At 42.6% G+C, this 71,204-nt stretch overlaps 4 protein-coding genes across 16 annotated transcripts; 1 reads left to right on the plus strand and 3 right to left on the minus strand.

The window, feature by feature from the left end:
• Positions 1-6,520: 6,520 nt before the first annotated feature.
• On the plus strand, positions 6,521-9,972 carry LOC129164675 (uncharacterized). Its single transcript, XM_070544583.1, has 3 exons — positions 6,521-6,526; positions 6,957-7,599; positions 9,719-9,972. The coding sequence occupies exons 1-3, from the start codon at positions 6,521-6,523 to the stop codon at positions 9,814-9,816; spliced, it is 747 nt and encodes a 248-aa protein (XP_070400684.1). The 3' UTR covers positions 9,817-9,972.
• A 3,443-nt stretch (positions 9,973-13,415) lies between these two features.
• LOC107390407 (membrane cofactor protein) lies at positions 13,416-41,027 on the minus strand. Of its 3 annotated transcripts, none has more exons than XM_070544814.1 (8): positions 40,889-41,027; positions 34,496-34,583; positions 34,132-34,231; positions 33,740-33,816; positions 32,311-32,490; positions 32,049-32,228; positions 31,327-31,368; positions 13,416-13,763 (listed from the first exon to the last, which is right to left on the minus strand). In XM_070544814.1, exons 2-8 carry the CDS (start codon positions 34,542-34,544, stop codon positions 13,633-13,635), a joined length of 759 nt encoding a protein of 252 aa, XP_070400915.1. In that variant the 5' UTR covers positions 34,545-34,583; positions 40,889-41,027; the 3' UTR covers positions 13,416-13,632. The 3 variants fall into 3 exon arrangements, with proteins under 3 accessions (XP_070400915.1, XP_070400914.1, XP_070400916.1); XM_070544813.1 differs by lacking the exon at positions 40,889-41,027 and adding an exon at positions 35,470-35,564; XM_070544815.1 differs by lacking the exons at positions 13,416-13,763; positions 40,889-41,027 and adding exons at positions 25,043-25,377; positions 35,470-35,564.
• A 1,884-nt stretch (positions 41,028-42,911) lies between these two features.
• On the minus strand, positions 42,912-55,015 carry LOC139063311 (membrane cofactor protein-like). 11 transcript variants are annotated; one of them, XM_070544807.1, is made up of 13 exons: positions 54,889-55,015; positions 54,166-54,245; positions 53,875-54,063; positions 53,171-53,273; positions 51,646-51,719; positions 51,396-51,575; positions 51,115-51,294; positions 50,955-51,014; positions 50,623-50,649; positions 50,503-50,544; positions 48,347-48,425; positions 44,899-44,953; positions 43,093-43,856 (listed from the first exon to the last, which is right to left on the minus strand). In XM_070544807.1, the coding sequence occupies exons 2-13, from the start codon at positions 54,221-54,223 to the stop codon at positions 43,854-43,856; spliced, it is 1,050 nt and encodes a 349-aa protein (XP_070400908.1). In that variant the 5' UTR covers positions 54,224-54,245; positions 54,889-55,015; the 3' UTR covers positions 43,093-43,853. The 11 variants fall into 11 exon arrangements, 9 of the variants coding, with proteins under 9 accessions (XP_070400909.1, XP_070400911.1, XP_070400912.1 ...); XM_070544803.1 differs by having other exon boundaries at positions 43,624-43,856; positions 44,899-44,983; XM_070544804.1 differs by having other exon boundaries at positions 43,624-43,856; positions 44,899-44,983; positions 54,894-54,958.
• Positions 55,016-60,892: 5,877 nt separating this feature from the next.
• Positions 60,893-64,068, minus strand: LOC107390409 (membrane cofactor protein). Its single transcript, XM_070544816.1, has 5 exons — positions 64,022-64,068; positions 63,293-63,372; positions 63,002-63,190; positions 62,316-62,418; positions 60,893-61,073 (listed from the first exon to the last, which is right to left on the minus strand). Exons 2-5 carry the CDS (start codon positions 63,348-63,350, stop codon positions 61,019-61,021), a joined length of 405 nt encoding a protein of 134 aa, XP_070400917.1. The 5' UTR covers positions 63,351-63,372; positions 64,022-64,068; the 3' UTR covers positions 60,893-61,018.
• Between the last annotated feature and the right edge of the window lie 7,136 nt (positions 64,069-71,204).

The raw sequence follows: 71,204 nt of genomic DNA on the forward strand, positions 1-71,204 counted from the left end.
AGAGTAAGAAGTAACGGGTATCATTTTTCCATGAGACTAAAAACAAAAATAGCTTTTTGTGCTAGCTGTTCTATTTATAGCTGACTGGGTGTCTTTCCAGTGGAGAGATCAAAGTTTAGGAAGTGGAACAGGCGAGGGCTGATGGATGACATGGCTAACATGAATAAACTGCCCTCTGGATGGAGTAAAAATAGCTGACAGGAAAAACAACACATGCACGTGTCATTAAAGCATGTAAACAGGTCAGTCACCAGTAACAGAATTTACTAAATACATAGGTTGGTTTCTGTTGCATGTGAAAACCTGTAGGAAATGGCCTCGGTTAGGATAAACAGATTAGTTCTTATTTATTTATTTTTATTTATTTATTTATTTTATTCTGTTTTAGTACTTACCAGTACTACTGCAGGTCAAACACAGGCATAGTACACAATTTGCAAAACTTCCTTTCCACAAGTTTACCTCAAAACAAACCAAAAAGAAGGAGAAAGTTATTGGACCAGGAACCAAAAAGGAGATCCCAGACAAGCCCCCACTTTGTTTATCCTATCCTTTTTTTAATTTCTCCACGTCCCTGCCATCCCTTATAAAAGGAGAAAGAGGAGCATAACAATGGACGAGGTAATGGAAACACATAATGTGGGCAGTTAAAATGTCCATCCATCCATAAGTCCATCCACTCTTTCTTTCTTTCTTTCTTTCTTTCTTTCTTTCTTTCTTTCTTTCTTTCTTTCTTTCTTTCTTTCTTTCTTTCTTTCTCCATCATCCATCCATCTATCCATCAATTATTCATCCATCTATCCATCATTCATCCATCCATCTATCGATCCATTATTCATCCATCTATCCATCATTCATCCATCCATCTATCCATCCATTTATCAATCTATCCATCATCTATCCATCCATACATTCATCCAGCCATCCATTTATTCATCAATCCATCCATCCATCCATTTATTCATCCATCCATCCATCCATCCATGCATCTATCTATCCATGCATCTATCTATCCATTTATTCATCCATCCATCCATTTATTCATCATCTATTCATCATCCATCCATCCATGTATTCATCTATCCATCCATTTATTCATCCATCTATTCATCATCCATCCATCCATCTATCTATCTATCTATCTATCTATCTATCTATCTATCTATCTATCTATCTATCTATCTATCTATCTATCTATCTATCTATCTATCTATCTATCTATCTATCTATCTATCTATCTATCTATCTATCTATCCATTTATTGATCTATCCATCCATTTATTCATCCATCCATCCACCCATCCACCCACCCATCTACTCTCCAGATCCTGTGACCCACAGACGGGCTCTGAGCTTTTGTCCACAGCTCTTCAGCGCCCTGTCCACTTGCACGTGGAGTCAGCAGCACCATGCGTTGGGCATGGTGTGCGACACGTGGGAGACAACGCTCAGGTGCTCAGATGGAAATCTTGTCTTGATTGATTTAGTTGCTTCCATGATGAACTCTGTGTGTAACGTTTATAATGTCTGCACACCTGCATGAGTTGGGGTGTGAATTCCAATCCGTCACAATAATCGACAGACTTCAAATTTTTTTGTCACCGTAACAAAAACTGTCAATATGGAAAATATCCAGTCTGTCCAAGTCTCCCCCGTCCTTTCGGCCCTCATAGACAAATCGCCAAGACTGAAGTGTAGAAAAAGACTCAGGACAACCTCATGTTTTTTTTATTTTACAGTTACAACCAACTTACACAATGTCATAGCACTCCCAGTCAGAAAAATCCCATAGAAGTCGACAAATGCTTTTTATTGGTCTTGCATGTTTAGGCTGAGAACATCTTTATGCTGGCGGTGTAGGCAGCTCCACAGATCAATTCTCTGAGTCTGCACAAGCCAAACACGCTTTGATCCCTCTGATCCCTTTACATTTCCCACACAGCCAGAAGGCTGTTCCTCTGTTCTCTCAGTCCTCCATAAGCTCAAGCTTTTTGTTCTCTGGAAGCTACAAGTGAAAAATATATTTCCACAACACTGAAATCCAACCAATCAGAGTGAAGCTGAAGAATTCCTCAGTGTGTCCCAGTCCTATTGATGAGCCATAGATCTGCAGATAATGTGACACATCTGTGTGGTAAATACGTGGTGGAGAACCGACACAGACAATCATGTTGTTAACCCTTTTAGTGCTGGGACATGAAGACATGCCACCGTGTAGAGGAGCGGCCAGCTCATAAGCTGCTCTCCTTTATTTTCTCTGCTCTTGTTCCTGGGGCCGTTTGCATAATTGTGATTGTGTTCTAATGCTCTGCTTCTTTTTTCCTGCAGCACTACTGACCTATTTACATTAGGAGCAAAATCAAACAAGTAATCCGACAAAGGCACGTAAGCATTCATGCAAACCATAACCCAATAAACTCTGTCAATGTTTGACTGAACAAAAACCTTCCTATTTATAACACGGCCCTCTTACTTCCTGTTTTATATCAGATGCTTTTCCACTCATTCTTTTACCGGGTTGACGTCTGATTGGCCAGATGTTAGAGAGGGTTTTGTAGTCTGTGAAACAGTATCTGCTCCCTCACAGATTCCTAAGGGGGCAAATACAGAATAAATACACAAAATAAGGAAGAATTTATAACAACTTATTTTTTCTTTCTCAAAAAATGAAAACTATATTTTCTATCGGCTCAGGTTATGTTTCTCTGATAGTGATCTGAAATCTGTAAGGGGTCAGATACTTCCTGGCGGCGCCCTCAGGACTCCTTACATATTAAAGAGGAAGTTCATGTGATAGGCTGGTTCCTGGAGCTCGGCTGAGAAATCTTCCGTCTCACGCCGTAAACGTTTTTCTCCCCATATGTTAAATGTTCTATCGCTGGGTGCAGCTGAGCAAGTGCCACCAACTGGAGAGCACCAGGTTCACCATCGCTTGTGTTACAAAGCACCTCTGAGTGCTTATGTAACCAAAGCTCTCTCTGGCGATGGTGTGCCTTTAAAACCAACGTGTTGTCAGGTGATCAGGGAGGCTCGGTCAGCTCAGCCTCACAGACAGACGAGCTGGAGAATGTCTGTGGCCGGCAGCCGAGCGCCAGAGAGGGAGAGACCCAATTCTGAGGGGACGTAGGGGGGAAATGAGGACACGGCCACGTCACAGAGTGGGGGGACAGGGAGCCGTGGTGGTAGGGTCCCTTTAACTGCAGTCTGCTCATGCTCACTGTCCTTCTGAGGCAGCTAGCAAGTGTGTTTGTGGCTCAGCTCGATCAAGAAGCTGCGTTTGTGTAAAAAGCACCGAGAATTAAGTGCTGCGTCACACTCAGGAAGAGGAATAGTGTGATTGTGCACGCGTGTGTACAGCTGTGAATGCACATACACCTTACTACAGACTGTGTGTGTGTGTGTGCATGCATGTGCGCAGTGGCAGTCCAATAGCAGTTTTTGCTGTTGCAACAAGATGAAAGTAAAGAGTGTGTGTGTGTGTTCCAGTGGCGAGCAGAAAGGAAGAGAAAGGGGAGATAGAGAGGGAGGGCGAGCAAGCCGGAGAGTGAGGGTGAGAGAGCGATTCAGATTAGTTGCTACGTCACTTTTTCATGTCGGGAGAAACAGAAGCTTGTGATAACAGAAGCCCAGAGTCATCGTCAGTCGATTCTCCACCCGGTGTGGGCACGGAGGGTTCGGACAGCCTCGCCTTCCTCCTCCTCTTCCTCCTCGGTAGTTTTGATGTGCTCTGCCTGTCGTTGCTCTAGGTGTGTGTGTGAGTGCTGCGTAGTTTCTGTGTGCCGGTGTCAGAGTTTGAACATGGATGCTGAGGCTGTGACACAGTTTTCCCAGGTCTTGGTGAGGCGGCGCTGGGTAGGCTAGGCAGAGGTGTGACCGAGGGATTAACAGAAGAACATTCTGGAGGGGTTCTGGTATCGCTCTGGCAGGAAGGGTTTGCTGAGAGGTACTCTGCTTTTGTTGCTGTTGCTGCCACCATCATCTGGAATGCGGATGATGATGTTGTAAATAGGTGACTAGAATCAGCATGGCGGCGTCCCACCCTCTTATGGAACAGAGTCCAGATGCAGACAGGTAGAGCGAACAGCAAATCAGAGGAAATTACATAATAAATGCAGCTGTTCACGACGCCACGTCTCTGTATCTGTTGGCTAACTCTTATTGAAGTTAGAGGAAAGACTCAGCATCCGCAGACAGACACGAAGGCAGAGACTGTCAGGGATCCGATAACAGGTTGTACCTGATGTTACTTAGTCGTGTGATTTGTTTTCACCCTCCAGAGCCGGTGGGACTTGGTAAAACCCTTCCCAAGACACATTTGTTTCTGCGTAGTTAGGAGAGACAGAGACGATGGTGACGCAGTTGCTTCTGGGCTGGACTTCTCTGCAACCGCAGCCCGTGCGTCTCCCCATCTCTGCTCTCGCTCTGTTTATCTGTCTATCTGTCTTTCTGTGTCCTAGACAAAAGGAGGAAAAGCAGAGGGGGCTAAATGTCGTGGATCAGGATCAGAAAAGGCAGAGAGGAGACCAGGAAGAGCAGGGAGGCTGTAACCAGGAGGAGAGGGAAGTTGTTTACCTTGTTCTTTTTAGTGACTCTGCTTTGGCTTCTCTCCAGTTTACATGTGCTGGACTGGACTTCCTAAAGCTGCTGCATCACGGGCCTTCGTCGCAAAGCTGGATTCTCATTGGCTGGGAGGAGCTTCCCTGGCTGCAAACGCTGCACAGCATTGTTTTATTGGCTTAAGCTTGCTGGCAGCTGCCGGCTGACCTCTGAATGGCTGGGAAACGCTCCGTTCAACCAAGGCTCTGCACTATTTGTGCTGCATGCTTACATAGCTCGACTTGATTATCGTTAAGGTTTAAGTAACTAAGTGGTTTTTGTATTCAAACTGAAAAACACGGAGACAAAAATGTGACATCTACTCAGTTCCTTTCTTCACACGACGCAGCTTTATTCTGCTGAGGGTTTGGCTGGAAGGTTCTGTAAAGAAGCTAACAGTCAGCGCTAATGATGACGATTGTGCTCCAATTTATTTTAACCGAGTCAGATTCCCAGGAAACACGCTAAGGTTTAGAGTGACATATCTGTTTCGTTCTAGGAAATCAAAGGGCGTGTGTTCTCGTCGTCTCACCACTCTGAGGCAGGAACCTCATAAAATAACACAACTTCCTGGATGATTTAAAGCTTAAAGCTCTTCTGCTTTGAAAGTCTGGCTTTTCAGACGCCACATTTCTGAGATGATGTAAGCGCGTGTGTGGCTGACTGGTCTGCATTGCAGTTTCTGCCTCGATGTTGGTGTGTGTCTGTTTTTTTTTTTTTCAGATGAGCTGATTATAATTAAACTCTATGCCTTCATGGGCGTTTGATTTGTCCTTTTAAAGATAATCTGACATCGGTGCTAGCCACCTGACCTCTTTAAGGAGCGTTGATGTTTTCTAATGCGGCACTACAGTCGACACCCACGCGTTTTATCGGTCGAGGTGTGACACAGTTTGAGACGAGTGTTTTATTTTAGTCAGACAATTCATTATTGTAGTGATTAAATCACAATCTCAGAATTTATAGTAACAATTTGGCCTAAAGAATCTTTGGATTTTCTTTAAAGAGCAAGTCACCCCCTACCAGATTCTTACTCAACACCCACTTCATGTTTGAAAAATGCAACAAATGCTGTTGCCTGGCAGACCGAGAAGGCGGAGCCGCTAACAAATACACACACACACACAGGCTCACCACAGCATTGTGACATCATAATGTACCATTTAACATCAAAGTGTACCTCTTAGCCAATAGCGATGGCAGATTTAAATTAAAATACGGTGCAGAGTTTTTACCTGACAACGGCACAACACTGCCAGTTTTAGGCAGAATATTTAAATTTTAACTAAGATGCACTAAAGTGCAGAATTATTGACTACACGTGTCTGCAGCACGATTAAACACTCGTTTGTTTAGTTTATCAGCAAAAAAAAGTTTATTAGGGGGTGACTTGCTCTTTAAAGAGCAAGTCACTCCAAAGCAACATTTTTTTGCTGATAAACTATAAATGAGTGTCTGATCGTGCTGCAGACACGTGTCGTCAATAATTCTGCACTTTAGTGCATCTTAGTTAAAATTTAAATATTCTGCCTAAAACTCAGCGATGCACCGTCGTCAGGTAAAAACTCAGCACCGCAATTGAATTTAAATCTGCCATCGCTATTGGCTAAGAGGTACACTTTGATGTTAAATGGTACATTATGATGTCACAATGTCGTGAGTGTGTGTATTTGTTAGCGGCTCCACCCTCTTGGTCTGCTAGGCAACAGCATTTGTTGCATTTTTCAAACAGGAAGTGGGTGTTGAGTAAGAATCTGGTAGGGGGTGACTTGCTCTTTAAGTACAAACAAAAGTGAAAAAGTACCTACATTTATAAATGCAAACGTTGACATAGCTGTAGCTATTCTTGTGTAGTGGCTAACACTAACTAGCTACGCTCATTCATCTGAGAGTTAAAAGATAATCAAACAGATTAATTATGACCATGGACGTAATTTGGGGGGGGGACATTCCCCCCCCACTTTTTCCAAAGTCAAGTTTTGACCCCTGCACTTTTTACCATCCAAAAACAATACGCTATATTAAGTTGACACTGGTTGCGCTCTAGGACCAAGCGGAAAACAACCGTTTGTGTTGAAGCCCATTTCCCATTAGAGCATACTGTAAAGATCCCACCCCCCCCCCCCCCCCCCCCCCGCATGTTCCCCCCACTTCTAAAGTGAAAATTACGTCCATGATTGTGACTAAATGTAGCTTTTGGTTTTTACTACTTTACTGTTTGTGTCTCATCGCTGCACTTTACAGCTATATAAGATTTGCCTTGAAACAGGGTCGTGTCCTCATAGATTTTCCTCGCTGTTCCTCCGTCGTTTATCAGCCTCTCAAGGCCTCCTGTCCCTTTAAATCTTTTATAAGTGTAGCACATCAGGTTGAGTGGCACACAAGTAACAAACAACCTGAAAAAGAGGGAAGAGTTGAGCCAGGCAGGCAGGGGAATCAGACGCCTATGGACGGAGAGGCTGTGTGAGCAGACCTGTCGCTGTTGCTGCCATGCCAACAGACCCAAGTGTTTAAAAACAGACCTGGCCCTTTTAAATGCTGTCCTTCCTCTTGTTGTGAAAAGTCCAAGGAAAGATGCGATCGGTGTTCCGAGGCTTGGATTGAGCCAGTTAGTGGTAGTTGAAGGGATTGTGGCAGACTGTGTGTGGGTTCTGAAGGGTAAGAAGGAAAACACTAAGTCGTCTGTGCTTTGTTCACCTCTTTGTTCACCTCTCTTCATCAGAAGAGAGAACCGAGGGAGTAAAAACCAGGAAATTGGAAATGATTGGGTAGTTTTGTACTTTGTAGAAGCACTTGGCAACCAGTCAGTGAACTGGCCACTACCTGCTCATGCCCCACCCTCTCAGCTCATTGTAGCTGCGCCTCAGTGCCAGGGCTGTCTTTGCCAGCGACTGACTTCCTTCCTTTTACCTTGTAGTGGCTGGAGAACAGCACAGGTTATTATCCTACCTGTCAGCAGCAGAGAGGCTGACCCCGGTCCCGTGTGTCTGCGTAGAGCTGCAGGTGAGCTGGTGCATTTAAACACATGCAGCGTTTATTCTGTCGTGTTGTCTGGCCCTTCACACATCCACGGAGCTCGGATTAGGTATCAGATCCGTCATGTGGGTGTGTTGAAGGCAAGGGAAAATGCTGACAATACTCAGGCGTTTTTCACAGCGTTTTTCTATTTCACCTCTTTTTTTCTCACTTCTTTCTCATCCTTTAGCTCAGAACGCATTACATTGTCGAAGCTGCCTTCCAGTTTCATGCTGGTTTCATCAAAATGAGCAGTCAGAGTACGTGGTTTCTAACCCACTCTGCCTTTCATTAATTGGGAAACACACAATAGCAGAAACTCATAGTTTAGAACATAACTGGTCTAATTTTAGGAGGTAAAGTCTTCCAACGTAAACCAGGACTCCCATGCTTTCTGCAGAGATACCCTCCAGGCCGTATCCAGATGAAAGACGATACCAGTGTAAAGGTTTGCTGTGATGAAACACCATGTGTGTTTGAGTCATGCACAGTGGCTGTCTGCTTAATGCATAATTCACATCTGCAAACAAACTGTGAAAAAATATCTTAAAGTCTTCATGCTTTCTGAATAGTATGCATGTGTAGTCAGTTCCCAACTTTCTACAAGTTTAGCGCATCAAAAGTAAAAGTTGGGTGTGTCCGATTTGATTTGAATCCTAACCAAAAGGAGAGACAGCAGATTAGTGTAGCCCATGGTCACTGGAGGAGCTGCAGAAATCCACGGCTCAGAATCTGTCCACAGGACGACTGTAAGTCGTGTACTCCACAAACCGGGCCTACATGGAAGAGTGGTTAGAAGAAAGCAATTGTTGACCGACAGACGTAAAAGTTCTGTTTGTAGTTTGCCAGGAGCCGTAGGGACACACCAGACATGAGGAAGAAGGTCAGAAAAGACATTGGTTAAACTTCTGAACCTAAATGCAAACACTACATGTGGAGGAAAAGTACCACTTCTCATCACCCTGAACACAGCATCCCCACTGTGAAACATGGTGGGGGCAGCATCATGCTTTGGGTGTGTTTTTCTTCAGCAGGCACAGGAAATGTGGTCAGAGTTAATGGGAGGATGGATGTAACTAAATACAGGACATTCCTGGAGGAAAACCAGTTGGTGGCTGCTTAGGACATGAGACTGGGAATGAGATTCATCTTCCAGTAAGACAATGACCCTAAACATGCAGCAAAAGTTACAGTGGGATGGTTACAACAGGCCAGTCAGGGTTCTGACCTAAACCCCATCGATCATCTGCGACAAGACTTGAGAAGTTCTGTTCAGACTCCATCCAATCTGGGTGAGCTTGCATGAGCTCTTTTGCGTCGAAGAACGAGCGACGATTTTAGTCTCTGCATGTGTAAAGCTGATAGGGACAAACCCCAGAAGACTGGGGCTGCAGTTTTGCATGGAACTCCAAGATCATTAGCTTTTACTCAGTGATGCTTTTTAACCCTCGCAGGCTCAACATCAGTTTTGATAAAAGGACTAACAACTAAGTCCTTCAGGGGTACTTCTGAGTTAAAAAATGCTCATGAAATACGTCTGTGGAGTAACCAGGTAGGTAGGTTTTAACATTGCACATCTGCAACACCTGTCCCCAGAGGGTTAACCCTGGCTAGTTGAATTATTCAGGGTTTTTTTATTGTTTAGTTTTACCCTGGCCCGCTACAGCGCTACATTACAAACCCTCTAGTTCTTTACCCCTCCTTGATCCCAGTAATCCAAAATAATTTTATAAGTTGTGCCAAAACTGTTATCATTAGTATCTGTTTATTGCTCTGTGCAAGAGTGGCTGGTGAAAACAAATACTTGGTAGGGCTGATGTACCAACAGGTTCAGTCCATCGTAAACATTCAAATGAACACTTGGAAAATGACAATTCCTCAAAAATGATTTTTCTCCCTAGTGCCCCCATAGAGCCGCCACCACTGACTGCATTATTTAAAACAGGGCTGCCCTCCCATTAAGCTATGCATTTCCTTAAGCATTGTATGTACAACAGCTGTATGCCTTCGTAAATATGTGTATGTTATGTTGTATTTTTATTTGGAAACATATAGGAAATTAAACATTTCCCCACTTAAAAAGAGTTCAACTTTCCATGTTTTTCAGAGTCTTCTGGTCTTCCACCCAGAAGATGCCTTTCATCAAAACTACCCCCTTTGGAAGCTGGTTCCAGATGGTGGCTTAGAGTAACGTCATCTGTCTAGCACCATTTGAAATCAGTGTTCTTTGGGTGGGAAGAGTGTTTCACTACATCAGCGTCAGCTAATGAAGTGCCTGTCTCAGAAATAACTGCTGAATTTAAAAAAAAGGCATCGAGTCACGCATCTCAGCCATGGGTCTACAGCAACATCCTGATGTTTTAGGCCCTTTGTCCTCTCCAAGGTTGACCGATTTCTTCTGGTGTTCAGAGTCCACTTCTGTTTCTAGCACCATTTGAAATCGGTTACAGTGAAGGACAAGTCTCGTCTCACATTGAAGAGAACGTGCGGCTCCAGTGGAATGCCTGGAAAACATTTCGACGTTGAGGATTTTTTTAACCTTTGTTCTGATCCAATTTGTGAAGTTTTAATTCAGGGAAAAGGTTGTTCCTTTTATCTGATTGACATGAGATTCCCTGACTTTGCACAAGATATATTTACATTGATTTGATTTTCATTCACTTATTTTCTTCACCTGTGTGGTTGAGGTCATTAGAAGTGAACATGTGAGCTATCTGTATAAAACTTATTTCAGCCAATGAAGTTCATTTGTCACAAACTTTAAAAACGTTTTATTCACTAATGCGCTCACATACCGTCTTCCTTCTTGTGGTTATCATGGGAATGTCCATGAGAATCGTTCCTGTCAGCATCCTCCCAAACCCCCCCCAACGCTGTTCCATTACCATCCCTGAACATCATCCTCTGCTGGATTGGTGAAGGATAAACCAGAACCAGCAGCACAGTCACACGCATCACACATCCATGGCTTTGGTCTCAGTTCTAGTCCACACGTAGCCGGGTTTTTTAAAAACGAATATCCGCCCCTCCAAAAACTTGCATCCACACCACCGCGTTTTAAAAACAGACTCTGTCCACACGTACCCGGATAAATACGTTGTTAAGGACATGCCAGACCTGTAGGCGGCAGTACTTCCTCCGTTCTTAACCTCGTCCTTCGTCTGTGGTCTTCCGCAAGGAGCAGTAATTCCACTTGCAAAAACAAACAAGCAAAAAGCGCTTGGACAATTGATGGATCGGGTAGTGACAGAGCGCAGCTCTGAGGGCATCCATGCTGTCGGCTAGTGTAAACACAGGTCGCACACGTGATGTCAGCATTTTTTGTCGCGGAAAGTGACGTTGCGGACCTTAAAACTCCGGTTTTGTCTGTCCACACGCAGACACCCAAAACGGAGAAAACGCAGATCTTCACTTTGGCCGGAGTTTTTGAAAAGATCCGTTTTCTTGTGAAAAAACTCCGTTTTCGTGTGGATGACAGGCCAAAACGTAGAAAAATATCTACGTTTTGGCAGATCCCCGGCTACGTGTGGACAGGGCCTCAGTTCCAGTTACCACCACATTCTGTTCAGTATGTACAGGACATATTTCATTTTGTATTTTTTTGGTAAAACTAATTATTTTAGACTTTTTCTGTACTCACAGTATTTAGATGATGTGGTTCAGTTTAAAGCTGTAATTTTGGTTCTTTGTCCAATTTGTATTGATTAAATCTAACATGTCTGTTTTGACCAAGAACAAAAATGAATATAATTTCTAAACAGACAAGTCAAAAATATTTGTGTAACCAGCTCTTTCTGTTTCTCCTGCCAAGAGTTCAAGCACCCAAAAGCTGACCAAGTGTTTGTTTTTGGCGCACTGGGAGCGAGAATGTGTTGAAAAAATTGGTGTCTCAGAATATAGACCTGCATTTGTCAGGAGCTGAAGTGACCAACAGTCAAGTATGAATCTACTTTAAAGGAGGGATAGAATGGGGTTTATTTACAATTGGAAACTGATCTTTGAGCCTCTATAAAGTACATGCAATTTTGTAGCTTAAATGTCTCAGGAGTCCGGATAAATGGCCAAACCAAAAATACTTAATACGTCTCATTATAAAGAGACCTGTTTTCCCTGCCCACTGACCAAGACATGAATGTTCAGTGAACTGCATGCTGACTAGACTGTTTACTCCTACGACTGTCTGCCTGGTGATAGTCTGTGTTTGTGCGTGCACGTATTGGGTGGGGGGGGTGGGGGGGGGGGGGGGGGGGATGGATACTTGTAGAAGGGTTGCAGATGAACGAGGAGGAAAAGTACCGGACCAGATCGGACCACAAGCTATCGAGCATTCATTTATAGAGCTCCAGGAGTTGACGTCACTTCTCCCGGCATGCAACAGTTCAAATCGAAACGGCGCCATATTGGTGGGCAGAAGCCCGTAGCTGGACTATTTGTTATTGTCAGAAAACTCAAACAGGAAATATGGTAGATTCCTGTTGCGCCCCAGGATGCAGAAATGACGCGGACGACATAAGGAATGTGCCATCTACAGGATTCCCCAAGATCCGGAGCGCCGCAAACGTTGGATCATTGTAATTAAACGCACTAGAGACCGGGCTAAAATGAAACTGGGGGATCCCGAGAGTGTTATGCAGCGACCACTTCATATCAGGTACTTAAACAAACAGTTCCTCAACTGTGTATGGTATTTATTTTAAATGCTTTTATTACGATTCTTAGTGGGCTTCCTAAACTTATTTTGGCGTGTTTTTTCTGTCTTATTACTCATAGCAACAAGTAAACATCACGTAAAGCGTTGCCTCGTGAGTTCTGCGTGCTGTCGTTTACGTGTTTTATGATCACAGCAATTAACCGGCTAAGCTGTATTTAATTTTTAAGCAATGGTTGATCAATTGTCAGATCACACATAAAAAGCACTTTGGATTGCTATTATCTGTCTCACCAAGACAGATCTCAGACAGATCCTGAGACGCTCCTGCCTGACATATTTATTTCATTCACGGAAAAAAATCAGACTAGTGATTTCTCTTGGCGTTCAGTTTATACATTCAAACAGCACAGCGCACTATTTAAACTTCTTACGTGTAAATCTGTTATTTGTCCATCCATCCATTTTCATCCGCTTATCCACAGTCGGGTTGCGGGGGCAGTAGTATCGAGAGACCCAGACTTCCCTCTCCCCAGCCACTTGGGCCAGCTCCTCCGGGGGAATCCCAAGGCGTTCCCTGGCCAGGTCCGGTAAGAAGTCCGCTCCGACAGCTTCTGGCACAGTAAGGGTCAGAGATGTTTAGTCTATTTAATTTCTGACTATATAAAACGATTTCTTTGGTTTTAAAGTGTGAAGTAAACTCCGACGAAGTAAAATCCAAGCCGATCCCGTTCAATTTGTTTACATTTGTTGCCTGCCAACATGGCGTCTACTCTCTGAGAGTCACGTGACGTCCGGAGCTCCATAGTCAGGATTTTACCAGTATGTCCTGGAACCTGAGTGGTGAGTGCTTGTTTTTCTCTTTTTCAACAAGGCTCAGGACGTTGTGGGTCGGTGGGCGGAGTACTTTGAAGACCTCCTCAATCCAACCACGTCTTCCAGTGAGGAAGCGGAATCTGGGAACTTTGGGTTGAGCTTGCGATGAGATTGGCCCAGAGTTTCTTGAGGCTCTGGATCAGGGCTACTCAATTAAGGGCCCGAGGGCCGGTATCCAGCACATTTTAGTGGTTACTCTTGTCCAACACACTTGATTACGGGGATGAATCACCTGTGCAGCAGCTCATCAGGTTCTGCAGAAGCATGTTAATCACCTACTAACTGAAATCAGGTGGGTTGAAGCAGGGTTAAAACCAGCCCGATTCTGGTCGGTAACAAGATGGCGCCTGTGCTTGGCTTAACCGCAGTCACCGGCCACATTTTCAAACTTTTCTCCACTAACCTCTTTTCCACCTTGCTCCTGTCTGCAATCCTCTTCAGTAGTGTCCCTGCTACCATCTCCTATGATCACCAGACTCTTTTGTCCTTCCGTTCATTCACGATCGCCCAAGATGCACCGATGACGTACCTTCCTGTTTGTTTACCTGAGTGGCACACTGGCTCGGAGCCAAATGACGATTCCAACCAGGGCGCCTCCAGCGATGTTTATCCAGTCCCGGGAAAACGTCTGAGGAAAAGAGGTAAATGAGCAGGAATCCAGGTGAGAATAAGACTTCTCTTAAAGCGTGGTTAATCTAGTAAACATTGGCGTGATCTTCTAGCTTCTTGTCCTTTGTTTGGCGACCTGAGCGCCACTTCCGCATTCCCACCAGGCCGCTCTGCGGCGCGGTTTCTCCGTCCAAGTTTTTTAAGGTCGGTTTATCCTCATTCCTCAGTGGTCTCTCCTCCTGTTCCTTCCATAAGTGGTTTTTATAAACACCGTGGATAACCCCGCTAATTTACATCCACTAACTCATGCTGTTTCTGTAGTTTCTGATTCCTCCACCTCACTCAGCATGGCTCTATTAAATACCTGCTCTGTTAACAATAAGTCCTTCCTGCTCAATGATCAAATTATCTCTAAAAACCTGGATTTTCTGTCTGACTGAAGTTTGGCAGCAAACATCTGATTATTCTGCTCTGATTGAACTCTGCCCGAGTGGTTATTCTTTTCTTAGCCAGACCCGGGGTTCTGGTCCTGGTGGAGGCCTAGCTGTTGTTTTCAGAGACCATCATCCATGTAGCTCTACAACCTCTGGTCACTTTGCTTCCTTTGAACTGCAGCTGATTGAAGTCGGGCATAAGGACCCGTTCTACTGTGCTGTGGTCTGTCATCCGCCTGGTCCAAACAGTTCTTTCCTTCAGGAGTTTAGTGACTTTCTATCCTCCACTGTGAAGCTGTCCAGACGGGTGATTGTTGGTGACTTTAACATCCACATTGATGATCCCTCTGATCACTTTGCCATGAATTTCTCCAGCCGTATGGACACCTTCAGCTTTACCCAGCATGTTTCTGGCCCCATACACACCAGGGGGCACACTCTAGACCTTGTTTTTACCCTGGGTCTAAATGCTGACAGTGTTTGTCCTGAGGACGTTTATATTTCAGATCACCATTGCATTTTCTTTAACTTGGCAGTTTCTGCGTCCCCACCTCCTGCCCGCCGTATGGTTAGTTATCGTTTTCTTAATGAGAGCAAAGCTAGCAATTTTTCTGCTGCTTTTGTTCCACCCTGTTCTTCTGATAACGACCCAGATTCCTTAACTTCTCAGTTCAACGAGCACTGCCTCTCCATTCTGGACAACATCTGTCCTGTCAGAACCAGATCAGTTCCTGCAGTGAACCCTACTCCCTGGTTTAACGACAGCCTTCGCAGCCTGAAGCGCCAATGCAGAAAAATCGAGCGCTTGTGGAAGAAAACCCATCTCCACGTCCATCTGCTGCACCTAAAAGATCTTCTGACATCCTTTAACTCTGCAGTCAGAGACGCTAGGGTTTCCTATTTCTCCAACCTGGTGTCCCAGAGCAAAGGGAACCCCAAGGTGCTGTTTAACACCATCAGCAGCATCGTCTCTCCTGCCACTCCTACAGCCTCCATCCACTCTGTTACAGACTGTGAGAACTTTCTGTCTTTCTCTGTGGACAACGTCAATAAGGTTAGATCTAGCATCTCTCCTTCAGCCTTATCACTGCCTCTCCCGACTCCAACCAGGCCCATCATCCTAGATAGCTTTGCTCCTGTTTCTTTGCCTGAGTTAACCAAACTAGTTAACTCTATGAAGACCTCTGCATGCCCCCTCCACATCTTACCCTCATCTTTGTTTAAAAGTGCTTTTCAGTCCATCGGTCCCAGCGTGCTCTCTATAATTAATGCTTCTCTGGTTTCTGGTCAGGTCCCTGCTTACTTTAAGAACGCTGTAATCCGCCCACTTCTTAAAAACCGAGTCTTGATGCCTCTCTCCATAGCAGCTTCAGACCCATCTCTAAACTTCCATTCATCTCCAAGATCTTGGAAAAGGTTGTGGCTAAACAACTCACAGCTGCTCTTGATGAACATAACATCTATGATTGCTTAGTCAGGTTTTCGTAGAGCTCATTCTACTGAAACAGCTCTTCTTAGGGTCTCTAATGACCGTCTGACTCACAGTGATGCAGGGGACTGTTCTGGTCCTGCTGGACCTGACTGAAGCCTTTGACACTGTTGACCATCGCCTGCTACAGGAGAGGCTGAGAGACTGGGTAGGCCTATCAGGAACTGCTCTGCAGTGGTTCTCCTCTTATCTTTCTGAGCGCTCCTTTTCTGTGGCCATCTCCAAGTTTAGGTCCTCCACCACCTCTCTTACCCATTGTGTCCCACAAGGTTCTGTGCTGGGGCCTCTGCTCTTCCTCCTCTATCTTCTCCCTCTTCAGCACATCCTGAGCTCCTTCAAAGGAATCTTCTACCATCTTTATGCAGATGACATCCAACTGTACATCTCCTTTAAGCCCCAAGAGATGTCTAAGCTGCAGCTCTTACACACCTGCTTAGACTCTATCAAAACCTGGATGGCTGGGAGCTTTCTTCAGCTGAATGAAGATAAGACTGAGATCCTCATCTGTGCCCCAGACAAGCTGGTTCCCAAAGTCAGAGACTCTCTTAGTCAGCTTGCTTCTCACACCAAACCCTCTGTCAGGAATCTTGGCGTGACCTTTGACCCAGCTCTCACCCTGGATTCTCATGTCAGTTCTCTTGAGCCCTCTCCTGTACTCACTCTACACCCACGACTGCACGGCCACGAGAAACTCCAACATCATTGTGAAGTATGCGGACGACACCACAGTGGTGGGTCTCATCACCAATGGCGATGAGACGGCCTACAGGGAGGAGATCAGCGCCCTGACCCACTGGTGTCAGGACAACAGTCTCACCCTCAATGTCACAAAGACAAAGGAGATGATAATGGACTTCCGGAGGAGCAGAGGAATACACACCCCCATCACCATCAACGGCGAAGCTGTGGAGAGGGTGAGCAGCTTCCGTTTCCTTGGAGTTCATCTGACTGAGGATCTTACGTGGTCAGTGCACACGAACAGTACAGTGAAGAAGGCACAGCAGCGCCTCTTCTTTCTCAGGAGACTGAAAAGATTTGGCATGAGCCGCCGCATCCTCAGGACCTTCTATCGCTGTGCCATTGAGAGCATCCTCACTGGATGCATCTCCGCCTGGTATGGCAACAGCACCGCTTACAACCGCAAAGCTCTCCAGAGAGTAGTGCGGTGTGCAGAAAGGATTATTGGAGGTGAGCTGCCCTCCCTCCAGGACATCTACAGGAAGCGATGCCTGAGGAAAGCGGGGAGGATCATCAAGGACTCAAGTCACCCCAGCCATAAACTGTTCAGACTACTTCCATCAGGAAGGAGGTTCTGCAGCATCCGGTCCAGAACCAGCAGACTGAGAGACAGCTTTTTCCATCAGGCCATCAGACTGCTGAACACTGCGCAGACACCTCACCCTCACCACTGAAACTCCAACATTACACGCTCCATACTGTACATTAATGCCACTGTTTTGCACATACCAACCTCTGTACATTTTATATCTCTTATCTTATTGTTTACTTTATTCATTTGTAAAACATGTATATACACACTATACACACACAAACACACTCACACGCACACAAGTAGAACAATATATTTAAAAAAAATACTTGCATAAACATTTAGTAATGTATATACATTACATCTTATACATATTATTACTTAGATTAGCCATTTTTATATTTTGCTTGTTTTTACATTACTGTATTTTTGCACAACTCTGTTGCTGTGAAGCTCGCACACAAGAATTTCACTCACATGTACTGTACCAGTGTACCTGCACATGTGACGTGACAATAAAAGTGATTTGATTTGTTCGCTCTTCCTTCTTCCATCTCAGGAACGTTGCTAAGCTGAGTCCCATTCTGTCTCACTCTGCACTTGAGACTGTTCTCCACACCTTCATCTCCTCACACTTAGACTACTGTAACTCTCTTTTCACGTGTCTGAGCAGAACCTCCCTGAACTGTCTGCAGGTGGTTCAGAATGCCTGTGCTCGGCTTCTGACCAAGTCCTCCAAACACACCCACATCACCCCGCTTCTCCTCCAGCTTCATTGGCTGCCAGTCAACTTCAGGGTTCATTTCAAGATCGTGGTTCTGGTCTATAGGGTCTTACATGGACAAGCACCATCTTACATTGGTGATCTTCTTAGTCCCTACAGCCCCAGTAGGTCCCTGAGGTCCAGTGATCAAAGCCTACTGGTTGTGCAGCGCACCAGGCTTAAGACTAAAGGTGACAGATCATTTGCTGCTGTGGCCCCTAGACTCTGGAACTCCCTCCCCCTGAGCCTGAGATCAGTGGACTCAGTGGACTCCTTTACAAAGCAGCTGAAAACTCACTTGTTCAAAGTGGCTTTTGTATGACCTTCTTCACCACTCTCTTTATTCTGTTCTCCCCACCTATTCCACCTTGTTTATGTATTTAGCAGACGCTTTTGTCCAAAGCGACTTACAAGTGATAATCGGCATGTTGCCCTTGAGGCTAACAACAACAATAACTACAACAACTTGACATCAATCATGGAGAGGAGGGAACAAGGAGTGGACAGTAGAGAGGGGGAAGTGTGCAGGGAGGGTGCTAGTTTAGAAGATGTTCTCTGAAGAGCAGGGTCTTCAGGAGTTTCTTGAAAATTGAAAAGGAAGCCCCTGTTCTGGTAGTGCTTGGTAGGTCATTCCACATTTGTGGAATGATGCATGAGAAGAGTCTGGATTGTCCTGACCGTGGTGTAGGCACTGCTAGCCGACGATGACCGGAGTGGCCGGGCCGAGACGTAAGCCTTTGCAAGAGGATTCAGGTAGATGGGAGCCGTACCATCATGGACTTTGTATGCTAGTGTTAGCAATTTGAATTTGATGCGTGCTGCTAGCGGTAGCCAGTGGAGCTCAATGAACAGAGGGGTGACGTATGCTCTTTTTGGCTGATTGAAGACCAGATGTGCCGCTGCGTTCTGGACCATATGAAGAGGTCTCACAGTACAGCCTGGAAGACCAGTTAGAAGGGCGTTGCAGTAATCGAGGTGGGAGATGACAGTAGATTGCACCAGGAGCTGGGTGGCATGTTGTGTTAGGTATGGTCTGATCTTTCGTTATACGAAGAGGTCGCAAAGAGAAGAGGTCCTAGTACAGAGCCCTGGGAGACTCCTGTAGCAAGATGGTGCATGGTAGAGGACTGTCCAAGCCAAGACACACTGAATGATCGTCCTGTGAGGTACGATTCAAACTAGGCATGTGCTTTCTCTGTGATGCCCATGCTAGAGAGTGTGGACAAATGGAAGCCATGGTTGACAGTGTCAAATGCAACCTTCCTCAGGATCCACTGATTTCCCTCTTTCCTATTCACTCTCTCTCTTTCTTAACATTTTTTAATCACAATTGTCTATTTTTGCTTATTTTAAATATATATTTAACCATTTTCTAAATTCTCGTTTATATTTTTACATTTTTTGTTTTTGTGAAGCGCCTCATGATTTTTATCTTGAGAGGCGCTATAAAAATGATATTTTCTTCTTCTTTCTTCTTCAAAATGTGCCAGATACCGGCCCTCGTGACCTAGAATTGAGTAGCCCTGCTGTAGATATTGTGGAGCTGTGCTGGTTGATGTCGCTCTGCAATAGTACGTGGACATCGTGGGCAGTTCCACTGGATTGGCAGACCAGGGTGGTGGTCCCCCTATTTAAAAAGGGAAACCACAGGGTTTGCTCCAACTACAGGGGGATCACACTTCTGAGCCTCCCTGGTAAAGTCTATTTAGGGATTCTGGAGAGAAGGGTCTGTTGGAATGTCAAACCTCCGATTCAGGCAGGGCAATGTGGTTTTCGTCCTGATCGTGGAACACTGGACCCTTAGGAGGGTCATGGAGGGTTTGTGGGAGTTTGCCCAATCAATCTACATGTGTTTTGTGGATTCGGAGAATGCGTCCTACCGCATCTCTTGGGGAGCTCTGTTGGGGGTACTTTAGGAGTATGGGGTACCACCAGGCCCTCTGATACAAGCTGTTATGTCCCTAAATGATCGATGTCAGAGCTTGGCGCCCATTGCCTGCAGTAAGTTGGGCTCATTTCAGGTGAGAGTTGGACTCCGTCAAGGCTGCTCCTAACAATTCTATTCATAACTTTTACGTACAGGATTTCTAGGTGCAGCCAATGTGCTGAAGGGATCTGTTTTAGTGGCCTGAGGATCAGGTATCTGCTTCTTGCAGATTATGTGGTCCTGTTGGCTTTAATAGACAGTGATCTTTAGCTTTTGATGGAGCAGTTCACAGCTGAGTGTGAAGCGGCTGGGATGAGAATCAGCTCCTAAAAATCTAAGACCATGGTCTGGAGTCGAAAAAGGGTAAAATGTCATCTCCGGGTCAGGGACGAGGTTCTTCCTCAAGTGGAGGAGTTTAAGTGTCTCTGGAGTCTTATTCACAAGTAAGGAAAAGATGGTCCCAAAGATTGGTAGGCGGATTGGTGCTGCTTCTGCAGGGATGTGGGCGTTGTACCGGTCGATCTATGTTCCTACCCTCCTCTATGGTCACGTGCTTTGAGACCAGAAGAATGAGATCACAGATACAAGCGGCCAAAATAAGTTTTCTTTGTAGGGTGGCTGGGCTCTCCCTTAGAGATAGGGTGAGAAAGTTGGTTGTGCGGTAGTGGCTCAGAGTAGATCCCCTGCACCTCCACATTGAGAGGAGCCAGTAAAGACGGCTCGGGCATCTGGTTAGGATGCCTCCTGGATGCCTCCCTGGTGAGGTTTTCCATGGCACATCCAACAGGATGGAGACCCAAAGCTAAGATCCAGGACACGCTGGAGGGACTAGGTCTCTGGGCTGTCCAGGGAATGCCTTGGGATTCCCCAGAGAAGCAGGTCCAAGTGCCCAGGGAGAGGGAAGTCTGGGCCTCTCTGTTCAGGCTGCTGGCCCCACGACCCAACCCTGGATAAGAGACTTAAAATGGGTGAAAGGATGGAACAAGAACGCTGCTAACAGCTGAAGCTATCTGCTCAGGCTGGTGTTAACAGAGGCTCGGCTTACTGTGGCTCTGCGGTAGTGTTGCTGCGACCAACATTTGAACATAGCTGACGTTGAAGTGGGTTGGAACATGTAGAAGTAAGCACATGACGTGTTATCACAGCCTTGCTCAGAACAGAGGGTTTTTCTCTCGCCTTTTTTACATTTCTAATTCACACAGAAAGCCAGTCACACACTGCTTAGACTTTTTGGTATGCTACCTTTGACCACCCAAATTGTCTTTATTCAACAGCAACAAGGAAATGGTGCTTTACATTTTCCTGCCTCTGTAAACTTTGATCATAAACCATGTTATCTGCTTCAGCACATGCATCTAGCTCATTGAGCGAGACCCCGTGTCGGTGCATGTATCCATGATTGATACAGCTGCTATTACACCTGTTACTGAAGCATTAAACTGTGTTTAAATGGAGGAGCGTCTCCACCTGTCAACAGGATGAGTTTCTGCTACAAGTCTCATCTACCCATCACTAGTACCAGCTGATTTTGGGGAATCCTGGCTGAATGTCTCCCTGCACTGTGATCTTTAACAAAAACTCAGGCAACAACAGAGGGAAGAAAAATAAATTTACTGGAGAAGTTTTAGGTGACTTGATGACACTGTTTTAGTAGTTTTTGACCAAGGACAACACATTTGCAAAGCAAAGAACACAACTAAAGTGCCAAACTAAAAGGAGATGAATGTTAGTATTATAAATTTTGAGTTCGCCAGTCAACTTTTCATCCACAAGATGCCACTATACTCTGCTTGAATGTTTAATCAGCTGACAAATACTTTATAACTACATTCTGTAACGTAATGGCTAACGAGCAGCTGTATCATCTATTAGTGTCTTTAACATCATTTGCTGATACTGGTTAAAAATAAAACTACCAGATTAAAAACCAGTTCACAAAAGCAGTTTTTGTCTGTCTGTTTTTTATGTCTTGTGTAAATGTTTAGCTCTGCTGATACTTTCAGTTTTTCACAACTAAGGTTTAAATTTTAACTAGATGTTTAACAGTGGAAATGTTTTGACCACATTATTACTTGTTGTGGTAAAAAAATATGTCATCATGTCTCATGCTTGGGATCATAGAGTAGACTTTTTTAGACCTAAGCAGGTAAAGTGTATTTTATTTTTTATGTGTACTTCTTTATTGAGCGGCAAATAGCAAAAACATGTCAGATGTCCTGTGCAATAATAAAATCATCATCAAGTTGAGGTCCTGCTCCGTGAAGAGCACCTCAACGTAAAAAAAAAACGTAATATTCAAAGGAAATTTCTTGAAACCTAAATGTGCAGGAAGTTAGAAGGACATCCTGTGGTCATAGTTTGGTACTGCAGTCCCTGTTTCAAAACAGTCTGCTGAGTCTTCAGTCCATCATCAGAGGAAGTTCCCCAAAGATCATCTTAAATTATCTTTTGAACGCTGAACACCCTTTTGATTGTGATGATTATTGTTAGAACTGTTTTGTGTTGTCTTGTGCTTCTTGTTGTCATGAATCAAAGAAGCATGCTTCTCCTCGTCACCAACTTCCTCGTCAAGGTCATGAGGGCAGCAGCAGCCTTTGCTAGGAAGTGCAGACATTCTCTATCTAGTAAATCCTAGCTTTCCCTGGGATCACTAGGCTTTCCCACGCCAGCCTACAGATATAAACGCTCCAGTATATCTTGGTCAAGAAGGGGTCTCCTGCTGCAGGACACACCCAAACACCTCCCCAGGGAGGCATTCCAAACCACCTCATCCACCTCCTCTCTATTGGGCCATTCCCATCTGTACCTGGTTGGCCCAGCCCGGATAGCATAGCTTGCTTATATATCTGGCCTGCCTTTTTTCAGGGTGCAACGAGACTGTTTTTCAGCCCTCTTTCTGAGGTGGTCTGCTTCAGGCTGACCAGGGCCAACACACCCACTGCTGACTGATAAGCCGGCTTATCAGTCAGCAGATTCACACCTTCCATTAGAACAAGCCTCTGATTGGTGGGTAGAATCAGCATAGGCGGAAATCCCGGGGGGATGCCCCCCCTCGCACAAAGTTGCCCCCCACAAAAGTTATTGTAAACACATAAATGCTATCAGTAAACCTGTATTGTCTTCTAAAACCACAACGTAAACGTAAAGTTGGTACGGTCGGTAAGTAGAAACTTGCATTTTGATAAAGACATCTATAAGAAAGAAATGAAATGCCTATGAAATTGTTTCTAAATGGTTTCATTAGGCAAAGTCCAGTCACTTGAGCACAGGCAGCCAGAGCCTGTCAGACACAGGCAGAGTCACAGGTCAGTCTCTTATAAGGACATACAGTGTTGTATGAAGAGAGCATTTTTTTCATGTCCCCCCAAAAATTGCTCTATGAAGTTTTACTGTTTATTGCCCCCCCCCCCCCCCCCCCCAATTGAAATGGTTGGTTTATGCTTGACGCGTCCGCGAAATTGCGTCATTTTAAAAACCACGCCCCTCCACCGCACCTCCGCACGGACCAAACTTTCCGCACCACGCACCTAGGAAATTTTCTAACCACGCGTACGGTCGGACGTGGAAAAACATGGCGGACTGGCAAGAACTAGTATGGCAGAGGTTCGTAAATACAGACATTTGTATGATTCAGCTCTCAGAGATCACCGTCATCAACATGTTGTTAATAATTCTTGGAGAGAAATAGCTCGCACTGTCGGAAAAGACGAGGACGCTGTTAACAAATGCTGGAATACCATGTTGTAAACAACAGTAATTTTTACTTCTACTATGGTGTAGTGTTGGATGCATGCCGTAGAGCTCCATGCTGCCCCCTACAGGTTGGGAGAATATTGGCTCACCGCAGAGACAAGCCGCATGAACCATAAACGCTGCGAGTAGCGAAGCGCGTTCCATCCGCGAGCCGCATCACCAAGCGGAAAGTAAATGCGTCAAGCATAAACCAAGCTTAAGGCATGCTCATTTCATTATCATGCCGATTACCTAGAAGCTGAAAATGTCTCTGACTGCATTCCTTGCATACCTAAGCAAGGATGTGTGGAATCAACCGGGCCAGGCTGGGGCCGACTGGAGCTATCTGGGAGGGCCGACCAGGTACAGATGGGAATGGCCCAATAGTGGAGGAGCAGCAGCTCACTTCCTGCCTTAGCTCTCTTTTCACCTCAACAGAACAGCTCAGCATCTGCACCACTTCAGGACTCTGTTGCAGAACCATAACTATGATTTCTCTGCCTCTTTAGAGCAATAGATGCAAACATGGAGTAAAAATAAGCTGCAACTAAATCACTGCACATAGTAGTGACACCTGGGACAGCAGCAGCAGCAGCAGCTTCACAGTCCACATTAAAAATCAACACAAAGACACATAAAAACACATTAAACTGCAGCAAACATACTGCGCTACAACTGGAACCAACCAGTATCTGGACAAGTGCTCAAAGCTTTACAAACACAAGATAAAAACCATCAAATTCCTCATTTGCTCTTGGAAAGTCCTGACATGAGCATTACAGAACAAAAGACTGACACTGCTGGACCTGGGCTTCCTGAGCAGAGTCCTTAATGCATCATTATGAGCTACTTTAAGCTTCTGCAAGCGGTCTCTTACACCACAAGGGTGCAGCATACAGAGGTGTGGTGTGTTCTGAAGAGGTGGATTTTTACATTGTCAGAACTCACAGGAAACCTCCTGACCAAAACACTGGCTTGGGCATGCAGACTGCAACATTGCCAATAAAGAGCTGATCGGTGACTCAAATATTTAGTTTTGTCACTGACGCTTATCTTCTTGCCACCCAAGTAAAAGTTTGGGAAACAAAGAACAATCTCATTCTCAAGTCTGCTGGGAACATTTACAAAAAATAAACAGACATTTTGTTCTCTAGATTTACTTTAATGAGCAAATTGTTAAAAAAAAAGCGAATATACACAATTAATACGTGCTCAGAATGACATAAATGATGGGTTCCTCTGAAATGTTTGTTTCATAAATAAAAATCTGAGCCAGATCATGGATCAGAGATTCATCTGAACACAATCAGCAGGGCTCTGCGCCACTATTCTACATCTTTTGATTAGTTGGTGGTTTATGAAACTTTGAGATTAGTTTACAATTAGTTATTTAAAGCACAGGTATTGGTATCACACAGAAAATTCCCACTAAAACCTTCCAACTATTACAATACCATCTAAAAAGCCCACACATAAGCAAACGTCTGATGTGCAACAAGCTGAAGCTCGTGGCTTTTGCATGAAGGCATTTAAAATACATCATTTGTTTTGGCATCATTGGTTCAGATCCTCCTACTTCCTTTCAAACTGAGCCTCTGTTATACAAAACAACACTGAATCACGCAGCGCTTCCGTTTTAGTTACACAAGTCAATACTTTCTGGTTAGCTTGCATGTACAAAGTTTGAAATGAAAAACATCAATTTCACAGCAAATATATACATTCATAGATCGAAACGTTAAGTCTCTCTATACAACAGCATTAGAAGGCCTAGCTGTGGGTTAGAATTTAAAACATCCCCACGGAAATCCTCGGGAAGTGGCTAAGCAGCAAAGCTCTGCTCAAAATAATAATGGGACTGAGTTGTGTTGATGCAAGTCTCAGTTGTCATCTCAAGCTCATTTCTAAAAAAGTGCATAAACTCCACAGAGCATCGTCAGGTTGGCCCGAGATGTTCCTCCTCTAAGGAAGACGTGTCTACATCCAGAAGAACTGGACCACCAGGACCGCGATGCTTACTGAGGACAAAAGAAGCAGGAAAAACTCATGGACAACTTTTAGACAAACAAGGGTTAAACAGCTTTAGACTGGTGGAAAGGTTTAATTTTATGCTTTTGAGAAAGAGTGGTTGTCCAAGAGGTCAGGCACCAGCTTAAATGGTAGCCTGGCCTGTTTGTGTACAGCGTCATCTTAGGGTTCTACAACCCCCCAAGGCGCTTCACAACACAATCAGCCATTCACACGATGGTGGGGATGAGCGTGATGAAGCCACAGCTGCCCTGGAGCTCATCGACATTACTCTAAAACAGAAACAAGATTCAAAATGGCTGAAAAATCGATTTAAGAGACCCATAAAGTTGTGAAGCACATGTTGAAACTCTCCTATGCAGCCAGTCACTCATCACACCTTCTAAAAAAGAGCAAGAAAACAAATGGGCCATTCCCATCTGTACCGGGTCGGCCCGGGCCGGGTAGCGTAGGTTGTTTACATATCTGGGTGGCTTGGTATTTTTCCGGGCCAACCAAGGCTCATTCTCAGCCCTCTTCTCGAGGGGGTCTACTTCAGGCCGACCAGGGCCAACACACCCACTGCTGACAGCAAATTCACACCTTCCATTAGAGCAAGCCTCTGATTAGTGGGTAGAATCAGCCCACATGGGCTTAAGACAAGGATGTGTGGAATCAACCGGGCCAGGCTGGGGCCGACTGGGGCTACCCGGCCCGGGCCGACCCGGTACAGATGGGAATGGCCCATTAGTGCCACTCCTACAAAGCCCCTTTGCATTTCTGTAACTAAACGAGTGCGAGTGACGCACATCGTGTCTGTGAGGTCATTCTGTTGACCTCAGTCAGAATGATGTTATCAGTCTGAAACTCAAACATCACATCAGAGCTTGAGGGACTTTATAGGAGAGCCCTGATTTGAGCGAGCACACCTGACAACACCCCTCTGACAGAAAAAGCTTAAACCTCCAAGCCTCACAAATGTGCTACATCTCTACTAACAGAAAGAAAAGCCGCCCACATAAAAATAACAGAGGAAAGGTAAAGGGCAGATGTGAAAATACATTCATTTACCTGAGCGTATGCTACCACACCACCGATGAGAACAACTAGAACTGGTTTCAACAAAAAATGATGATGACATTATTTCTGTGGGTAAAGTTATGTGGGTGATAGGGCTGAACGATTTTGGAAAATAATCTAATTGCGCTTTTTTTCTTCAATATTGCGATTTAATTCACAATTATTTTCATTTTTTCAACTAACTGAAGCAAAAAAAAAAAAAGATCTGTGTAACTTGTACTGAATATCAACAAGTTTATTTGTCTACACATACATGAACACTCACAAGTAAAGACAACATCTTGCATTTGAAGGTGAAATGCTTTGCAGCCAGGAGCACATCCCTCTAAGGAGAATAGGTATTAGCATCAACTGTGAAAATTTATTTGCAGGAAAGAAGTGTGTCCCGTTTATTGAAGTCTTTTGCGTCTAGAGTTTTGGACGTCTTGTCCATGCACAGCTTCCGTAGTTCAGTTACGTTCACAGCTGCTAGCCAAAACTCAGTGGAGTTGAAGTACAGTTTTCCAGCTTTACTAAAATATCTGTGTGTACTTATTTGATTAATGGCAGTTTTTACTTTTTATTAGACCCCAAATGTAAAAATTTGGCACGTTCATAATTCGTAATTTGTAAGAATCTATTCTGTGATATTAGCATTAGCATCCTTATGGGTTTTTCAATGTATATTAGCATTGTGCTAACCACTCGCTGCCAGTCAAATCGCAGCCTTTGCGACCACATCTGGACTCTGATATTCACGCCTTTATCACCTCACGTTTGGACTATGCCAACTCAGTACTTTTTAGTGTCAGTGTCTCCTCAATTGAGGGTCTCCAGAGAGTGCAGAATGCGGCAGCTAGATTCCTGACAGACACCTCCAGACGCTGTCACATTTCACCCATCCTTGCCCGTTTGCACCGGCTGCCTGTTAAATACTAATTCAGTTTAAGCAGTGTTTCCCTTCCATAGACATAGCCATGGCAGCCCGCCACGGCTGAAATCCCAGCGCCACGCCTACAAGATCAAGTTTCATTTATATATATATATGTATATATTATTATTATTTATTTATTTTTTTTTTTTTGCGCCGTTTCCCAAAGAAGCAGCGGGAACTACTCTGTTGTTGCTTGTGATCACAGCCGGCAGGCAGGAAGGAGGAGGAGGCAGGGCAGGGTGGTAACAGCTAGGGATGAGATAAAGCATTTTTGATGAATACGATCATGAAATGAGTAAAACTCGTAAATATCTGTAATTGTGCTGAAGGAAAATCCTCATTGGGTAACTGACTGTCTTCACGCTCTGTGATTGGCCAGTCACTGAGAGCGCCCGCCCCTCCCTCCACACAAAACTCAGCAGCCGGGAGCTCAGTCAGCTCTAGTGATGGGAATTCTGGCTCTTTTTAGAGAGCCGGTTCTTTTGGCTCAGCTCACTAAAAAGAGCCGTCTCTTTTGGCTCCCAAGTGGCTCCTCAGATTTTCTGTTGCTTAGAGTACATTTATAACCAAAATGATGCAAAACTATATGTAAAATGATGTACTAATGTAAAAAAAATGCAATATATCAAATATTTATCATTTTTATAGATTTAATAACAGAACACTAAGAATTCTCCCCGTTCCGACTGCTGATGCTCATTTTCTCACCGTCTTCGTCACACTCTCCTCCCTCTTGCTCGTCTTTTTCCTCCTCCTCATTCCCTCTCGTCTCCCTCCACCCGCATGTTCTCTGCTGTGTGTCTGGGTCTGATCCTCCCTCTTCCCCGCCCCTACTGCTCTGTGTGTGGACAGTCTGGACACGCAGTTACACATGTTGACCAATCGCCTGTGGCGTTCGCCAAAGCAAGAGGGGAGGGGGGAGGGAAGGGGACGGCTCCCAATGACGAGCCGGCTCCCGTCATTCACTTCAACGAGCCGGCTCTTGGTCGTGAGATACAGACATGTGATGGTTTTACCCTTTACCCTGGATCCCTTCTGAATGAGGCTGGTTAAACGTGCAAGAAGACCTTCAGGTTTACTGAACACGCATTACGGATCATCAACAATAATCATTATTATACCCAAAGCACAATAAGTCATTTCAGTAATTAAAATACATTTATACTGAACCAAGATAATATGTATGATGATTGTAATAACAGTAATAAAGTCAAGAGTTTATTAAAATTATTATTTAAAATTATTATTGTGAAACTTGAAGTGTCCTTCATCTTGGGATGCAGGGTTTCCCTTACATAGGCGTAGCCGTGGCGGGCCGCCACGGCTGAAATCCCACCGCCACGCCTACAACATCCCAAGTTTTATTGATGTTTTTTTTTTTTTTTTTTATTGTTGCGCGGTTTCCCGAAGAAGCAACAGGAACTACTGTGTTGTTGCTTGTGATCACAGCCGGCAGGTAGCAAGGAGGAGGAGGCAGGGCAGGGTGGTTACAGCTATGAGTGTACGGATAAAGCATTTTTGACGAATACGAGCAAGAAACGAGTGTAAAACTCGAAAATATCCGTAATCGTGCTGAATGAAATCCTCATTGGGTAACTGACTGTCTTCACGCTCTGTGATTGGCCAGTCAGATAGAGCGCCCGCCCCTCCCTACACACAAAACTGCAGTCGGGAGCTCCGTCAGCTCGGTCCAGGCATCAACGCACACACAGACAGTAAAGCCGGGCGGACACTGTGTGACTTTTTCACTTTTTTGAGCAGATTTTCCACTCGTGCGAGAATCCACAAGATCGGGGCGAGTTTTGCGCTGAGCGTCGTGTAGTGTACAGGGGGTTACGAGAGGCGATTAACACCACGTGACCAGCTACCGATCAGCAATCGTGAGCTCGCACGGACTTCCGGAGTGTTTAATATTTATCTCGTTCCTCATGAGGGTTGAAGCGGCGCAGCGAGCAGCTGCGACCCAAAAAGTATCAGAACCGCTCACGGCGCATTCACCATCCTGCATCAACTCCGCTCACCCGCTATTTCCCTAATAACACACGCTGTTCGTTTTTGTTTCTACACATTTTTTTTACTCACAAAGATTGTCAAGAAAGCGTGTTTGTCGTGTTCATGTCAAATTAAACTGATCACAAAACACAGATTTACTTTCTTTATTTCGTTTCCTCATCCAACCCCCATAAATCCCTGTGTGTCCTCCTGCAGCACTCCCGAAGGACAACAGGCAAAACAAGACAAAAAAGTCTGACGTGTTGTGTAAAAACTGCTATTTTTAGCATATTTTAGGTCCGACGTGTTGCTACCAGACGTACAGTGTGAGTACATGACTCGTGAGATCTGCCCTGCGCTGAAGTCGTACAGTTTGAGCTGAAGCTGTGTTACGAGTGAAAAAGCTGCACAGTGTCCGCCCGGCTTATTATAATGTTCACTGTAATGCATCTTGATGTTCTTAACAAATAAATTAAATCAAAGATATTGGTCAATAATGCCAAATATGTACATTTGTGTTTCAGTCCTTTTTATACTGGCTTAAAAATACTTCATTAAGTCTACTAAGCAGGGGTGTAGAACGTGTTTAATAGGGCCAGCCCAATTGGACCAAAATACAGGGGGCAGAGAGTCAAATAAAGAAGATGTTTTTCCAGATGCCAAGAAAAATTAAATGCCAAATCCACCCTGCAAAGTGTGTCACTGAGAGTTTAAAACAGAAATTATTATTGTGCAAATATTGGTGTACTCACCTTTAATACTAGTTATTACAATGCAGCAGTCGCTGGATTGGTGCAGTTCAAAGTGGAGTCCATCAAATAAAACAATATTTACATAAAGGTGAGACGTGTCATAACCCCCCCCCCCCCCCCCCCCCCCCCGCCAACAACACCACCACCACAGCTGGAAAAATTCCTAGGGGAAACACTGGGATGGAACAATAAAGATGATGTTTCAGCAGACATCACGGCTCCTGGCATGTTTAATCTGTGGGGCAAAGTTACAGTCGACCCAGCTTGACCCGGCTGGGAAAACGTGACCTTTGTCACAAATTAGAGGCCATTCATGACGCTACAATATTCTTGTGCAAATATTGGTGTATTCACCTTTAATACTAGTTATTAAAATGCAGCAGTTGCTGGATTGGTGCAGTTCAAAGTGGAGTGCATCAAATAAAACAATATTAACATAAAGGTGAGACGTGTCAAGCTGTTTCTAAATGAGCTTTATAAATAAACCTGGTATGGAGTCTTTCCCTAAGACAACTAATTAGACTCTTAATAACATCCAACATCATGTTTCATTAGAGTTGGTGACTGTCTCAGCTGATTATTACCTCGAATAATCATTCGCCTTCAGTTATTCTGTATAATCATTAGTCGTAGAAATATAGTAATACATATTTTTTTAACTATAATTTTGCTTCTCTGTCAAATTATTGATAAGTGTTGGTTCCCTGGCTACCCAAATGACTTATTTCCAGAGTCAATCGGATATTAAAGGTTCAATAATATTAACGAATCATAGTTTTATGGAACATTATACTTTGTTGAATACCTTTTATATTTTTCTGACTGTTTATAAATTTGGACCACTTACAAAACATTACACTGGTGTTTCGTGTGTGTGACCCCAACGATATTAGCTGTGTTTGCTACGAGCATCTATAAAAAAAAAACTACAAAATGAAGCTGACTGCTTTGATTTCACCTCATGCAGGTGACTTTTAGAACGTAACACCTGCGATAAACAAGGGACCACTGCACAGCAAATCTTTGCCTGTAAATTCTTTATTAAAAAAATGATACACTACTTTTAAATATTTGAGTGTACTGATAATTTCTTACGTGCGTTACATCCACTGATCGCTGCCTGACCGCCCCTCTGGTTAATAGATGGTGTTTGCCGTGTTTTACATTTTAGACCGTACCTTATTTGGGTGGATATTACATCGATGTACAAATCTGATACTCACCCAGCCCGCCGACCACACCCCCCACGAGACCATGTCCACTGCCTGTCAAACACAAAAAGCGAACCAATCAGAGGAGACAGCACAAATCCAAAATTAAGCATATTATTAGCTTTGCTTTACTCAAGACAGCTATAGAAAAACTGGGTTTTATTCAATGGCTTTTTAACTTAAATATCTCAGTGACAAGAACCGTTGTAAATAGTAAATAGCCTGTATTTGTAAAGCGTCTTTTTAGGGTTCTACAACCCCCCAAGGCCCTTCACAACTTAATCAGTCATTCACACGCTGGTGATGATGTCACAGCTGCTCTCTGGCACACTGATGGAAGTGGTACTGCCAAACATTGGCGCCACCGGTCCCTCCGACCACCACCAGCAGGCAAGCAGGTTGAGTTCCTTGCCCAAGGACACAACAGCAACTTTCTCTGGTCGAAGCCGGGATTGAACTTCTACCTTGTCAAATCCTTATTCAGTAAACGCTAATTTCTATGTCAAGTCATGTGAATTATAACATTACACAAGCAGCAGCATATCCGTGTTTATAGAGAAAAGCTTTTGGTGAACAGACTTGGGAAAGTTGAACTTTGTCCACTTTATTGAGAGAAGAAAATCTAAAGATCTAAAAAGTGGACATGTTGTAAAAATGTGACACCAAAGCAACTTCCTGAGTCTTGTTACCACAAGTTAATCACGTTGGATTTATTATCTTATAAAATGACTTACTGGAGCATTTTGGGATTTCAGGAGACCACCGATTATTCATCCCACATTTCAGAGAAGATGATCCAGTCATTGTGAAGCCTGCTTTACAGCGGTACTCCACTGTTGCTAAGTATTCATGTGGAGGTCGAGAACCACCAACAAACTCAGCATTTGGAATCACAGGGTCTTCACATTCAACCACTGCAAGCAAACAAATGGAATATAATGTTATTTTTTGGTAAATATTTCAAAAGGTTAAACTTAAGACACATGAAACACTCACAGACACATGTTGGCGGAGCGGGAGAGAACGTTCCCTGTTCAGAGCACGTCACTAGTTCATGTCCACTAAGCGTAAAGCCTTTCTTACAGGAGAAAAACACAGCATCTTGGAACTTGTAGACTTCTCTTTGGGGACTGAAGCCGCCATTTACAACATCTGCTGGTGGTGAACATGTGACCGCTACAAAAAATCAAACACCATCTATTAGACGGGAAACAAACATGTTTATGTAGGGCTGCTCAATTAATCGAATTTTAATCACGATTACGATCTGAGTTTTGAACGATTATAAAAACAAAACAAGCCGATTATTTGCTCCTCCCGCTTGCGCTGCCCTGAGTTGCAAATGAAGCGCTCCTCCCACAGTGTTGCCAACTTAGTGACTTTGATGCTATTTCTAGCAGCTTTTCAGACCCCTTTCTTGACTTTTTAAATCTTAAAAGTACCTAGCGAACACCTCAGAAACATCTCTGGTAACCCTTAGCTACTTTCTGGATAACTGTCGTCGACATTTCCTGCAGGTTAGCTAAACACTCCGCCTGCGCTCCGGACCGTTCTTCAGGACATTAGGAAAGGGAATGATGTAGTGATGTGTCAGTCGCTAAAGAAACGGCTCTCAGAGTCGGCTCTGTTGGAGTAACCAGAGTGAGTGACACACACATCGCACCTGCGGACTCCTGAGCCGCTAAAAATGGCTAAATGTGCGCATGCAGCGTGCTAAACACACATGCAGCTTGCCCCTGATTGCTGTGAGACCGGGTTGGGGGTGGGGGGTGCAGCTGTGGTTGGGACAATTATTACATTAACTGATGGACTTGTAAATAAATAGTTTATAAATAAGGTAGAAATAAGTTCCTCACGCTGATAAATAATAACTAATCTCTCTGAGGACACGGTGCTAGTGCACGCTCCTACAGCACCTTGACATGACTAAATAAATGGTATGCAACTTTTTGTGAACATCAATTTATTTGCATTTATTTGTTATAAATGCCACTGTATAATTCTTGCTGTCAGTATTTGCAGGATATTGGTATTTGGGTCTGTACTGGTTAGACTTAAATGAGTTAAACCAAGGTCTATAGCCCTTGGGTCATAGACTATGAGCTATAAGTATATTGGTCTTTTTATACTGGGAATCAGGAGTTCTTTTAGTGATCATTTTGTTTCTTATTTTTGTCCTGATTGTGCCCTGAGCAGTTTTATGACTGAATAAAAACAAATAAAATCAACATAAATTGAAAAATCGTCCTAAATAATCGTGATCTCAATTTCAGTCACCATAATCGTGATTATTATTTTTGCCATAATCGAGCAGCCCTATGTTTATGTTTATTTATTTGGCAGACGCTTTTATCCAAAGCGACTTACAATTCATAACCTATAGGGCATGTTGTGATCTCTGACAGGAAGAATGATGATCACCAACCTTCACACACAGGCAACCTGCTCAACCAGCCTTGGTCTCCACACATGATCTCGTTCGGACCACCAACTAAGTTGAAACTGACAAAAGAAAATAACATGTTAAAAGTAAAAGGGCAAACTATGTTCAAAACCCCATAACTAAACTGACCTAGTCAGGAAGTTTCTTTGTTTTGTAAACTCACTTTCCATTTTTCTACTCTGTCATTATTTATTCTGATTGTGTGTATTTATCTTTTTGTGTACGTGCTCCCTTAATATATGAATTTCCCCACTGTGGGGATTAATAAAGTCTATTCTTCACTGATTCATTACATATTCATTCATCACAGTCTGTTGGTAAAATGTGAAACCTGTCTGACCAGAAACGACTTAACTAATCACTTAACCACTAACCCTGTTTTACAAGTGAGCACAGCTTTAGCATCGGTCTCAATCCCACTGGGGTAGTCAATGTTCCCATGGGCCAGCTCTGGGAGAGGGCCACAGTTAAACCCTGGAACAAAAAAACAGTATTTATACAATACTGAAAAACATCATACATAATCACCTAACATCAGCAGGAAAAACACTGGAGTTATTAAAAACTGTAGGACTTAATTGTGTTGTTTAACTCATGTTTAGTCTCACAAACCAGTGTTTGAAATGGAAAGGAAATCTTTATAGAGCAAAGATGAGCAGATGTGAGTGAGGACTGACTTAATCAACACTAATTACAGGTAGGATACACCAGACTCTGTGTCCTAATGGTTGCACACACCTTGAGCAGCAGCAGCAAAGCTCAGCAGGAAGAAGGCAGTGAGACTCATGATGGATCTGACACAGTGACGTGGTGGCAGCAGGTTCTCCTGGGTAAGAGGAAAAGCAAAATGTAGACAAGAATATCAGAGATTTAATAATTAAAATGTAGCAATATTTCAAGGGGAATGCGGTTTTTCTGATGTTTTTACCTGCCAACTAAACTCGAGCTCATAATAATCTAACTCCAGCTGGGCTACAACAATCAGCACTTTACACACAACAAATCAAATCATCAAATTAAACTTTATTTATAAAGCGCTTTTCATACAAAAATGTTACTCTAAGTGTTTTACAGATTAAAAAGACCCACATATCTCAATAATGTCAATTTTGACACATCTCTACCCCCCCAACCCTGTGACACGCGCACACACACACACACACACACACACACACACACACACACACACACACACACACACACACACACACACACACACACACACACACCACTTGGGAACATAAGGAAACACTGGGCTGAGCTCAGATGAGTCAGTTTCGTAAGGAAACGTTAGGAAGGGGTGTTTCCATTCGCCCAACCTTGTTTCAGAAACAGTACAATTCAGCAATGAATGTAACGGATGTGACTAATTTCCTCCATCACTCAGACTTTGGGTGGCAACCACGGAAATTCATTGTCCAGTATATATGTCGATGGTGGCAACACCCAACGAACAGAAACGTGATTTAATACTAAATTACCTTTAAACGGGATAAAACGAAGTTATTAAGCAAACACGTGATAACTGTTTTACCTTAACATTCCGATTAGCCGAAAATAAAAAAAAAATCTCGTTTCATGGTTACAACTCTCCTTAAAATGACTTAAATGAAGAAAGGGTGTGATAAAAACTAACGGATTAGCTGATGCGCAGTTTTAAACACGTGAATAGTTAAATATAGTAAATAAATACGAAGTAACAGGAGTTTTACCCAACAATCTCTCCCACAGCTTGCAGTCTTCTATTGTTGTGGCAATATTTACTTCTTTTTCCGGTTTTTCTTCTTCTATGGTTATGATGACATCTGCTTCTTTTACACGAAACAGTGGAATAATGGGCGCGCTGCCGCCACCAGCTGGTAGGTTTTTGAACTGTTATTATGCTACTTCAACAACAGCTAATATTTACCTAAATGTTACAGAAAAATAATAGCAAGTTTATAAGTAAGCTATAAATATGATATGTGCTCATATTTCTACAAAAATATATTTTAATAGCTTCCTTCTTCTCTCACTACTTCTGCCACCTCTTGTGTCGTTTTAGCTGCAGTTTTACAACAAAGAATGTTTTAAATGTTGTTTTAGAATATATGAGAAACTTCCTTACGAGTTGAATAATTCTCAGATATGGTCAGTGATTTACAAAAACAGAATGAAAGTATTGAGTTATAATTAAAGCAACAAGGCTCTGTCAAAATAACACATTGTTTGGATGAGGAAATAAACACACTTTATGATGAATTGTGTGAGTTAATTTGTGGGGGGAAAAATAGAAAAATAACACACTGTAAACACAGCTATTCTCAGTTTCTTTTTATTAGAAAATGACTAATCTAGTTACACGATTGCCTCCAGTCCTAACAAAATACATATTTGTCTTAAAAAAACAAAATGTTACACAAGTGCAAAAAGCCTTTTTTTGTAACACACATCTATGAGCACAATCCTATTTTAGTTATTTTATAAAAGAACATTATTCTGGAATGTAAGCAGCCAGAAAAAACATTTTTTAATATATTTTACTATTAAGTTGTAAAATCCCGGCAAGTGGGTTATTTCTATGCAATTAAAAACAAAGTATTGGCTTTTAGCATTAAGGCACATTAAGTACACATTTTCTTTTGACATTGTTACCGGTGGAACCTGTGCTCGGCAGCCTCGCCTCTGCCAGTGCACCCCAGGGCAGCTTGGCTAGACCATAGCTCATCGCCACCAGTGTGTGAATGTGTGTGTGAATGGATGAATGATACACTGTAGTGTGAAGCGCTTTGGAGTCCCTACTCTGAGAGACGCTATACAAGTGCGGGTCATTTATCATTTATCATTTATTTCACCTCTCCTTTCTAACCGTAGACCTGATACTTCATGAGCCAACCTGAAATTAAAAGGAGGAGGCTTAGTCTAAAGTGTGTAAACAAAATGTGTGTGTGTGTGTGTTGTGATGGGAAAAATGTATTCAATGCTTATATTCTGAGTATTAGTTGAGACCATCTGTTTACAGAGGATAGAGGACCGTCTCTTGTTCTGTTGTATGATGGCCATTGCTAAAGCTAACTGTTTATTACAGACTCTGCTCTGGTATGCAGGGTATTAGTTATGCAGAAGCTGCCAATGAGTAAATCCACAAACTGATTTTAGGAGTTAGGTGTGTTTCTTCTATGTGGGCAGGCATGGGATTTGTGGAGTCAGAGCAGAGTAACGGATTGTAATCAGATGTAGGATTGTATCCATCCCTCCCTGCACGCAAGTTCATTGGTTAACCATGTGTTTTATTCTTTCACCAAGGATCACGGGAAGATTTATTTTCATTAAAGAATGTGTGTGTGTGTGCGTGCATGCGTGCGTGTGTGTGTGTGTGTGTGTGTGTGTCATCCCCAGCATGTACATTCACAGGTTGATCCGGTGACCCCTCTTCTCTCTGGGTGTTGGATCAACAAGACTTCTGTGCTCACTGAAGACAAAAGAACAAACATGTGATGTTTGTAAGTAAATAAAGAAAAAATAGAAAATAAAAGTAGAACTAAAAACCACTCATTTGAACCAACTGACTCAGGCAACACGACTCTGCTGGGAAACAAGGACTGCAGTTGTGCATAAACCACTGAAACCTACCAGCAGCGTCGTAACGTGTGACAGCAGCACAGCTCTGTTAAATAAACTGTTGAAAAAACATGTTTAGAAAAAAGCCCAAATGTTTGATGAGCCTTCACCAGAACCAGGATATAGAACCACCCACTGTTCTGTGTTTGTAGCAGCTTTGGTAGCATTATTAGGTCCTAGACAATATAGAGGATTTACAAGGGAAGTAAAAACGTCTGTTGACACATCATTACATCATTAATTGGGGCAGCAGTAGCTCAGGTGGTAGAGCGGGTTGCCTCATGATCGGAGGGTCATGGGGTCAAATCCAGCTCCCGCCAGGGGTATCCTGCTGTTGTGTCCTTGGGCAAGACACTTCACCCAACTTGCCTGTGTTGGTGGTGGTCAGAGGGGCCGACGGCACCAAAGGGCAGCCTCGCCTCTGTCAGACCTCCCCAGGGCGGCTGTGGCTACATGTAGCTTACCATCACTAGCAGTGTGTGAATGTGAGAGTGTGTGAAAGCGTCTTTGGGTGTCTAGAAAAGCGCTATATAAGTTCAATGCATTATTATTATTAATGTTTCCATTTTAGAACAGTACACTTGACTTTCACCTCATTTTTCTTACTGAGAGCGCTACAGCCTCTTCATCTTCAGCAGCATCTCTGTCTCTCTGGGCGGCGCTGTAACCCACCAATGACCAGTCAACATTACTGCTCAAGTGTGACAAGGCAGACGAAGCAACAGGAGTTCAACCCATCATGACCTCAGGCAGCAAACGGGCTAAACTGGTTCAGCAGGCCTACACACACACACACACACACACGCTTCACTTAATCAGCTTGATGGTTAACATTGACCCATTGTTTTGTGAGTGGATGAGATCGGCCAAGAAACGTTTATAATTGGTCATTCCATGCAACTTGATCTTTCCGAGCTTCATGAAGGACAGTCTGGACACAGCTGGCTCTCTTGCTAATCTGCAACATCAATGACAAAATCCCACAGAAAGTAGATAATTATTGTCAGAAATGGTGTTAAAATGTTGGCTTTTGGAAAAAAAGTCATTAAAGGGGTCTGCAAAGTCATTAAAATAGCAACAAAGTTACAAAGCTGCCATCGCTGCTCTGTTGATCTTAATGAAGCCTAATTCTTCCCAAGAGCCTATTACCCTGTGACTATTGAAAGGTTCCAGCTTTGAGGACAAATAAATATGGCATCAGTAAAGCAGCTCTTTCTAGACTTCAGCTGGTCCAGAATTCTGCAGCTAGGTTGCTGACTGGAGCTGACAGAAGACAACACATTTCTCCAATTCTGAAATCTCTCCACTGGTTGCCCGTGCAGTTCAGGATAAATTTCAAAATTATGCTTCTCACTTACAAATCCTTGAACCATCAAGCTCCTCCATATCTGTGTGAACTTGTCCATTACTACAACCCGCCGCGTGCTCTCAGGTCTGAAGATAAGCTCCTCCTAGCTGTTCCGAATTCACGTTTAAAAAGCCGTGGAGAGAGGGCTTTCTCTGTCTGTGCACCGACGCTGTGGAACACATTACCACTGCTAGTGAACCAACAGCTAGCATTTTTAAATCCCGCTTGAAAACTCACTACTTCAATAGCTTATATAACATAATTATGAACCTCACTTACATCTGCATTGTTTAAAAATGGACTTTACAATATCAACTTCCGTACTATTGAGGTTCTTTTTTAAAATGTTTTCTAATTTTTTATTCTCCCTGTGCCTTGTTGATTTTTAGCTGTTAGTTTTGGGAAATTTGTTGTATTTGCTTTTTATCTTTTATCTGTGTTCGCCATTTTTGTATAACGCCGGTTTAATTAACTAACATTTTTAGTGTACAGCGCCTTGTTTGGTTGTAATGCCTTGTGAATGCGCTTTATAAATAAAACTGGATTGGATTGGAAATACATCTGCCTTGGCGGCACATAAAACCTATTACAGCATCAGCATATTTATTTTTCAATTTAGTTCCAAGTTCAATCTCACCTTTGCATACTGGAGATCCAGTTGACCATTGACTGTTAATGCCACACGTCTTCGACTGGCTCATGTCCAGGTTTGCATCGGTACGTCACTGAAGACGAGTGTCTACAGGGTGGCTGAGAACCTTTAACTAACTCAGAATATCTGCTTTTTACAATCAACCCCTGCAACAAACAAATACGAGTGACTAACTAGATAAGTACAATCGATGCAAAAGTTTGGGTAGACTTGTTCATTTTTATGAAAAGAAAAGTGTTTTAGCACCACTGACTTGCATTCGTTTTTTCATTCTTCCGAGGTCCGAAAGTAGATGGGTGTGACTTCGGCGCCCTATGACTCCGTACCATCTACTTAAGCCTTCTCTCCTTTTTGAACCCTGCTATTTTCCAGTGAGAGAACCACTCTGCCATTTATTAGTCATTTCTTATAACCCTTTCACTACGTTTTCATGGCTCACAAACACATATGTCTAAATAAACAGTTTTAGATCATTCAAAATTAAATGTTAGTCTAACTTTTATAACTACGGGATCCTGATGTAGCGTAGTAAATCTACATACCGGTAACTAGAATTTAACGCTGTGCTATTCAGCTTTGTTGGATTCTGAGAAAGATCAAACAGTCTGGCTTATGAACTTATATTTACATAGATATCCACAGATATTTATATGATCAATAGAAGTTCATACACCAACTGACTTGGTCTATATTTAATCCAAAGATTAACATTTAATTTAAGGGATTTAATTAATAGCAAAAGTTTATTTATTAAATCAGAAGACTTAAAGAAATCTTTGCTCGTTCAGTGACCAAATGTACACCATTCTGTGTTTCATTTCAAAGAAGAGTCAGGTTTAAAAAGTTAAGAATTTATTACTAACAATTTAAAGATGACAATTTAAATGACAATTTATAAAACTTTGATATTAAAACTTGGTATTGAACAGGGATGTGTATTGTTGAAATTCTGGCGATACGATACATATCACGATACAGGGGAGACGATACGTTATATCACGATATATTGCAATACATCCAGTCAGACGTTACAAGCAATTTTTTTACTGAATTTATTGTAAGAATGTTGAATTAACAGTTCAAACTGATACGTAACATGTTTAACATGAGGTATCTGACCCATGATGGAGGGATTTACAGTTCAATGGTGGAAACAAAACCTGTTGCACACTGCTGCCAACTAGTGGGTGGCGATTGAATTGCACAAAACGAAAAGAAAATACACAAATGTTTGCATGTAAATTCTTTCAAAGATTAGATACACGGCTTTTGAATATCGATATAATATTGCTGGAAAAAATATCACAATATATTGCCATATCGATATTTTCTTACATCCCTAGTATTGAAGCAACCCTGTGTCTGGGTGAAAACTAACATGAAATGCGTGTGTTTGGATGTGTGAATGGAATCTCAGAAGGTTTATTTCAGAGAGAGAAAACGCGTTCTGGGTGAAAGAGTTGTTTTGCAGCTAACTTAAGTCTTTCTTAAAGGGGAACAGCATACGGACACAATCTGTGTTCTACCTCACCTTTCAGACGACCCTCTGTGTGGATCCGGAGGTCAAGGGAGGATGTTGTCAGCCTCTGGGTACTCGGTACGGTAAGGAAGACCCGAGTGGTACCGACTCTCTGGTCCAAGAGTTGCCGCAGGCACACAGGTGTTGAGTTTGCGTCTTAAATTAACTCTGAAGGAGTTTGCGTCAGCTGGTTGCAGGTGGCGTTTGTTGGAGCAATTCTATCGGTGTGACAGAACAGCTTAGTGGAGGCTTCGAGCGGCCGCCTCGATCCTCTGGGACTCTCGTGCCACGGAGAGATTTTGGTGAGCTTCAAACTGAACTTGAACTGAGGAGTTTTGGTTTTATTAAACCCCAGGACACGCCCCCTCAGAGATAGAAAGCTTGTTGTTGTGAAGCAGACATGTGAGGTGCAGTTACCTTTAACCCTGATGTCTGTGCCCTGCATGGTGTGTGTAAGTGAACATGACCTTCTGTTACTGATCAACATTACTGATTATCATAAATAATTATTAACCAAAGAATAAGAATTCATTTCAGTAATTAAATACATTTATAATGAACCATGATGATTATTTATGAACCTTGTAATAGACAGTGAAAGGTTTATTAAAAATGATTCTTTTAAATCTTGAAGTGTCCTTCACCTTGTGGATGGAACAGAGTCAGATAAAAGGCAGTCAGATTAAAGATGGTTTACAGCAGACTTTGTGTCTCCTGTGATGGATGATCTGTGAATAGAAGTACAGCTTGACCCAGCTCGACCTAGCTGGGGAAGTGTGACCTTTGGGTCACAAATGAGACCATTTGTGTCGCTACACTGAGATGCTCCATTTTTCCACAGAAAAACATATTTGTCCCGTCAACACAAATTTAGACTAATTCCAATGGAAATTCAAATTTCCCAGCTTCCACCCAGCATTCAAACGCACCATGTACGCACAAATCAGTCAGGTGGGAAAACAGTCTCAAAGGGATTTTTGTACTTGTAAACTGATCTGTGTGTAATGTAGTTTTGTCCGTGTTTACCAGGTGATTTGTGTGTGTGGGAGCTGAAAATACACACGAAAATGTAAACACAAGTAACAATTCAAGAGTTACACACACACAAATTTAGGTACACATGTACAAATCTAGACACACACACACACAGACCTTTTGAGACGTTTTTCTCCCCATACCTTGCAGCAAGGTCTGGGCTCCCACCCCCCAGCCTGGGGTCTTTCTGCATGGAGTTTGCATTTTCTCCCTGTTCATGAATGGGTTCTCTGTCAGGTTGATTGGTCTTTCTAAATTAACCTTAGGTGTGTGTGCATGGTTGTATGTCCTGTGTATTTCTGTGTTGCCCTGATATGGACTGGCAATCTGTCCAGGGTGTACCCCACCTGCTTGCCCAGAGACTGCAAGGCACCAGCCCCCCCGAGACCCTATGTGGATAAGCGGGTATGGAAGGTGGATGTGTCCATCCATCGATTTTCATCTGCTTTTCCAGAGTTGGGTTGTGGGGGCAGCAGCCTAAGCTGGACCTTGTCCCTGATCTGGAGAAGGCATTCTACCATGTTCCGATTTAGGATCATGGTGTCAGATTTAGAGGAGCTGATTCTCATTCCAGCTGATTCACACTCAGCTACAAACCGCTCCAGCGAAAGCAAACAGGACCACATCATCTGCACAAAGCAGAGACCTGATCCTCAGGCCACCAAAACTCCCTCAACACCTTGGCTGCGTCTACAAATCCTGTCCATAAAAGACAGTGGAACTTCCCCTGATGTTTGCATGATATTGAAAAGCCGCATTAACCAACACAGCCCCACAACATCCAGAGCCTTCAGGAACTCCAGATCTCATCCACAACCAGGGCCTTCCCACTGAAGATGTGCTGGTGGGACTGAGGTGGTCTTCAAAGCACTCTCTGTTGTTTACTTGAAGACGGACATATTTTTTCAGAAACCATAAACATTTAATTTATGAATACATAGTTTAAAATACACTGAACTCAGTTGATTTTGTCAAAGTTGTTTAATTACAAAAGAAGATCTATAGTTTCATCTTTGTTTCTTTAATAATTTAAGCAAGTGCAAGCCCACAGGTCTATTACAAAAGTCAATACTTTAATCCTAATACTTGTTACCTGAAAAAGTCGTTTCACTTCTGAACAGCAGAAATATCACCACATTGTTGTAAAGTAGAAATAAATTCATTGCATTTCCAACCATGAATAGAAAAACAACATTTACTGGTGTTTATGCTGTGGAACTTAATGGGTTAGAGCACAAATCCACATCAGGCGAAGCTAACATTTTACTTTTTGGCCATCGGTGACTCATTCCTCACCAGGACTCAGTGAGTGGGTCTTTTCTATGCAATCAGAAAACAAAAACACACAGCAGAGTAAAGCTATTGGCTCTCTGCATTAAGGCATGTAAATACACAACTCTTTTAGGCATTATTCAGTTTCTTTTCTAGCTGTAGACCTTCAGGACGGATCCCCTTTGGGTCAAACAAAACCTGCAGCACAAGCTGCTTAATTTAGCCATTTGGTAAAAAGTAAAATAATTTCAAAATGTTTTAATCAGATTTTTTTTCCACAGCTACACAACAGGACTCGTTCTTTGACTGTTTAATTTGTGCAAGAGGGCCGGATGAGCGGTGTTTTAGTGCAAATATTTCTAATCAATGTGGAGTTTGAAAAGGAACCAGAAAATGAAGTCAGGGAACAGGACGTGGATATGAGACGCATTTTCTAAGCCACGTGCAGATATGAACAAGTCAGACAAGCTGCTTAAAAGCTCCATGTGAGAGTAAATTTCATTCTGATGAAGTCTGACTCAAAAAGTGTCCGCCCGAATCCAAGCGTCCGAGGTGGGGAGTGGGGGGTGTCATCTCCAGCATGTACATTCACAGGTTGGTTGGAGAACCTTCATCATCTTAGGAGGATCCATTTACACCAAGTAGAGTTGGACCAACAGGACTGCTATGTTTACTGTGGAGAAAGCACAACCCTGTCATTGGTTTGGGGGGGGGGGGGGGGGGGCGCTGCGGGCTGCACAACGTGGCCAGATGAATTCTTAAACAGGACAGAGAGAAGCTAGGGTGATAGAAGAGGGCCGGAAAAACCCAAACCTGATAAATGACACATAAGTGAGCAGCCACAACATTAAAACCACTGAAAAAGGTCGAAACCAAACCGACTGCTGAAATCAGGCGTTCTGCTGGGAAATGAGAACTGTACATTTAGTTAAAAGGAGACATATGACACCTTTTATAACAGTTTCCACAAAACACAACACAATCTCACTTGCTCCGTCTTCGACAGTTTCAGTACTCAGCCATTTCTGGGCTCTGTCACTTAAAGGCCAACAGGCTGCTGCTGGCCACGCCCACCCACTCCTGATTGGGTGCTATGAGGGGAGGAGCTCAGAGAGGGGCTAGAGCTACTGCTTCTTCACAACCAGAAGCCTCCCTATGCGTAACAGGTGGTTAGGGTAGAGGTGTTTCATGCTAATCTTCCCTACTGTGACATCATAAAAAGGGACTTTTTGAAACGGCTCATAGAAAGCATGATTCCCGAGACCAAATCTGACAGAAAACAGATGGACGGCTTGAATTCCCTTAGGGATGTTTTATGGAGACAGCAGAGACCCACATGGCAGCACAGGGGGAGGGAAAAACTCCCAATTGAGTTTAAACTCCTTTCAACTAAGTTTTAAACAATCAGCACAGTTGTTCAGTAATCTTTGAAAGCTGCACAGGGGTGCACCAGTTCCTGTTAAAACTGGAAAAAAAGAACAGAAAGTTGACCAAGCCCCAGAACTCTCCACAATGACACATCACCCCACAGGACACATCCATGGTTAGCCAGCCTGCTGCTCTCACATGCCGACAGCTGGTTTAAATACTGTGGCTGATCTGTACATAAATTACTTTTGGGAGAAGTAAAAACAAAAGTAAGCTGAAACATCATCACATCATTAATGTTTCCAATTTTAGAGCAGTACACTTGGCTGCCATCTCATTTTTCTTACCGAGAGCGCTACAGCCTCTTCATCTTTTGCAGCATCTTTGTCTCTCTGGGCGGCGCTGTAACCCACCAATGGCCAGTCAACATTACTGCTCACGTGCGACAAGGCAGACGAAGCAACAGGAGTTCAACCCATCATGACCTCAGGCAGCAAACGTGCACCCCAGGTCTAAATGGGCTAAACTGGTTCAGCAGGCCTACGTGACACCAGCACACCTCCACCAACACAATCTCTGCCTGCAGCTGTCCATCAACCTTTCACCAATCTTTGATGTAATGCTTTGTGCAGATGGTGTGGTCCCATTGGCTTCATCAGATCCAGATCTCCTGCTTTTGCTGGGGCGGTTCGCAGCTGAGTGTGAAGCTGCAGGGATAAGAATCAGCTCCTCTAAATCCTAGACCACGGTCTTGAGTCAAAGAAGGGTAGAACACCTTTTCCAGGTCAGGAACAAGGTCCTGCCTCAAGAGGAGGAGTTTAAGTATCTCGGGGTCTTGTTAACGAGCGAGGGAAAGATGGAGCGTGAGATCGATAGGCGGATTGGTGCTGCATCTACAGTGATGCGGGCGTTGTACCGATCTGTCGTAGTGAAGAGAGAGCTGAGCCACAAGGCAAAGCTCTCGATTTACCGGCCGATATGGCCACGAGCTTTGGGTAGTGACTGAAAATTTTAGATCACGGATACAAGCGGCCAAACTGAGTTTTCTCTGCAGGGTGTCTGGGCTCTCCCTTACAGAAAGGATGAGACGCTCAAACATTCGGGAGGGGCTCGGAGTAGACCAGCTGCTCCTCCAAATTATGAGGGGCCAGTTGAGGCGGCCCAGGCATCTAGTTGAGACGCCTCCTGGACGCCTCTCGGTGAGGTCTTCCGGGCACGTCCAACCAGGGGGACACTTAAAGGAAGACCCAGGAAACGCCGGAGGACCTATGTCGTTGGCTGGCCAGCGAACGCATAAGGATTACCCTGGAGGATCTGGCCCAAGTGGCTGGGGAGAGGGAAGTCTGGATGCCCCTGCAACCCGGCCCTGGATAAGCAGACGAAAAAGGATGGATGGACGGATGGATAAAATGCTGATGAAAAGGAAAAAAAAAACTTGGACAAAAATATGAGACGCAAAAAATAATAAATAAATAACTACTAAAAAAATATGTCAAAACAAAGTGAGGAGACGAATATCACTGTGCTTGTAATAATTAGGGATGCACCGATACCACTTTTTTCCAAACCGATACGATACCGATACTTGGATCTGAGTACTCGCCGATACCGATTACTGATACCGACACTTTCACCACACAAAAAAATGCAATGATTTGGAATACAGATTTGATTTTCTTCTCTGCTTTCAACAGGAAGAGACTGTGAGGTAGATAAAAAGTAAAATATATGAAAGGAAATCATCACAAAACTAAAATATTAGATGAACAGAAATGACAAGTTACAGTGAAGCCATTTTCAAGCAACTGCATTGGTATCGGTTCCTGGTATCGGTTAACTTTTACAGATACTGGTATTAGCATTGGTATCGGCACCGATACGGATACCAGTATCGGTGCATCCCTAGTAATAATACCGGATTTGTTCCGGTTATTATTATATCTGAGGATTATGATGCCGTTTAGCTCAGATCTTTTCTCTTTTGACTGACTATTCACTTTGATGGATATAACTGATTTTGACGTCACAGGGTCATTGATGTAACAGTGTAGGTGTTTGTTTAAACGGAGGGTCATCAATTTTATTTTACATTTTAGAGAGGTGAAGAATGACCTCTTTGATCGCCCTCCTGTTATCTGTAACTTCCTGAGACAAGATGAAGGTCCAACAATCTGTTGATTAGGTCACCCCGGTCAGCTGGTTCTGAAGAATTGTGTGTGTGGGTTTATCTCTAACTTCTGGGTGTGCCTTCCTAAATAAAAGGAGCTCCAAGGCTTTGCCTGAGTGTGAGAGCAAACAGACCTCCGTCTCTGGTGTGTATCTGATTTCTCTCACCCTTTGCAAAGTATTTGTTGTTGTTTGTTGTTGGCAGGATTACAATTTACCAAATTATCAATCTAATCCCTCTGTGTGTGTTCTGAACTTTCTTTGAGGTAATATGGGAGTAATATCAAAATTACCCAACACACTTATTAGTGTTAGAGACAATTAGTCACTAGGTTTACAGCTAAAGACGTGGTTCACTAAAAAAAACACGTAATGATTGGTCACCGAGTTTTTCCTGCAGGCTCAACATGAAAATAGTCTCCTACACCTAACTGCTGCATTAGCTTCTAGACGGTGAATCACTAGGATAAGAAATGCCTGACAGATCTACGTCACACTAACGCTTAGCATTCATGGACTCGCCCATCTTGACCTGCAACGAAGAACGCCGTTGTTGGTTTAATGTCCAGGAAACAGCAGAAAACGTCTCGGCTAGTGGAAGCTAACTGCTAGCATTAGCAACTTCATCAAACAGACTCCTTCAGGCTTGAGTTATTTGTCGAGATAAAACATCAACGTTGCAAAGCCAACAGAGTCGGTGGCAGAGTTGTGTTGTTATCCAATCAGAGATGATCCTTCCGTTTGGAGCTCATCTCTGATCTGGCTCTCTCCTAGTTCCTGAAACAGGAACACCGGAGCTTTTGTCCCCAGAGGAGGACTTACAAGGCACGGACTCCTAGTAGAGACCACTGCAAATGTATTGGTTAAATGAGTGAACCACACCTTTAACCACAATGAGTTATGAGGATTAGGGAGGGGGGTGAAGACGGTTATGGTGCTAGTTTTTTTGGTGGATTAGGATCACCAGCTCACCTTCTCCTTTGTTCTTCCGTCTCAAAAGACACACACACACAGCAGACAGCTGGTGACTAGAATCTACTGAAGGATAAAAATTACAAAATCACCTACTTTAATACAATCCATGTATAAAATCTGTTTTATTGGAAGAGAGTTGAGTTAACTGAATGGGACACGCATGGTCAGAGTCATTGGTTTAGTCTCTGCAGCGGAACAGCTGACGGTCCATGCATCAGCCCCAAAGTTCAATAGGATCAAAACGATTAAGTCTGATAGAGCATCACTAAAATAATTCACTGCAACAAGGTTAGTGCTGCACGATTTTTTTCACTAATCGCTGCATTGGGTTGACGTGTGTTTAGATTAGTTCTGGGTCAAACCCTGATGGGACAGCTGAAGGAGAGCTCTGTGCAATAACAGCTCACTATGGGAGAGTGCTTTCTTCATAACATACACCACACTCATCATAATACAGATGCAAGAAAACCTCGCAAAGGTGCAAACCATCAACACGCTACAGGCAGGAAAACTCAGACAGGAAGCAAACGCACACATTCACATGGTTAGAAGCTGGGCTGAGGAAAACACATCAGTAAAAACTGGAGAAGCAACTCATAACACAAATAAGGCCAAGTCAGGGGTTAGTCTGCAAAGCTATAAGAAACCATTTACCCTTTTTTCTTCCAGAGGAACGATGGAAATCCAGTGCAATAGGATATAACACCGGCCACAACCACCAATACAGCAACAACTTTAATGAAAGAAACATCCAGATAAATAAAATTAAATTAAATTAAAGTCAGGCTGGCATAAACAGGGAGTGTCATAGACCTGAAAACATCCTGATGTTTAACCCTGTATCCCTCTGGGGAATCTGTGCTTCTCTTTCACGCTGACTAAACCATTTACAGCCCATTATAGGAAGCCTAAGTCACGCCCATCTGCTTCCAGACCATGGGCTTCCGGAAGAACAAAAACATGAACGCAAGTCAATGGGGCTAAAAACTCTGGGTTCTAATTAGGTTGTCACAATACTAAAATTTCAAACTCGATTCGATACTGGGGGGGGGGGGGGGGGGGAACTCGATACTCGATTTCGATACTATTTAAAAACACCAATTTATTGAACAAGTTTATTCAAAAAATAAAATTCCTCAATTTATATTGCAAAAAATAAATGTTAAGAATTAAGTGTGTAAAGTGCTTAAAGAGCAAGTCACCCCCAAATCAACTTTTTTTTGGCTGATAAACTAAATAAACGAGTGTCTAATCGTGCTGCAGACACGTGTCGTCAATAATTTGGCACTTCAGTGCATCTTAGTTAAAATTTAAATATTCTGCCTAAAACTGGCAGTGTTGTGCTGATGTCAGGTAAAAACTCTGCACTGTATTTTAATTTAAATCTGCCACCGCTATTGGCCAAGAGGTATGCTATGATGTAAACTGGTACATTATGATGTCACAATGCTGTTGTGAGCCTGTGCGTGTGTGTATTTGTTAGCAGCTCCGCCTTCTCGGTCTGTCAGGCAACAGCATGTGTTGCATTTTTCAAACATGAAGTGGGAGTGGAGTTAGACTCTGGTAGGGGGTGACTTGCTCTTTAAACCTTTCAAGTATCAGCATTTTTTTAAACGTGCATACCAAAACTGGCGAAAGTTAACACTTTAAATCATGAATTGTCTCACTATATGTACACCATTTGCAGAGTGATGTTTTGCTGCTTAAACTCTGTTTAAGGTGCATTTTTGTCATAAGATGTAATGCCGTATGTTTTGTTCTGTACTTTTGAACAACTCTGTTGGTCAATAAAGGGAGAAAACGAATTTCTCCACAGTAGGACAAAGGTACATCTACCGGTAATCTTAATAAAAACAGACTGGCGCACGGCAGTGACGTCATTAAAAGCGCCGGTTAATTAGCCGCGGCTAGTCTGTTCACACCTAGAAATCCCAGACCCGCTCCAAACAAACAGGGGAATCACGTTAATGATTCCTAACAAAACCTTTCGACATGAAGATGTTTTGGTGCAGATAATGTCTTATTTCGAGGCTGCACCACGGCTGCCCCGTCCGCACCCGTTATATGGATATACACTGATGGCGATTCGCCGATGGATCTACGGTAAATACCCCGGGGAATCCAAGTAGCACCAAAGTTGTCAGCGTGAGTAAACAAACGTACTGCATGCTAGAAATTAAGTCCGGGTTGCAATAAACGGGAGTTTCCTTTAAGCACGTAAGCGTGAATATACAACTACGTGTCGGACTTGGTATGCTAATTAAGTTGGGCTGTGAAGCGCCTCCCAAATTCGCTGTTTATGTTTTTGTTTATTTATTTGGCAGACAAAACTTGGATCGGAGACAACTCGCGTGGGAAATTGCAATGTAGCCATGCGGCGTCTTCTTCTTCTGTTTGTCTGGGAGACGGAGGCTGCTTTACGGCATCTGGCTGTCGTGCGTGTCGGTGTACTTGAAGAAGGCTGTGTATAATAGACCATAATATCGATACCACAGGGATGGAATATCTAATTTAGATACCACTTTTAGCATCGATTTATATCTAGGTATCGATTTTTTTGACAACACTAGTTCTAATCCCGTTTCTTATGTGCTCTAGATTTCACATATGACGTCTGAATGACTAAGGTGCATTCTGATTAGGGCTGCACAATATATCGCAAATATATCGTTATCGCGATATCAGCATGCGCAATATGCATATCGTAAAGAACAGATAAATATCGCAATTAATGGTCAGCTCTAATGTTTGCTACACAACTTACACATTTTTTATTGCTTCGCTTTGCAAAACCATAAAATAAAACTTACCAACCACTCCAATAATCCAGGGTTTGGTTTGATGCGCATCACCTGTGGAAAAGAAACAAAAGGAGTGGCAGGAGAAGGAGCAGAGCAGGAATAAATCTGAATTACTAGATTATTATTTACCAGAGGGGTCTTTTGGGTCGGTGGTAACTGAAACAAAAGATAAAAGATAAAAACAACATCTCCATATACATGCATCACATTTCACTGACTACACTCCAACAGGGTTTTTATGAGTCACTGAGAATTAATCCCAACAAATTCCAAAGAGGTTAAATTCTCCTCGGGGTCTTAATACTTCATATGGATAAAACAGGTGGGAATGCATGTGACTGCTCGGTCCAGAGGATCAATATCAGAGAACGAAACCATTAGGATCGGCTGAAAAACGTTATGTTGCAACGGCAGTTCGTTTGATTTGAACAGGCGTGTTATAATCCAGACACACACTGTACCTGATGGTTTCTTTGTGGTGGTGGTAGTGGTGGTGGGCCTGGAGGTTGCTGGTGTTTTTTCTATTAAAATGTAAAAGGCATAGAACACATGGAACATAAGTTCTCCATCAGACCTCTAGAACAAACACATTCTGAGCATGTGCGTGCCGCTGCTGCTCACTGATGCACTGTGGGATTCCAGGTGACCACTGGCTGGTAATGTTACACGTTATGGTAGATGCTCCCTTCATCTCAAATCCAGGTAAACATCTGTACGTGATTGAAGCAGAGAATCTATGTGGAGGCCGAGAACCTTCAACAAACTCAGCATTGGGAATGGTAGGATTTTTACAATCAACCCCTGCAAAAAAAAAATACATAAAATTATAACAATGTCTAAAAATAAACCTTTGTTATTGCAAATATGAGTGGATTTGGAAGATGAAACACAAAAACACTTACAGACACAGGTTGGAGGACCTGGCTGGAAGTTTCCATCTTCAGAACATGTGAGTAGTGGCGCTCCATTGAGAGCGTTATCATTTAAACAAGTGTAGCGCACAACGTCTCTAAATGTGTATTGCTCTTTTAGTGGATCATAGGTGCCATTTGTAATTGTTTTAGGTGTGTCACATGTCGTCACTGCAAAGGAGAACATCCTCTGTTAGACTACATTTCTAATAAAATGAGGGAACACCCAAAAACCACCAACCTTCACACACAGGAGGCCTGCCAGTCCACCCTTGATCGTCACATCTGCTTTCTGCTTGACCAACCAAATTATAACTAAGTAGTGGGATTATAAAAAAAGAGCAAAAAAGTTTAACTAGGCAACTTTATTTCAAATAACACTGAAGGGCAAGTTAGCTTAGAAAAGAAATAAAGTCCATAATCTGCTTGGTTCATGAACACATCACAATCCAGCTACACTGGGTACAGAAAGTTTTCAGACCCCCGTCAATTTTTCATGGTTATACCGTCTGCAGCCATTTGCTAAAACCAAGTTAATTATTTTCTTCCCCTCATTAATGTACCCCACATTGACAGGAAAAACACAGAATTGTAGAAATTTCTGCAGATTAATTTAATAAAAAAAACTGAAATAGCACACGGTATTAAGTACTCTGACCCTTTGTTCATTATTTAGTAGAAACACCTTTTTGAGCTAAAACAGGCACGAGTCTTCTTGGTAAAGATGCAACAAGTTCCTTACACCTGGATTTGGGAATTCGCTGCCATTCCTCCTTGCAGATCCTCTCCAGATGAACGTTGGCGAAGAAACTTTTAGGTCTCTCCAGAGATGCTCACTGGGGTTTAAGTCAGAGCTCTGGCTGGACTAAAGAACAGTAGCAGAGTTGCTGTCAAGCCACTCCATTATTTTAGCTGTGTGCTTGGGGTCATTGTCATGTTGGAAGTTAAACCTTCGGCCAAGTCTGAGGTCCTGAGCACTCTGGAGAAGGTTCTTGTCAAGATATCCTCGTACTTGGCCGCATTCATTGTTCCCTCGATCGCAACCAGACATCCTGTCCCTGAAGCTGAAAAACACACCCCATCACCTGGTTTTCTCCACACATACCGCCACTAAGTTCCATCTTGGTCTCATCTCACCAGAGAATCTTATCTCGGGGTCCTTCAGGTGTCTTTTAACAAACTCCGTGCATGCTTTCGTGTGTCTTGCACTGAGGAGGGGCTTCCAACGGGCCGCTCCGCCATAAAGCCCTGACTGGTGGAGGGCTGCAGTGACGGCTGACTTTCTACAACCTGACTGCATCTCTGGAGCTCAGCCACAGTGATCTTTGGGTTCTTCTCCCCTGGTAGCTCAGTTTGGCTGGACGGCCTGCTATAGGAAGGGTTCTGGTCATCTCAAACATCTTCCATTAAAGGTTTATGGAGGCCACTGTGCTCTAATCAGTATAATCAAGCACAGCTGGACTCCAGTAAAGGTGTAGGACCATCTCAACAATGATCAGAAGAAATGGAAACACCCGAGTTAAATATATACAGCAACGGGTCTGAATACTTAGGACGGTGTGATGTATTTTTAAATAAATGTGCAGAAATTTCTGAAATTCTGTGTTTTTTCTGTCAATATGAGGTGCTGTGTGTACATTAATGAGGAAAAAAATGAATTAATTGATTTTAGCAAAGAGCTGCAATATAACAAAGTGAACAAATGAAGAGGGGTCTGAATACTTTCCGTACCCACTGTAGCACTTCCACATTATATTAATACTCACCCTTGGTTACAAATGACTTTAGCCGTGTCACCATACAGAGTGTCTCCCTTAGGGTAATCAACGTTCCCGTTTTCCACTTCAGGATAAGCTCCACAGTTCTTCCCTGGAACCAAAGCTCAGACACTCAGTTACTGGACAATATCATGCATCTAATGTTTGTGAGATACTCTGTTGAACAGGGCAAGTTACCATTAATAAAAGTTTCAATTTTGATATTATAATTATTGCAAGCATGCAGCAAAGCAGTGATGCTAGCGCATGTGGTTCCTACAAGGTTTCCAGGTACAAACACTAATCCAGGCGGGATTTATGGAGTCGTTGGAAGGTGTGCATCCTGTTACATCTGGTATAAATCTGGCTGCATTTCACAGACACTAAATCAGAATAATCAGATGTGGAGGTGGTAGTGTGATGGTCTGGGGCTGCTCTGCCGATTCAGGAACCCGAACCACTTACTGGAACTGATGAAACCATGAATTCTGCAGAACATTCTGAAGGAGAATGTCTGACCTTTGACCAAAACATGCAAACTCTATGCAAAAAGGCTGCCACTGGGTGTTTAATCTGCAACCTTTTAGCTGCTATCATGCAGCCCCTTTCCCTCCATATTCTATTTTATTTGTCCATAATGTTAAAATTTTCTAGATTGCACAGGAACCCGGTGAATCCGGCTACATTTAAATATGCAATTGAATGATATTTACTCTCGCAAACCAGCGACACACGACTCCAAGTCCCAGCAGTACAGGTGATGGATGAAGACCCTCCAGCAGGTGTGTAGCCAGTGTTACAGGAGAAAGAAACTTTGGAGCCATCTGGAAATGTGCTTTGCAGAATGGCATCTCCCTTCAAATTCATGTTAGGCCCTCCAATTGGTTTAGAGCAGTCTTGAGCTAGAACACAAACAAAAAGGAGAAGTGATGAGCAACGTGAGGAGTGGATGTACAGTAATTACAGGCAGGTTAAGTTTGATCTGCTGCCCGGATTGAACTCACCTTGAGCTATAATAGCAAGGCCAAGAAAGCTCAGTAGCAAGAGGGCAGTGACACCCATGGCCGGATCTGACACAGTTAATCTGATGACAACAACAACAAGCTCATTTAGGTTAAGAAGACAGAAAAATGTAGAAAGGAAGATCAGGTGTTCAACTAGAGAAGGTTCGATATAACAAGCAGTTTTCTAGGTTATAATTGGAACATTGCGCCTTTCGGGTTTTGTTTATGTTTGACATCCTGATTTGATTAGCATGCCAACACAAGAAAATGTAGATAACAATTATTATTATTAAGCCACATCATGCCACAGTAGTTGCCTATTGATCCCGTAAGCAAAATAAGCCACGGCGGATAATAAAGACAAACAATTATCACACAAACCCTAACAAAACGAGCAAACTCCCGTGAGCTGTATGCGTCACAGATAAAATAGCTACTGTTAACCCTTAATTACACCCCACTGTAAAACAACAAATGCCGAACGCTCTAACACAGTTTTGTGGGTAGAGAAATCGACTGAAATGGGTTGTCCATAATGTCTGAATATGTTTAACGTGAAATAAGCTTTTAAATTAGACGTAAATATCACTAAGTTCTGTTAGTTAGCTGTAGGTTAGCTAGCGAAATAGCAAATAACTAGTGGTGAGTGATGACTGTTTGGTTTGTTAGCTTCCTTTAAATCTTTCTTGGTTTCATGTAAAAGTGAGATCTGTTCAAACTTACCACACCTCTCAACTACACGCGAAGACTCACTGGTGGTAACCTCCACAGTTAGCTCGCTGCTGCCCGGAAGTGGGTGCGGTCCAAAGAAGTCGCACAGATCGTCGCCAGTAAGGAAAGCCAATGTATCATATAATAACTGACTTAAAGAGCAAGTCACCCCCAAATAAACTTTTTTTTGCTGATAAAATAAATAATCGAGTGTCTACTCGTGCTGCAGACAAGTGTCGTCAATAATTTGGCACTTCAGTGCATCTTAGTTAAAATTTAAATATTCTGCCTAAAACTGGCAGTGTTGTGCCGTTGTCAGGTAAAAACTCTGCACTGTATTCTAATTTAAATCTGCCACCGCTATTGGCTAAGAGGTATGCCATGATGTAAACTGGTACATTATGACGTCACAATGCTGTCGTGAGCCTGTGTGTGTGTGTATTTGTTAGCAGCTCCGCCCTCTCGGTCTGCCAGGCAACAGAATTTGTTGCATTTTTCAAACATGAAATGGGAGTGGAGTTAGAATCTGGTAGGGGTTGACTTGCTCTTTAACCAGTCGAAATTCTGAATGATTTTCGTTATGTGCACAATCTACATTTCAGACATCAGAAATGTCATTGGTCCCAGTGTATTAGGGTTATATCTGTTGGATCTGTGTATCTGTTTCGTCTGTTGTTTGGTTTGAGTAGTAGGGTACATGTCCATTTCTTTAAAAAGAGGACAGGATGTGCGTGAATGTGTGGCAAAACCACACAAACCACGTTGGTACCATTACTTTTCCAGGTGAAGAGTTAAAAATTAAAATCTGATTCTGCCAACAGAATTGGGGCTCTAAAACAATTATATGTAAACATTTTGCATATTTATTGCATCAATCTCATTTTCTGCTGCTTTTAGTGCTGCAACAACATTATATTAATAAGAAATATGTGTTTTACTACAGCATCGGTAAAGCTTCCTGTGCACAAATTATTAAGGATGCTTGTTTCAGAACACTCTTCACTCACCAGAAGCATCCAGGGAGCAGACATTGAGGTGGTGGATTGCTTCAAGTACCTGGTGTTCACCTCTACAGAAAACTGAACCGGTCCAACAACACAGATGCTGACTATAAGAAGGGCCAAAACCGCCTCCACCTCCTGAGGAGGCTGAGGTCTTTCGGACTTCATTCCCAGCTGCTAAAATCATTGTGTCACTCTGTGGTTGGCTCTGTTATCCACTTTGCTGTGGTCTGTTGGGGTGCAGGCAGCTCTGACCAGCACAGGAAGAGACTGAACAAGCTAGTTCACAAAGCTAGCTTGGTTCTGAGCGGTTCTGAGCTGCTCACTGGATTCAGTTGAGGAGACGTGTGAAAGGAGGATGCTGGGGAAGATGACCACTGTAATCACCATCTAATTGACCACAACATAACCTTTCATGCACAGACAAGGCTACACCATTTGTCGGGGCCCAGAATCCCAAAACAACCACTTATTGTTCCTCAAAGGAGACATAAACAGTCTCACTCAAGGTCTCCTGCAAAGGTCCTGCAATCTCTGCGTAAAAGCCAGACTCCAACATTCTTCACTCTGAATAAAGTGAAGCCTAGATGACTTTACAACTCATAAGCTTAAATAATCATATGTGATGAATGAACAAGATGTTTCAATGAAATGTTTGAATAATCTGTGCTCAAACCAATGATGGCTTTAAAATGAATATTGCTCTTAGAATGATCCATTCATTTCAGATGTCACCTACATCGAATCAGTATGTGTCGATTAAACAAGTTAATCAATGTTTAAACTCATACACATTATAGTAAAATACAAATTAAGGTTAATATTTACCTCGCATAAGAGTTTTAAACATTCTCATTCACAAAGTGTTAAAAACATCTTTGTTTCTGAACAAGGCGTGTATTCTGAGGAATGTTTTGGTGAGCCCTCAAGACATGGCACATTCTGATTCGCCAGAATTGATAAATAATGAGTTTGTTAACCCTCCCACTGTCTTTAAGGGGGACCCCGCGAGGAAAGTTGACCATTGAGCAGTACTGATGGTTGAGGTCCTCGTGGCAGGGGTGAGGTGGTGCTCACTCCTCACCCCTGCCACACGGACCCAAGGGATAAACCATGAACCCTGCTCAATGGTCAACTTTCCTCGCGGGGTCACACCCATTAGGACAGTGGGAGGGTTAAAACAGGAATTACTTCCTGATTCATTGCGTTTTTAGCTGACTCTCGAACCGGCCAATTCGGGAACAAGCATTTTTGAAACCATCTTCTCCTTTGACCTCCAGTCAAAGCCTCTCAGCAACGCTGCGGCTGATACCAGACAAACGGCTCTTCTAAGAGCTAAACAAACAGACTTAGACACAACCAAGCATTCCAACTTCCTGCCGTCACCTGGAGAAATCTCAGACTAGACGGGTCCTATCGGAGCTAGTCTATGGGTTTCTGATATCAGAGGTTCACTCCACCGGCAGTGACCATCGACCCCCTGGATCGAACGAGAATTTCCACACAAAGTGTGCGTAGACTTGGCACAGATTGCGTTGGACGGTTTTCAAATAAACAACTCTCTAGTTATAAACAAACAACAAATTATTTTACAACCCAGACTGCACTAACTCCCTCATATACAAAGGAGGGTTTTGCTAAAACATCTAGCTTCCATTACAACATTTCACACATCACATTAAATCACTTCATATCATTACATCACATCTCATTATTCATATCTTGTCATGTTTAATCATTAGTTTAGGAAAAATAATTAAATTAATTTTATAAACTATATACCTGACTCTGTCTGAATGAATACGAAGTGTGTTTATGGTCCCTGAAGAAGCAAATAACCCTAGAATCTTCTGATTAAACATTCAAAGATCAATCATGTTGATGTTTCAAATGTATATGGAATCATCACTTCTTATTGGTCACAATATAGTGTCAATCATATCATAAATCATCACGCTTCACCACCATCTTAAGAAAAACCACCCACCCACTGGGTTCCACTGTGGAGACCATGGACGGCTCCTTCAGAGGCAGACTGAGACATCCCAGATGTAAAACAGAATGCTACCATGCGTCATTCATCCCCTCTTCAGTAAGAGTGTAGAGCTCAACAGGTTGAGCGGGTTGTCCAGTAATCGGAAGGTTGCAGGTTCAATCCCGGCTCCGGACAGAGAATTCTGCTGTTGTATCCTTGGGCAAAACACTTAAGCCACCTTGCCTGCTGGTGGTGGTTGGAGGGTTCGGTGGCGCCTGTGCTCGGCAGCCTCGCCTCTCATCTCCACCAGTGTATGAATGTGTGTGTGAATGGATGAATGATACACTGTAGTGTAAAGCGCTTTGGAGTCCTTACTCTGAGAGGCGCTATACAAGTGCAGGTCATTTATCATTTATCATTTAAGCTGTACTGGCATTTTTTACACAATAACACCAATACAATATTCATTATGTGTTCAATACTCGTTCAACATCACAATAACATAGTATGTCCTTGTCTCTTGCAGTATGCTGCATGGTGTTGGAACCCAAGTTTTTTCTGTTTTATTTGTGGTTTTTACTGGTTGGAGGTTACAATTCTAGACTACTGCCTATGTGTATGTACATGCACCTTTGTTATTATTTATCTTCAAATAATTCCCTTAAGTGTTGGTGCTGCTGTAACAAGTGAATATCCCACTGTGGGATCAATAAAGTATATTCTATTCTATTCTATTCTATTCTAATAAAGTGGCATTTCAGACAGCCATTTAAAATATGAAAAACCTCCAAAGCAAAAGACAGCAGTAAGAACCGCCATAAGTAATATCTTATATAAATAGTTTCAGTCAGACATTACTTGAATAACATCTTGTGGCAATATATTTACAATATCTAAAAAGCTATATACACATTTTTATATAAATTAAGACCCTGGCGAGATCCTAGTTTAACTGAGTAGAAACATAAACATAAAAATAAAAAATACACATCAGATAGTTTTTTTTTCAGGTGTAATGATTTAAATTACATGTTATTTATTAAGCCATAAGACGTAGGATTCCATAGGAAATATGAAATCAACCTTATGGATCTGTGGGAACTGTTCAACCAGAAGATTGGAACTTTTTATTGCAGGGATTAGATAACAGCTTCGTATTCACTCAGAGACAACAGAAGAGAGAGAGTCAAGTTTAAAAGTTTAAAGAATTTATTACTAAACAAATGAAACTAGACTAACTTGAACACTACATGTATGGTGTAACTAAGGTGGATGAGATGGAAAATGGTGTAATGTGGAATGTTGCTCAGAACCAGCAAATCCGAAGAAGCGATTAGTTGTGATGGGAAATGAAGGTGATGTCTTTGCGCTAACCTTTGGTTAGGAGATTCATAAACACATTCAACGCCATTTCGTCGGCCTACATACCCTGGTGGAAGTCCCCGTTAGATCAGGAATGTCGAGGTCCAGCTGGACCCTCTCTGGAACTGAAGCCGGTAGGAAAAGCAGCGGTTGCCGACCAGACCAGTCTTGAGATACTTCCGGGTCACAATAGTTTTGTTGGCCTCTAGTGAGACCCAAACCTGGGTCGTGATGGTTCAGCTTTTATTCTGAAAGGAACTGTTGCAGCAGTTGGAACAGCAACATATTTTATCCAGCTTGTCGTTGGTTCTTTCGGCTGAAGAGGAAAGTTACGGATTGGCCACTCCGACACTTCTCTAGAACGCTTTGAACTGGAGTTAGAGATGGCGTGGGCATAGTTTTATACTTCGGATGTTTTGGTTTATGGTCGAATGAAAAGAGGGCAGATTTACCAAGAACCACCAAAACCACGCCTCCGTCAGATCTGGCAGATTCTGATTGGATCAGTGAAAGCAATGTGTCATGTCGTCTCATGACGCTACGTGAGATCAGTCCTAATGGAACATTTAAAGTTATATTACTTATTATATTCTATAGAATCATAGTAAAGTAATTAATATTTTTTATTTCACAGATTGGTCACATCTTATTATTGACTAACACTTTGTTTGATTAGCTTTATTAAAATAGAGTTCTTTGATTTATTAAAAGGAGAGAGTCCATTCTTCATTCTTCTCTTGAGCTGGAAAGAAGCAGTTTATAAGCAAATGTATGAGACCTTGAGGCCATATCTCATGCAGACTAGTTCTGTGTCAGAGGAGAGGGGAAAATTACTTTTGTTGGAAATCAGTCGTTTCATTCTGTTACACAGGATATTAATTACTGCTGATTAACTTTATTAATCTCTTACTATTGTAAGCTGAAGTGTACACATTTTCGTACGTTTAGTTTTAATTTGGTTTTGCATCTGGCAGTGTGAATGTTCTCTAGAAAAGGAAGGCTGCTGTTGGGCATTTTTTGAGCACATCTTACTTTGCATAGCGTTCTTCTCAGCCTCGGAACACCTCCGATCGCAGATGGTTATGGAAGATGTCAGTAAAGTTTCGACCACACTGTTCCAAAATTCTTTATTAACAGTTTGAGTTTTGCTTTCGTAACTTTTCCAGAGCATCAGATGTTAATGACTTCATCATAAAACCAAGACACAATTCAGCTTCTGTTCACCAACAGAATGATTGGTACAATAACAATGGAGAGCATTTTACTCACGCTTCATTAACTTTAATGAAATGTAGGAATGTCTCTGACAAGAGAATGGATAACCATTTACATAGAAAACATGTTATTTTACATGTTGTTCGGATATGGACAAATCATGTATTTCTACCCGATTTCTAATGGGATCGTTACACGTTTCTATCACACAGGGGGTTAGGACAACTTATATGCACTCATCTCAAATCCAGGTGAACATCTGTACGTGATTGAAGCCTAGTGTGGAGGCTGAGAACCTTCAACAAACTCAACATTGGGAATGGTAGGATTTTTACAATAAACTGTGAAAAAAAATAGAAAAATGTATAAAAATAAACCTTTGTTATTGCAAATATGAGTGGATTTGGAAGATGAAACACATAAACACTTACAGACACAGGTTGGAGGACCTGGCTGGAAGTTCCCATCTTCAGAACATGTGAGTAGTGGCGCTCCACTGAGAGCGGTATTATTTAAACAAGTGTAGCGCACAACGTCTCTAAATGTGTATTGCTCTTTTTATGGACCATAGGTGCCATTTGCAATTGTTTTAGGTCCACCCTTGATCTTCACATCTGCGTTCTGCTTGACCAACCAAATTATAACTAAGTAGTGGGATTATAAAAAAAGAGCAAAAAAGTTTAGCTAGGCAACTTCATTTCAAATAACACTGAAGGTCAAGTTAGCTTAGAAAAAAGTTCATAATCTGCTTGGTTTGTGAACACATTATAATCCAACACAGTGGCTACAGAAAATAATCAGACCTCATTAATTCTTTACTCGTTACAATGCAACCATTTGCTAAAATCAATTTATTATAACCAGTTGTCCTGTCCCTGTAGCTGAAAAACACCCCCACAGCATGATCCTGCCACTGCCATGCTTCACTGTAGGGACTGTATTGGACAAGTGATGAGCAGTGGCTGGTTTTCTCCACACATACCGCCAAACCTTCTATCTTGGTCTCATCAGACCAGCGAATCTTACTTTTCACCATCTCGGGGTGCTTCAAGTGTCTTTTAGCAAACTCCATTCAGGCTTTCACGTTACTTGCACTGAGGAGAGGCTTTAGATGGGCCACTCTGCCATAAAGTGCTTACTAGTGGAGGGCTGCAGTGACAGTCGACTTTCTACAATTTTCTCCCATCTCCTGACGGCATCTCAGAAGTCAGCCACAGTGACCTTTGGGCTCTTCTTTACCTCTCACACCAAGCCCCCCCCCCCCCCCCCCCCCAGTTGCTCAGTTTGGCCAGACGGCCTGCTCTAGGAAGGGTTCTGGTCGTCCCAACCATCTTCCATTTAAGGATTATGGAGGCCACTGCTCTTAGGAACCTTAAGTGCAGTAGAGATGTTTTTGTAACCATGGCCAGATCTGTGCCGTGCCACAATTCTGTCTCTGAGCTCTTCAGGCAGATCCTTTGACCTCATGATTGTCATTTACTCCGACATGGATTGTGAGCGGTAAGGTCTTATATAGACAGGTGTGGCTTTCCTAATCAAGTCCAATCAGTATAATCAAACACAGCTGGACTCCAATGAATGTGTAGGACCATCTCAACAATGATCAGAAGAAATGGAAACACTTGAGTTAAATATGAGTGTCACAGCAACGGGTTTGAATACTTAGGAGGGTTTGATATATCGGTTTGTCTTTTTAAATAAATGTGCAGAAATTTCTGAAATTCTGTGTTTTTTCTGTCAGTATGAGGTGCTGTGTGTACATTTAGGGGAAAAATAATTTATTTGATTTTAGCAAACAGCTGCAATATAACAAAGTGAACAATTGAAGAGGGGTCTGAATACTTTCTCTACCCACTGTAGCACTTCCACATTATATTAATACTCACCCTTGATTACAAATGACTTTAGCCGTGTCACCATACAGAGTGTCTCCCTTAGGGTAATCAACGTTCCCGTTTTCCACTTCAGGATAAGCTCCACAGTTCTTCCCTGGAACCAAAGCTCAGACACTCAGTTACTGGACAATATCATGCATCTAATGTTTGTGAGATACTCTGTTGAACAGGGCAAGTTACCATTAATAAAAGTTTCAATTTTGACATTATAATTATTGCAAGCATGCAGCAAAGCAGTGATGCTAGCGCATGGGGTTCCTACAAGGTTTCCAGGTACAAACACTAATCCAGGCGGGATTTATGGAGTCGTTGGAAGGTGTGCATCCTGTTACATCTGGTATAAATCTGGCTGCGTTTCACAGACACTAAATCAGAATAATCAGATGTGGAGGTGGTAGTGTGATGGTCTGGGGCTGCTCTGCCGCTTCAGGAACCCGAACCACTTACTGGAACTGATGAAACCATGAATTCTGCAGAACATTCTGAAGGAGAATGTCTGACCTTTGACCAAAACATGCAAACTCTATGCAAAAAGGCTGCCAACCTTTTAGCTGCTATTATGCAGCCCCTTTCCCTCCATATTCTATTTTATTTGTCCATAATGTTAAAATTTTCTAGATTGCACAGGAACCCGGTGAATCCGGCTACATTTAAATATGCAATTGAATGATATTTACTCTCGCAAACCAGCGACAAACGACTCCAAGTCCCAGCAGTACAAGTGATGGATGAAGACCCTCCAGCAGGTGTGTAGCCAGTGTTACAGGAGAAAGAAACTTTGGAGCCATCTGGAAATGTGTTTTGCAGAATGGCATCTCCCTTCAAATTCATGTTAGGCCCTCCAATTGGTTTAGAGCAGTCTTGAGCTAGAACACAAACAAAAAGGAGAAGTGATGAGCAACGTGAGGAGTGGATGTACAGTAATTACAGGCATGTTAAGTTTGATCTGCTGCCCGGATTGAACTCACCTTGAGCTATAATAGCAAGGCCAAGAAAGCTCAGTAGCAAGAGGGCAGTGACACCCATGGCCGGATCTGACACAGTTAATCTGATGACAACAACAACAAGCTCATTTAGGTTAAGAAGACAGAAAAATGTAGAAAGGAAGTTCAGGTGTTCAACTAGAGAAGGTTCGATATAACAAGCAGTTTTCTAGGTTATAATTGGAACATTGCGCCTTCCGGTTATGTTTATGTTTGACCAGTGGCGTGTCCAGCTCTTTTAAAATGGGGTGGCCCAGGTGAGGCACAACTTTGTGCATGGGTGGCACCAATGGTTATGCTTTTTTTGTTTTACCCCCAAGCCTTTTGTGGACAATGAAAAGCCCATTTAAAGGTAAATTAGTGTGGTGGAACCTGGCGTGGCCAATCAGATTCCAAGGGTGGCATGTGCTACCCCAGGCCACTCCCTGGACATGCCCCTGTGTTTGACATCCTGATTTGATTAGCATGCCAACACAAGAAAATGTAGATAACAATTATTATTAAACCACATCATGCCACAGTAGTTGCCTATTGATCCCGTAAGCAAAATAAGCCACGGCGGATAATGAAGACAAACAATTATCACACAAACCCTAACAAAACGAGCAAACTCCGTGAGCTGTATGCGTCACAGATAAAATAGCTTTCTTAGCTACCTAGCTTCCTTTAAACCTTTTTTGGTTTAATGTAAAATTGAGATTTGTTCAAACTTACCACAAATGCAAAGACTCACTATGGCAGTAACTTCCTCCAGCTCACTGCTGCCTGGAAGTGGGCGTGGTCCCTAACGTCAGAATAATTCACACAGCTCGTGGTGTTGTTTGGAAAGCCAATGTATCATACAATAAGCAGGCTTTTCTAGTCAAAATTCTGACTGCTTTTTATCATATCTACAATCTACATTTCAGATTGGTTTCAGTCTGTTGATGAAGAGCATTCCTATTAAAGTTGCATGTCATATAGTCATTTAAAATATTAAAAACTACCAAAACATCTCTAAATCATAACAGTACGAACCACCAGTAATCATATCTAATATCCATGCTATTATTAATAAATTGTTTCAATCAAACAGTATTTGAATAACATCTTATGGCAATATATTTACAATGTCTATACAGCTATGTATACTTTTTTGTAATTAAGACCTTGGTGAGATCCCAGTTTAACTAAGTGGAAACATAAACATAAAAATAAAAAATACACAGATTGTTTTTTCAGGAAATTAATAATTGCGGATTAACTTTATTAATCTCTTGCTATTGTACGCTCAAATATACACTTTTTTGTACATTTAGTTGTGTAAGAGTGGTAAATGTAGTGCTTTAAGAGCTTAATATATTATCTCTACTTATGACCAATAAGCTGTGATACTCTATACAAATATAGAATATCAACCTGCTTGGTCTTTGGATGTTTAATCAGAAGATTCTAGGATTCTTTGTTTGTTCAGGGATTGTAGAACACTTCGTCTTGATTCACGGAAAGAGTCAGGTTTATAAAAAGTAAGAATTTGTTTTCCAACAATTAAAAACATGACAAGTTAACTAATATTACTGTGTGTGGATGGATCTAGGTGGATGGAATGTGATGTATGGTGCCCATGTGTGAATATGATGTTATCAGAACTTTCGTATTTAGAAGAGCTGAGTTCTGGGTGAAAAGGGGAAGAATTTGGTTTGTGTTAAGTTACGAAGTTGATTCGTATCAAAGCCACATCAGACGCGATCATACTGCGTCTACCTCACCATTTGGAAGACCCTCTTCGTGGATCCGAAGGTCAGAGAGGTCGGATGACCTCTGGCACTGAGGTTGTAGAATGCCCGCAGCACCGACCCTTCTGTCCAGAGATGTTTTCCGGGTCACTACAGATGGATGGAACCATTTGCATCTAGAAGGACTCTTAGGGAGTCGGAATAATATCAGCTTTGTTCTGCAGGAACCGTTTGCTGTGTCAGCGGTAGGCAGCTTTTAGCAGCTTGCCAAAAATGCTCAAGGTTAAAAAGTTTTCCCTCTGGATGGCCGTTCCGTAGCTCTTTCTCCAGAACTGAATGCTGAATGATGGAAAGCTGGAATGTGACTGCCGAATCACCAGAGTGATTCTGTTTTAATATTCTCATGTTATGAATTCTTGGCCAATCAGAACGTGCCACGTTAAGGGATATTACAAAGACAACCTCAGACATCACACCTTAAGATGCCGGATGCTCTGATCTGGGGTAAAGAAATATCATTGTGTCATGAGTTTAACTGAACTTTAATTTGTCCTTGTGTCTGGGAGCGGGTGACAATTGACTTGTCCTATCAAAAATTACTGATTACCATATATATAAATCATTCTATGTAATAATTAATTTCATTTCAGTAATTCAAGCACAGATCAATCAACCTTATTGATTTAAGCACAGATTAATCAAAACATTATTATTATCCATATTATTCGAATGATTAACTCGTATAGGCTGAAAACAGCCAATCCAGTCCGTCCTAGATAACCAGGCAGGCTTGGCACAGAAGGGCCTTGAGAAGGGAACAGTTTGTTGACACTTTATTACCATGTGTTCCGAGCTGCAAAGAGGCCCGGGCTCCAGCTGATGGAATAGGATCTGGCAGATTACGAGCAACACATGCAGACTCCTGTCTCCATGTAGACCAGATACTGAAGGGGTCAAACTGTACATGAAAACTGACAATTTCTGGACATTACAGTTGCATTTAGTTTTAATTTGGTTTTACAACTGGCAGTGTAAAAGTCCTCTAGAAAAGGGATGCTGCTGTTGGCCTTTTCTTGAGCACATCTTACTGTCACGTTGAGAGGATGGTTTGAACCTGAAATGCAGTAACCCAGGATGACACGAGGCAGAAGTGGATATGAAGTAAAAATCCTTTTATTTTAGGAGGCTGGGCATAAATCCAAAGGCAAATGCTGGCAAAAAAGAAAAAACAGAAGCTCTTTCATGAGCAAGATCAGGAGAACACACGAGACGGACATGACAACACTGACAACGACAATGGACCGACAAGACACAGAGACAAGACAGGGCTTAAATACACTGGGGTATAATGGGAGGCAGATGAGCTGCAGGTGTGTGGAGTGTGGGGGGAGGACCAGGTGAAAGCAATGACTATTCAGGGAAGAAACTAACATGACCTAAGAGTGAACCTAAAAACAGAAAAGCAACCATATAACTAAAATTCTAAAGGGAAGGAGTACTACAAAAACCGGTGGGACAAAATGTATTAAAGAGACTAAAAAATGAAAAGCTGAAACTATAAACACTGCAGAGGGATGACTGGCTTCAGAGGGGTGACTGGAGAAGACTAAAGGAACACAGGAGACACATAAATGAGATGCAGACAAAGGACACATGAGGGCGCTATGAAACACAAAAGGAGAACCTGGAGTGGGAACTGGAGGGGCTGGGGAACAAAGGGACACAGAACATGACACTTACTTTGCATATTCTTCTTCTCAGCCTCAGAACACTTCCGATCCCAGGCGGTTATAGAAGATACCGGAAAATTTTCTACCACACTATTTCAAAATTCTTTATGAACAATCTGAGTTTTGCTTTCATAACTTTTCCAGAACTTCAGATTTTAAAATGACAGTGTGTAATTTTCCTGGTAATAGGGGAAGTACTTACCTAAATGATATCAAGCAAGCATTACTTTTGTGTTCAAGTGCCGACAGATGACCGTTAGGGTCAAAAGTCCCTGGGAGCACAACCTCCAGCTAAATAACATCAGATTCTCTTTCATCACTGGCAACGAGTGAAGAGGTAAATGTGTAAAACAACAACGTTAATAAACGGTGAACATTTCGTAACCATTTGTTACAGATCAGTAAATGTGTTTTGTTCTCACGGGCTTCCGTAGAAGGAAACAGGTTATCCAATATGGCGTCGCCCAGAATCTTAGACCCGCTCCCATGTATTTGAGAACAGATTTTTATGGTTATATGTTATGAAACTGTCAACATCTTTCAACAACTGGACATATTTTAATTCATTTACATCAAAATTGCGATGGATATTTCCAGAGACTAACAGTAAAAACTACAAATTGTCACTTTAATGAGTTCATCATAAAACCAGGAGGAGACAGCACATCTTCTGTCCACCTCCAACAGAAAAATTGGAATGGAGAGCATTTTACTCATGCGTCATTAACTTTAATAAAATGTACAAATGTCCCAGATAAGAGAATGGATAATCATTTACATAGAAAAACATGTTATTTTTTATGTTAAGATATTGACAAATCATGTATTTCTACTCTGCAATGGACTGGCTCTCTGTCCAGGGTGTAACCCCCCCCCCCCCCCCCCCCCCCCACGCGACCCTACGTGGACAAAGCGGATTCAGCCAATGGATGGATGGATGTATTTCTACCCTATTTCCACCTAATGTAGGGATCTTTACAAGCTTCTGTCACACGTGGCGTTAGGGCAACTTCTGTGCAGCTCTGTGTCACACAACCTCCCTCTCAGCCGTCAACCTCCTCTAGGGAGGCACCGCAGAGCCGCTCAGACTCCATTACCCAACATCCCTAGAGCCAGGCTTCCGTTTCACGTCACCCGCCAAATCTATATAAGGAAGTGCCGCACAACGCCGGCTCACTCAGTCATCGTTCTAACCGAACCTAACCTAGAGTCCAAACCAGATCAGCTCAGATCACGAAGCCTGTTCAGATCAGACCAGCCAGATCTCAGAATCCTGCCTGTTCGTACAGATCAGCTTCAGACCAGGAGTCGCCGTGTTCAGCTGTGTCCCCATACAGCTGCGCACCCGGCTCCCAGATTAAACAGCGTGTCCATTCAACCCGGCGTCAGTCACTCCGCGCTTGGGTTAAAAGCCACGCCACATCCAAACTCTCGCCCAGCTCGAGTCACCCCGTTACACTCTGAGCTTTACACCTGATCATAGGACTATAGGACCCAGGCAGATGTCATTAAAAAAGCATGCCAAAAACATTATTAGCTTATGATGAGCCAACAGTCCAGATGAGTCAAACAAGCAGCTCCCTTTGATTTCATTTAAATGCCACTATATAACCAACCTGAGAGATAGGGTTTATGATCTGAATATAGTCCATGCTAATTAGAAAAGCAGTTTAAATTAAGTGAGATGTGTGTGATTTTTTAGATCCATGAGAAAAACTCAATCAGAAAGACTGAAATCTACATTTGTACAGCGGGTGGGAAAGTCATTCCAAACATTTTCTAGAGACTCTGTCTTACAAACCAAACATACTGGCCCAATATCTTAGTGATAACAAAGCAGCTTGGCATGCCGGACATTCTTACAGAGTGATGAATTAAACCCAACCCTATCGGGAAATTTTATTTACCAAAACTCTTTTATCTTGATTTTTCTGAGAAAGCTACCCAGGTCAGAATTATAGCACAACAAAAGGTTGACGTAAACAGGGAAAATGTTCAGAACAAAATGTATTTGATGCAGATTTCTATCAGAAATCATGTTAGGAGGTAAGGTTTTACTAAGGAGATGTAAAATCAGACAAACCCACATAACAATGTCAAGTGATGCCTTCAACTCAGAGAATAAATTACTCATATCCAACTATCAGTGCTGTCTGGAGTAGGAAAACATTTTTATTTTTCTGAATTTGTGCTGCACACATTAAGCCACCCCTTCGAATTATGACCCCACAGCCTTGCACCATACTGTCTGATTTAGCCCCATAAAACCATTAAACGCTGACTCCTGCTTCAACAAACAGAACAATGCTGCAATGTCTGTAATTCTTTAGAAATCTAAAAGATCTTTACTTACGATCAATAAAACTGCTCTCGTCATATAAAATAACAGAGGTGATCATTTTGAAGAACTGCCTGACTCAGTGGATTTAACATGTTGACTCAGACTCTTGGCCTTGTGTGAAAGAACTTTGGTAAACAATAAACCCACTGACTTCCAAAGAGATAGAGCTGTAAGGTCAAAGTCCCTGACAAAGCCTTAGTTGACCTTCTTCCTACTCCTGTTGTGTTTTGGTGTCTTCTTTAAGAAAATCTGAGAACGGCGCAGAGTTACGAATCAGGATGCAAACGAACCCCAGTGGTGTGTACTGGAGTGGGAGCCTGGTTTGTGTCCTAAAAATAGAGATGTACAGATGTTTTCCACCAGTAATCTCACTGATCATAATCTGACTTTGTTACTCTTGACATATCTATTTGCTACACATTTTGCTAGATTTCCATTACATTTAATTTCTGCAAAATAGTAAATCTAAGTTTGTGTAAGTTTTGTTCATTTTTTTCTGAATATGAATTGGAGAACATTTCAGGACTGACTGAAGGTGACAAGCGATTTAATCAACATACTGGGTATGGTGCATGTGCTGCCCTGTACAACTGGAACATTTGACTAAACAGTTCCTTGATCCAAGTGCTGATGTCCTGATCCCCGTATCTATCATCGTCTCAGAGGAGAATAGTTTCCAAATAAAGTCTGAGGCAATATTTGTAATGAGTTTATTAATGAGCCAAATCCAGATGCTAATGGATATACACAAATATTACAATTAATTCAATGTTTTTTATTGGTCCCTGCAGATTTGGGCATATATATGTCATATATATATATATATGTATATATATATATATATATATATATATATATATATATATATATATATATATATATATATATATTCTGCATGGAGTTTGCGTGTTCTCCCTGTGCATGCGTGGGCTCTCTCCGGGTATTCCGGCTTCCTCCCACAGTCCAAAAACATGACTGTTAGTTTGATTGGTCTGTCTAAATTGTCCTTAGGTGTGTGTGTGTGTGCATGATTGTTTGTCCTGTGTGTCTCTGTGTTGCCCTTCGATGGACTGGCAACCTGTCCAGGGTGTACCCCGCCTGATTGCCCATTGACTGCTGGAGATAGGCACCAGCCCCCCTCCACACACACACACACACACACACACACACACACACACACACACACACACACACACACACACACACACCCGCAACCCTACATGGACGAAGCGGGTTCAGACAGTGGATGGATGTATATATATACATATATATATATATATATATATATATATATATATATATATATATATATATATATATATATATATATATATATATATATATACATATATATATATATATATATATATATATATATATATATATATATATAATATATATATATACATATACTGGGCTGCATGGTGGCGCAGTTGTTAGCACTGTTGCCTCGCAGACGAAGGTTGCAGGTTCGAAACTCGGCTGCAGCCTTTCTGCGTGGAGTTGCGTGTTCTCCCCATGCATGCGTGGGTTTCCTCCGGGTACTCCGGTTTCCCCCACGGATCACAACATGCCCTATAGGTGATAAATTGTAAGTTGCTTTGGATAAAAGCATCTGCCAAATAAATAAACATAAACATTAACATATAGGCCTGAGCAACACGCTTCTGACACACCTGCTGCTCACAGCATCGGACACTGAGTTTCGTGGTCAGCAGCCGTGGATCAATTCAAGAGTCCTGTCTGAAAACACTCATGGGAGCTACTGGGCCTCTTTTCTGTTTTCTGACAAACCCAACATAAACGGGAGCTTTCTGACAGGTCTGCATTCAGCTTCAGGTGTGGAAACATCAAACGGTTCCACTATTTTCACCCAGATATTGGTTCTCTAGGAGAACATCTGGAAAACAACAGGAGTTTCCTCTTCACTAATCACCAGAACTTTAGAACCGGCTCTGGACCAGAGAACCTTGTCCTAATGTGTAAAACCTGATATGTGAGATGTATACTGATGCAATCGTACGTTTTTGTATTGTGTACAAACAACAGAAAGCAAACTAAACGAAAGGTTTCCTGGAATCAAACAGTTTAAACTCTGCCTTGTTTAACCA

Source organism: Nothobranchius furzeri, chromosome 15, assembly GCF_043380555.1.
Source record: "Nothobranchius furzeri strain GRZ-AD chromosome 15, NfurGRZ-RIMD1, whole genome shotgun sequence".
In the NCBI taxonomy this organism is placed as follows: Eukaryota; Metazoa; Chordata; class Actinopteri; order Cyprinodontiformes; family Nothobranchiidae; genus Nothobranchius; species Nothobranchius furzeri.

What these genes read in the sequence shown, in the direction of transcription:
- LOC107390407 (XM_070544814.1), bottom strand. Translation starts at nt 34,544, where the DNA reads ATGAGTCTCACTGCCTTCTTCCTGCTGAGCTTTGCTGCTGCTGCTCAA. An exon ending in CTTTGCTGCTGCTGCTCAAG is followed by an intron (nt 34,232 to 34,495) that starts GTGTGTGCAACC and finishes TTTTTGTTCCAG; the next exon opens with GGTTTAACTGTGGCCCTCTC. An exon ending in GTGCTCACTTGTAAAACAGG is followed by an intron (nt 33,817 to 34,131) that starts GTTAGTGGTTAA and finishes TTCTTTTGTCAG; the next exon opens with TTTCAACTTAGTTGGTGGTC.
- LOC107390409 (XM_070544816.1), bottom strand. Translation starts at nt 63,350, where the DNA reads ATGGGTGTCACTGCCCTCTTGCTACTGAGCTTTCTTGGCCTTGCTATT. An exon ending in CCTTGCTATTATAGCTCAAG is followed by an intron (nt 63,191 to 63,292) that starts GTGAGTTCAATC and finishes TTTGTGTTCTAG; the next exon opens with CTCAAGACTGCTCTAAACCA. An exon ending in TTTGTCGCTGGTTTGCGAGA is followed by an intron (nt 62,419 to 63,001) that starts GTAAATATCATT and finishes CTTTGGTTCCAG; the next exon opens with GGAAGAACTGTGGAGCTTAT.
- LOC139063311 (XM_070544803.1), bottom strand. Translation starts at nt 54,223, where the DNA reads ATGGGTGTCACTGCCCTCTTGCTACTGAGCTTTCTTGGCCTTGCTATT. An exon ending in CCTTGCTATTATAGCTCAAG is followed by an intron (nt 54,064 to 54,165) that starts GTGAGTTCAATC and finishes TTTGTGTTCTAG; the next exon opens with CTCAAGACTGCTCTAAACCA. An exon ending in AAAGTCATTTGTAACCAAGG is followed by an intron (nt 51,720 to 53,170) that starts GTGAGTATTAAT and finishes CCCACTACTTAG; the next exon opens with TTATAATTTGGTTGGTCAAG.
- LOC129164675 (XM_070544583.1), top strand. An exon ending in GTGTCTGCGTAGAGCTGCAG is followed by an intron (nt 7,600 to 9,718) that starts GTGAGCTGGTGC and finishes CATGTTTTTCAG; the next exon opens with AGTCTTCTGGTCTTCCACCC.